The sequence below is a fragment of the Impatiens glandulifera genome, chromosome 6 (assembly GCF_907164915.1).
Source record: "Impatiens glandulifera chromosome 6, dImpGla2.1, whole genome shotgun sequence".
NCBI lineage: Eukaryota > Viridiplantae > Streptophyta > Magnoliopsida > Ericales > Balsaminaceae > Impatiens > Impatiens glandulifera.
The window spans coordinates 56,276,612-56,337,559 of record NC_061867.1 but is presented as its reverse complement, the minus strand read 5'-3'; the positions used below and the strand labels follow the sequence as shown (position 1 = coordinate 56,337,559).

Genomic DNA, 60,948 nt, shown 5'->3' with positions numbered 1-60,948 from the left:
CGCAAATCAATGTTAAAATTTTTGAATCTCGAACTTCTTCGGGACAACGATATTCCGGGCCTACATTCATAATTTGAACCGGTTAGATTTAAAAATAAGATGAAATTTTGAACTATATAAATGATAATATTTTTTAATATTAATATATTGATTATGATAACTATTTGTATTATATTTATATATATGTAAGATACATAATTATATAATATATAAAATAATTTTTAGTGTATTAAGTATTAACTAATTTATAAGGTATAATATTCTTTATTTTTAACATGTTAATTTTAAGTATTAAATCAACTTATATATTAAATACTTAAATATTAGATATTTTTATTTTTGTTAATTGAGTTTTTTTTATCTCTATATATTAAAATAATTTGTACTTGAAATTCAGTATTATCAAACTATTCAAACATGATTTGGTTCTCCTTTTTTTTTTTACAAAAATAAATAAAAGATAAATATATATATATATTGGGAGCTGCTTTTCCCACCCCCTCCCATATTCCCACCCCCCTCACTCACTCCTCAATCAACTCTAAAATGACTTATTTAACCCTGCCACCTTTATATATTTACATTTCTTATTTTATTTATTTCAAGGACTTATTATTAAAAATATTATGTTTACTAATTATTAATATATAATATTATTAAGACTTATTATTAAAAATCTTATGTTTAACTATAATCATAATTAAACCATAAACACCAAACCCTCAATTGAACCAAAATCATAACTAATGTTATTAAACAAACACACAACCAAAGTATTACACCAACATTAACCAAAATCATAACAAAAGAGTTCTTAACATAAACACATAATCAAAGTACTACACCAACATTTGAAATCTAACCAAAATCATAACAAAAGTTTATACTTAATTCGTGTCTTCCCTAGAATCATAACAAAAGTTCTTACTTAATTTGCGTCTTCCTCAGAATCATCGTCGTCTTGTTGTTGGGGCTGCACGGGTGAAATTGTTGTTGATGACCCTTGACCCGATGATGAACCGCCAATACTAGTAAATTGGGTAAATAATGTAGGATCTATCGATCCACCGCAAGACATAAATTGTGACATAAGACGTATCATCTCGGTTCTCTCTATCCTCATCCTCTCTTCCATTTGAGCTTTCTCCATCCTCATCCTCTCTTCCATTTGAGACTTTAAAAACCATAGAGTATCTAAGGAAGCGGGGGTGAGGTGGTGCCAATGGACTGTGCAGTGTGGAATAATATTAGTCTCTCGAACAATGACCACCAAATGCCGACTCCACATGCCCCTATTTTTGTAGCACTACTTTCTATCAATTGGGTTGAATGTGACTCGCATCTTTTCTCCATTAACCGTCAATTTGGCCAATTCAAAGTTTTTGTTGCTACTTCGCCTTCTCTAGGAGCTGGAAGACTCTGTATTTGTGCTTTCATCAGTCAATTGTGTGGACTCGTCTAGATTTGCACATCATCATTAGTGGATAGTTGTGTGGGATCAACAAGATTTTGCTCCTCAGGGAGATCCTCCATTAGAGAATGCGATGAAGAGTCACCCAAATTTCTTTTTTTCTTTCTAAGGAAATTGAGTTGTGATTGCAAAAATCTTGATTGAAAGCTCTTTGGAGGTGCCATTTTTTCTATGTCAATGTCAAAACCTAAATCAATGTCTATCCAAACCTAAATCAATATCTATCAAAACCTAAATCCAATATCAAAGCATGCACATAATCTTTATTAGCAATTTCAACTATGACCTAATAATTTAAGTTTAAATACCTGGATTCAAGGAAAAACTCCGGTCTCAAATGAAAAAAAAAACTCAAGTCGCGTGAGGAAGAACACGTCTTCAACAACTCCTGGATCTAACATTCAACTAAAAAGAAATAAAATTAAAGCACACATTTAAATCATGTCGATCTAAATTAAGCTAGACATTGATCAACAAAATCACAATATTATCAAATAAACTCACAAACACCAATTAGTTTGACATTTTTCAAAACCAATAACATATATATAACATTTAACCAAACACCTTATGAGCATGATTTCAAACGACAATAAGACACTCATTACTCTTTACACCAATCACTATTATTGCTCGTCATTACCCCTATTTTTACTAGTGATAAATGCTCGTTTGAGATTTATGTTTAAACCTTAATGTCTTTAAATGATTGATATTTCCGAATATTTCCCCCCTAAGTTATCATCATAAATATGTACCAACATTTAAATATTTGTTTTTATAATTATATAAATAACGCACAAATCTTATACATGTTTAGGACCAGAAGAATAATTGGTAAAATGAAACGTTATACAATCGATTTTCAAAATCTAACTTTATAAGTAGAGACCATTTTTAAAACGGGTACGAATGATGAAGCGTGAAAAAACTCTCACAAATATCACCAAACTACGAATTAAAAGAAACTCTAGACAATACATATGTATACGTATGCCATTTTTTTTATTGATTTATAAAAACAATTGACGTTATGTTTCAAAATAAATAATCTTTTAAATTAATTATTTTTAATTAATTTAAACAACAGATTTCTAGAAAGATCAAATTATAATTTGATTATTGCAAATTTCAGATTATTTAAAATTAAAACTCAAATTAATTATTTTTAATTAAATAGAGATATTAGGAATTATTTGAAAAAATAATCTTTTAAAATAATGTTTTATTTTTAGAAAGAAGATTTCTGATACGCAAATCAATGTTAAAATTTTTGAATCTCGAACTTCTTCGGGACAACGATATTCCGGGCCTACATTCATAATTTGAACCGGTTAGATTTAAAAATAAGATGAAATTTTGAACTATATAAATGATAATATTTTTTAATATTAATATATTGATTATGATAACTATTTGTATTATATTTATATATATGTAAGATACATAATTATATAATATATAAAATAATTTTTAGTGTATTAAGTATTAACTAATTTATAAGGTATAATATTCTTTATTTTTAACATGTTAATTTTAAGTATTAAATCAACTTATATATTAAATACTTAAATATTAGATATTTTTATTTTTGTTAATTGAGTTTTTTTTATCTCTATATATTAAAATAATTTGTACTTGAAATTCAGTATTATCAAACTATTCAAACATGATTTGGTTCTCCTTTTTTTTTTTTACAAAAATAAATAAAAGATAAATATATATATATATTGGGAGCTGCTTTTCCCACCCCCTCCCATATTCCCACCCCCCTCACTCACTCCTCAATCAACTCTAAAATGACTTATTTAACCCTGCCACCTTTATATATTTACATTTCTTATTTTATTTATTTCAAGGACTTATTATTAAAAATATTATGTTTACTAATTATTAATATATAATATTATTAAGACTTATTATTAAAAATCTTATGTTTGAATAATTATTAATATATAATATTATTAAATAAAATATTATGATTATATTAATTATTAATTATTATTTAATAGATAATTTTATTTATAAAAATATTAATAATTATTAATATTATGTTTGACTAATTATTAATATATAATATTATTAATTAAAATTAGAAATAATTATTAATATATAATATTATTAATTAAAATTAAAAATATTATGTTTGACTAATTATTAATATATAATATTATTAATTAAAATATTATAATTAGACTAATTATTAATTATTATTTGATAAATAATTTTTGTAAGTATTTTAATATATATATATATATATATATAATTAATATAATAAAATATTAATTATTTATATTTTATTAAATTATTATATATTTTAATATTTAATATATTTTAAATAATTATAATATAAAAATAATAATATTTTGTATTTTTAATTAAATAAATAAAGTTAAAAAAATATTAAAAATTAATTAATTAATTATATTTAATAAAAACACTCAATAATAAAATAAAATAAAATAAATAAAATAAGAAATGTGTAAATATATAAAGGTGGTAGGGATAAATAAATCATTTTGAAATTAATTAAGGAGTTAAGCGGGGGTGGGAATATGGGAGGGGTTGGGAAAAGCAATTTGCATATATATTATATTTTTATACTGTAAATTTCATAAATAAATATAGTTTAATTTTTCTAAGCCAACAATCAAACAAAGCATTAACATTTCTTTTTAATATCCCATGATTGGCCTTAGAATTTATTTTGAAGAGAGGAGGGGAAAGGTTAAAAAAAAAGGAGAGAAGTTGAGATTTGAGAAGGCGGGGACCACGATGAAGATGAAAACTCGATCCTTCTATCTCTGCCCGAAGCGCTGCCCGTTGTTGAAGATGAAGGAGCGCCGTTCGATTGTGGATCCCCCCTTGCTCCAAGGAATCCCTTGCTGAAGCCCTATATAAAGAACTTTGGACGAACGAAAGGAGGAGGCGGCATTTTGAGAATGAGCATTCCCATTCCAGATAGGAACTCGATGTAAATTCTACATACACAGATAGGGAATCGAGAGAGCTTCTCCTGCTGCTTCTAAGGAAAGCATACTGCCATCTTCTTCAACTTCATTTGCTTCATCATCATTGACATCAATCTAAGGTCCAATTACAGTTTTTTAATTGCTTGTTGAGATGAGTACAAACAAATGTAATGACCTAAATGGTTCCTATTCCTAGTTTAGCTGTTTAGTTTGTAATATATTTCCCTTTAAATGCAATGAAATGAAATTTTGTTATAAATGATGGCTGTTTATATTCCTATTGGAGTCGATGATGAAATGACGTTTGATTCTAAGAATTTGATTTTGTTTAAACTAGGATTAACATAAGTTAGAAAATGCAAAAGCAGTTTGCATTTCAAGAAGAGATTGATTGAGATCTTGTTGAATACTTAGGTAGAGTTTACTTTGAACATTTATATTCACGTCTTTAGAATTGAGAGTCGTTTTGAAGTCTCATAGACTCGATTGAAGTTGACTTGAACGAATTGAGAGTCGTTTTGAAGAAACTGTCTTCCAAATTCCAGAATCTGTCCACTTATTTAATTATATTTAAATGATTGAAAGCTATTATTCCCTTCATAAAAGGAGCTTACATTCTTCCAAGCTGTAGTTTAACCTGATGCCAACGATGGTTTGCATCTGATTGCACAAAACCATAGTTGTCAATAGCGCTACAGCAAACAGCATAGATCAACACTATATGTAGCTATAAGGCGCAATAGGCTGCACACTTTCAAATAGCCCTTTTTTTGTCGTTATAGCTCATGTAGTGCCGAAAGCTATTGCCCCATAAAACGACGTTTTAAATAAAAATTTTAATATTAATTGTTTGATATTTATATGTTTTCTACGCTTTATTTTCAAGTATCCCTCGCTACGCTATTCGCTTTACGCTATAGCCATGAGCAGCTTTGACGCTATTGACAACTATGCACAAAACTAGTCAAATTGAACTTCAATTTGATGAAAACTGAAACTGTCACAGTACATAATTTTAGACTCCTAATCCTACTGTAATTTGAGTTTTTCTCTCAAATGAGCTGAAAATATGAAATTGTTTTATAGAGTTTCTAAGAAAATATGTTCTGAGCATCTTTTTGTGTTTTAGAGTTTTGTATTTGAGATCATCTAGAAGGTCAACTCACTTGTTTTCTGAACTGATGCAAACTGGAAGTTGAATTAGGAAAGTCAAGTGTCTCACTGTTTTGAATTCAAAATTGACATTGATCTTTAACTTAATGGTAGGAATTTTGTTTCATGATAAACTGGATTAATGAGTCTAGATTTAGATGATGAAGGTCTTGTTTGCATTTGAAATGAATAACGCATTCAAAGACACTAAAACAGTGGGCTGCCCTGTATGTTATGTTTTCTGGGCAGCCTATTGCCTTGTTTTCCTAAAATTGAAAACCAAACTGACCTTCGTCATCTGAAGCTAAATACCTATCATAGGATAGTTAATACATCACTGAAGTCTTGTGCATCTCCTTTTTCACTTTGATGTTGCTATTATTGTCTGGTCCCTTGCCTCTATATCCCATTCTAGAACATAGGATTTCCTTCATTGCACCCAGACTTTATTCTTGGATTGGATTTCACTTGGCGTGTCCGTTGATGAATTGAAGGTTTGTACCATCCGGAACGAATGATGCATCTTCGTGAATGGATCAATTTGCCCGGCTACATTTGGACTGTCTCAAAAATTTTGGTGATTGATCAAGCTAGGTCTGACTATCTTAGGGAAATTTGTTTGATTAACTTTGTATGTTGTTCGTTGATGTTGTATTTTGTGGCATACTGGCATTGGGTCACGACGGGCTATGATGTTTGTCTCATCGAGAACTTTTTATCTTCCTTAACATTTTTCTCCTCCCCCTTTTTGTATTGAAGATTTTTCCTTCTTTCCTTCTTGTACTCATTTTCTTCACATGATCATTACCTTCACGATCTTGTGATTTAATGAAATGGTCTCGCCCTTTAAAAAAAATCTTAGCGTCACTTGTTAAGGTCAAATGAAAGAAAATGAACCTTAATGTTGGATTTGAAAACTGACATTTTAGAAACATTGCTTCTTCTTTCTTTTTGAATTCAAATGAAGCCTTCACAAGGAGATTGCCTAAAAACCAAAGCAAAATGAATTTGATTGATTCATTTGATTATTCTTGATTTCTTTCTTTTGAAATGAATTTAGATTTGAGCTTCAAAATGATTTTCAGAATAGCAGTGAAGATAATGTGTATTTCAAATGATGATTTGAATTGGCAAAGATGTCTTGAATTGGTGATTTGCTTTAAATGATGCTTATGCTTAACTGATGAAATGTTTTCATGCCTTGGTTGACAGTTAGACTTGATATCATGAAAGTATGCCTTGCGTTGCTTTGATGTGTTGAATCTGTTGGCATGCTTTGAAAGATGTTCATATATTCTTGGGCTAACATGATTGAAATAGGCATGTGTTGAGTGATTTGATGAGATGATCATCTCTTTGTGACATGTTTGACTTGATTTCAGTGTTTATATGAACTTGATGTGCTTAAAGGATGATATGCTTTGGTTTATTGTCTTGATGAAGTTGATTAGTTGATGATTGATTCACTTGCTTGATGCATTGAATTAAGCCATTGATAGATTGAACTAGACTTAGGAATACAAATGATTGAATACTGTATTTAAGTTGAGATAAAATCTTAAGTCTAGCTTTGGAATTATGCTAGACTTAAGGTTTTATCTCAGCAAGATTATATTATATCAAAATGCAATATAATATTCCCTTAAGATTTATATTGCATCTATTTTTGTTCCGTTTGCTATAAAATCTTGCTGCTTGAAGAAAAAAACTAAGGGAAGGGAAGAAGATGAAGCAAAAGAGAAGATTAAAAACATAAAAATTGACTTGATCTAACAGAAGTGAATCCATTTCTATTTTTTTTTTTAATTTAACTAGGTTTAATTTGGCTTATCAGTATATGGCTATCATGTTAAATTATGACTCTTTTTTGGTAAGGTGCATTTTTTTTTACTTAGCAGTCCAAACCTTGCAGACGGCCCTGCTCATGGCCATTCTTCTCTCACTTCCTCTCCATACACGTCCAGCAACCAGCCAGAAACACCATACTGAATCAACCTCGAGACAGATTATCTCTTTACCATTTGGACCCAACTCTATCTCCTTATATTCCAAACGAAATGTGCTCCTGAGCACTGCGTCATTATGTTTCTTTTCTCTTGCTCTTAATTTATCAATACCTACTGCTTCTGCTGAAATTGCAAAACCATCAAAGTCACTTCTTTCTCGCATAGCCAATACCAAGAACTGGTTTCTTTTCTATGGCGATGGGTTCTCTATTCGCGTCCCTCCTGAGTTTGAGGATGTCATGGAACCTGAGGTGCGTTGGCCATTTATTTCATCATATTATTGAACTTCTCTACCACTTTCTAATGTTTTATTTATTTTTACTACATTGTTTAGGAACAAAGTTTAAACAAGGGTTTGATTTATGTGCAAGATTGATAAATCTTTGATCCATTTGTGAAAGTGAGCTGCTATAAATGAATCGTACAGTTGAATCAAAAGAAATCCTGAATGTCTTGGATTCAGTTAAGATGGATACAGTACTATAAACCTTTATGAAACGGTAGTATTTTTCACTATCATGGCTTCTGGGAGAAAAGTGGCTTTGAAGCCAACAAGGAGGCCTGTTATTGTTTGGCTGGTGATTTTTTCACACATGTTCAAATGCTATAAATCTTGTTCTTATTTGAGAGGTCAAGAGTTCAATAATTACTATTATAAGAAAAATTATACATTAAGAATTAGGTTGTGTTACTGAACGACGCGTAGTAATTTCATTGATCGATAACTCCCCAAACTTGTAGGGATTTCCTTTGTATAGTTGAATATTCTCTTTTGACCACCATTTGCTTGTTCTTTTTAGGACTTCAATGTTGGACTATCTCTTTATGGTGACAAGGTAAAGCCAAAGACATTTGCAGCACGGTTTGCATCCTCTGATGGGTATTCCCGTAAAACTCTGAGTTCATTTGTCATGTTTTCTTTGCATTTCTTAGTTCTCTAGTAAAGTGCAAGTTGAGGTAAACATTCCTTTTGAATTAGATGCCACAAGTCACAACCATTTAAGATTTTTATATGTGAGGTGTTTCCTTTGCATTTCCTTAATGTTCTGTACACACTTGATGCAGCTCTGAAGTTGTAAGTGTTGTCATTCGCCCCTCCAACCAACTGAAGATCACCTTCTTAGAGGTCTCTTACTATCTTGTTCTTTAATTTTTCATACATGCTTTAAAAATAATATAAATTCTTATAGAAAAGCGACATAAATAGTCACCTTTTGATGATAAAGATCCACAGCAGCAAGTGGTGTCTACATCAGCAAGTGACACACTTGATCAAGAATCAAAAAATAAATTATAACTAAATGAAGAGAGAAAACAGAGGCAAGGTTTTTGTATAAATAGGGAACTTTATCATCTATTACTTTTGTCCAATAATATCATTTTACTGAAATAAAATCATCAAGATCTGCAAATTATTTTTTGTGGCTTTGCTTTCTTGATATTAAGGAAACAGAGTCTTCAGTTTAAACTACCTTAACTCGGATACAACCTTAGACTTTAGTTGGATTAGTACAAGTACTTCTTGCTTGAAAAAAAAATGTAGAATGTTGAGCTCTTAAGAGTAAAGAGTGATAATATTATTCACATATGACTTGTGATTTACATGAGAGATGTGTGATATATAAAGACATTGAGTGTAAATAAAGTAAGGACTGACAACAAGTCATGTATAGAGTATAAGCAAAGTAAATGTTGAATGCAAGTAAATTGCATCAATTCCAAGGAAGATGGAGAGATAATTCTACACTCCCCTCAAGTTGGATAATAGATGTTGAGAGTGCCCAACTTGCCACATAGTTCCTCAAAATTCATCTTGGGAAGAGCTTTGGTGAGTATGTCAGCCACCTGTTTGCGTGATGTAACAAAATTTGTGGATTCCTTTAATAACACAAAATTTTAGTTGGATTGTTGTGGGTGATGGTCCTTTTGTGTCTCATAGGAAACAAGATCCTTTGAAATACTCTGCCAAAGCATTATTAATTAATTAAGCTATTTCAGCTTATTCTTTGAGGACTTGAGCAAATTTGACTTTGTTCTATCAATTCAAATTGGAGCTCATAATCAATCTCAAGTTCAATGATCTAGCAATTGGGTTATTAATGCAAGTATTTTCATTTATATTCATTATTAATGTTTAATAAGAGAACCATTATTGATGACATGGCTGATAAAATATATTGATCTATTTTTTTTTGGATATTTAATAATTTCAATTTATAGGAAAATAGCCGAATTTGATCCTTAACAAATATTATAAAGATGTCCAGTTTTGACACAATAAATAAGCACGGTTCTGTACTAGCACATTGTACTTAAATAAAGACAAAATTAGGTGTTTGATTGTTGCATTTTGATTAATGAAGTTTTAAATTTCACATATAGTCATATACTGGGTTGCTTAAAGGACCTAGTTGTGTACTTGTTGTGGAATGGGAATTGAATGTATACTATGATTAATGGAGGAAGTGATTTATGCTAGTATCTATTAGTATCAAAATTGAAGATCCATAGATTCAGGAGCAAGCATTTAATGCGTTGTATCCTTAAATTTCACGAATATAGGTTTCATACACAAGTAATGCCTTAATAAGCTTCACCATATTACATATAAAGTGTACTATATTTCTTAGGGAGGATACCGAATTCTCATCTCATAAGGGCATACGTAATGTATTACATAGTGAATTTCAAAAGTATCTAAAACATATGTTTTGCAAAATTGTTGGTCACGAGACTATATTTGTTTGTAATGGTAAAATCCTGTCTTATCCCTTTGACCAGGCAAAAGATATATTGGATTTGGGATCACTAAAGGAGGCAGCAAAAATATTTGTTCCAGGTATATTAGTAGTTTTCTCTTATTAAAGCCTCATGCATAATATGTGTTTCTGCGAAATCTTTCATCATATGGGATTTCTACTTTTTTCTTTCCATGCAGGTATGTTCTAGATAAACTACCTGCTCTACACAAGAAAAGATATATTTTTTCTTTCCCAAATAGTTCTCCACTATATTTTGATGTGCTATGCTCCGTAGGTGATGCAACTCTATTCTCTGCCCGCACAATAAAAATAAAGGAAGATGAAGGTTTCCGGTAAGTATTGACTATTGACACTCATACTGGAGTTTTAAAACATTTTCGTTGAGTTAAAATTTCTTCTTCTTCTACCCTTGAACCCAACAAACATTTTTTTTTTAAAAGGACCACATTTATTAAAAGGAGTGCAATATGCGTTCAAACGTTACAAAAGAAAGGAAAAAACAAAACAATAAATAAAAAAACAACGTAAGAAGATCGAAAAATTCTCATCCCGTACCAGTCCCCAACACACATAAAAGGTTGTATTGTGTAATATGAGAGAAAAAAATACAATGAGAAGCTAGCTAGAGGATTTTATAAGATGAGAGAAAAATAACCAAACTCAATAGAGACCAACCGGAGAATTAGGCCTTTTCCTTAACTGCATAACATAATCAAACACCATAACATGGAGGCCCTATTTATTGTAATAGGGAAATTCTACTCCAACCCTAACACAAATAATCAATTAAAACTAACACAGATAACCAATTAAAACTTATCTAATAATCGAAACATAATAATAATTCCTATCTAATTAGTCGGTTAATCGTCCAACTAGCAACAAAGCCCTAGATTAGCCCGTGTACTTAACATGTTGATGCCTACATTTTATTTCTTGTTTAAAGTTGTTGTAATTATTCCTACCAGTCAAGTTATTTCATTTCAGGACGTACTACTATTATGAATTTGGTAAGCGTGAACAGCATATTGCTATGGTAGCAGCTATCAACAGTGGAAAGGTAAAGCAGGATTGTTTACTTTACATGTCCTTTAATATTTCTACTCGATAAAGTATTACAGCCACATTAGCATTCCCACACGATGATATGGAATTGTATTAATAGATAAGGAGAAAAGAATAACATTTAAGCGAGAAGAGGGAGATCTCAGTGAGGAAATTAGAAATTGATCTTGAACCACAAAAGGTGCCCAGATTTTGGCTTTGAATGGCTGAAACATAGGCGTTTAGGAACTTAGTCCTCTTTTTTCTTCTAAAACCTCCATCTGTTGATTAGGATTTAGGAACTATGGTTTTAGTATATTTCTCTGATTGCATAACTACTCTCTATATTTCGTTCAACATTCTTCCTTCCGATCGAATCTTTTATTATACTCCTGGAGCTTCAAATGCATCTCCTTTTAGCTCATCTTCCCATCCGGTTTCTACCATTCTTGCCGAGTTGAGCTATTGTACAACTGCTCTCAAACAATATATACTTCAGAAAGCAACACTGCAAAAAAAAGAAGTTCTGCTTTCTTAAGGTACAAATTGATTAGGCCTTACTATTCCTTTCTTAATCTAGGAATTCAGTGAGTTAAATGGCCTTCATGTCCTTACTGCAGAATGGAACCAAATCAAACAGGCCTATTGTTCTTATATAACCCCAATAGGCCTTTCTGTTTTATTGCAGCAATAGACATTTATGTTCAGTTTCAAACAAGCCTTCAAAATCAAACATACCTCAAAGACTTACTAATATATACTTCAAACAGTAAATCAATCAATAAATAAAGCCTCTGCATGCAGATATCCAAACAATATAACTGTGGATTAATATACTAAAAAAAGTGTCAAGAATCAAACAGACCTTACTGATCACACTTGAAAAACTACTTTTATGTTCATTTTTGCACAACCAATTAGAACCTCTGATTATAAGCAAAATAATTCCATTATCAGTTCACTCGTACCGGATGGGTGTTCCGACGTTGAATTGCCATTATCAGTTCACTCGTACCGGATGGGTGTTCCGACGTTGAATTGTGCGCTGGAGGCGATAACTTGCTGCCTTCAGAATAACAAATCTAGGTCTTTCTGCAGCCAGTGTGTAGGCATGGCAAAATTATGGGTCTAGGTTGACCCGAACTTGGCCCGAAAATTCGGGTATCTAGTGACCTGAAATTATCGGTTCCGAACTGACAGGTACCAGACCCGATTAATTACAAGGAACCGTTTTTTAAGGATCAGCTTGTTTTACTACCTGTTGCCATGCCTACCAGTGTGATTCTTCTCCAATCCTGATTCGTTGAGAAGGAACTACTGCATTGTGTCGGATGAAGATTCGCCCGTGCTTTGAACTTCCGACTTGCTTGGTTAAGAGCTTCTCAGCTTTCCAGCCTTTGTAAGCATTTGAGACTTCAGGCAGTTCCTCCAAATTCCCACTCAACTGTCAAGTTCCACAACTCTTAGAATTAAATCATCTTGCCTTCCTCATGGGAAGAGGCACACTAGATGTGATTCACATACTCCCTCATTCACAGACTCCATTTGCAATTATTCTGTTTTTTCGCTCGATTTGCGAGATCTCCACAGGTGAGGACTAAGGAGACTGTCTGTCTTAGACATGATCACCTTAATTTGTTGTTGTAGCCAAAAACATCATCAACAGATTGCAGATAGAATTCATAACCAAACATATACAATCTTTTTTTTTCTCCTTATTCTTCATCCTTCTCCACTCTTAGTTTCTCCAAACAGACTAACAAATACCAATTTTTTTTTTTTTTTTTTTTCATGAACCCAGAAACGGCATAAGAGACTGAAGCAAAAACCCTAAAAGAAAATAACCAGATACAGGTCTGAACTATTTTTCTTCAAAAAATCAGATCTAAACACTCAACAGCCGAAAAATCAAGTTATAAAATAGAACAGCCGAAACCATAGACGATTTGCAAAATCGGCGAATCTTTAAAAAAATGAACAAGAGTTTCATTGTATTAATCAAGAGTTCGAAAAACAATATTACAGTTGTTTAAATAGAAACATGCCATTGTGAGATGATAACATTTTTTATAGGTGATTTTGAATTTCCCAAATCTGCTGTGATGCATGTCCATCACCATCATGCTTAGTTATCTCATCATTCTTTGTTTATTGTATCTTTTTCTTAGGTAATTATAGCTGGAGCAACTGCCCCAGAGTCTAGATGGGATGATGATGGCTTAAGACTCCGTTCTGCTGCTGTGTCACTCACTGTTCTTTAGGAAAAAATATTTACTCTGCTATTCTTTTTCCATCAAAGGTTGTGGAACACAAAATTAGCTTATTTGGTGTAACAAATATATATTGCTTCGTGTTTGTTCATTAGATTGTGCTTTGCATCAAAGTGTTATATATATATTGGATATTTCTATTGTGAAAAATCTAAATATAGTTTCTAGATGTTCTAAATAATGTTATTTTAATTATATGATGAAATTTCAACTATTTATTTGTATATAGCAGAATAGACATTGATTTCTTAATAATTGCAAACACAAACTCATTGCACGAAATTTAAAGAATGTCCTTTTAAAATTTTATCAGATTTGCATCCTACCCCTACATGTACGTCAAAGTTTACATAATATTTTTTAATATCGCCACATGAAGGATCTAAACACATGCATGACTAGTATAAGAAAATTCTTAAAAGAACTTTTAAGAATAGAAAAAGATTAGAAACATAAAAGAATATAAAGGGCAGAAGATCTTGATCTTAAAGAGAATGAGAATATCCACCTTTTGTTGTCGCTATGTTAGAAGAGGGGATTAAAATGTGATCACAAGGGGGTTTCATATATTTGACGACATTTGATGAACGTTATCTGATTACTAGATATCACCGTCTTTAATACCTTTCTCAATCTGTTTGTCAAATATTTTGTGACAATCTTATAGAAAGATGAAACGAGACTAATAAGCCTAAAGATATTCACATCAATAGTCCCTAGAGTTTTACGAATAAGACATATCAAAATAGAGTTCCAACTTTTATCAAATAATGAAAAACGATAAAAATGATCAATTGCTTCCATAATTCCTGTCTTAAGAAAAGGTCATGCCTTTTTAAAAAAAGCCAAAGTAAACCCGTACGCTTTATCACTTCTGCATCCTTTAATGGCCTCCTCAACCTCTTCCAACGAAAATCGAGTCTCCAACATATATTTTTGCGTTAAACTAATTAAATAAAAAATAATACCATTCAATTTAGGTCTAATATTAAATGACTCCTTAAATAAATTCTTATAAAATTTGACAATACTCGTAGATATTTATGGTTCATTATCATGAATTTCTCCTCATCGAAATCAAATTAATCACATTATTTATTGCTTGTGCGTTAGAGATTCCATGAAAAAATTTGGTGGTTCTATCTCCGACATGTAACCATATAGCTCTACTTTGCTGGCGTACCACAATTTCTTCCTCCTTGCACATATCGAGCAACTTACTATCAATGTGAATATGAGAACTAACCTCTTTATCGGAGAGTTCACGAATCTTCTCAGTCCCGTTAATGACATTAATTTAATTACACAAGTCATTGATTTTAGCACAAAATAATGTACAATCTCCCACGAACCAACTTTTGAGAAGCTTACGTAGATCCTTAATTCACAAAAAGTTTACTCGATGGAGAACCAACTGATGTCTGACTCACCCACCACGATTGTACACACGACATAAAGTCTTCCTAGATCAACCATTTATTTTCGAATCTAAATGGTCGACATGTTCTCTCCATCATACGGCGTTCCATTAAAATTGGTCGGTGATCTGAACAACTCCATGGAAGGACCCTAAAAAAATAGATTCACTAATTAGAATTTTATCGATACGAGAATGAACTTGACATCATTGCCATTACCTCTCCTAAATGTGAATTAATCGCCTTCCAAAGACAAGTCAATAAGATAAAGATCTTCATTTGTCTTTGAGAACTCGTGCATTAGGCTACTAAGCCTTTTTCCACTTTTCTTTTGAAAGGGGATCTAACTTCGTTCATGTCACCCGTAAAAACAATTAGTAAGTCCAAATGACTCACCACGTTATTCATTTTATTAAAGAACTGTTTTAAATTGTGATAGAACTGGTCCATAGACCACATAAATCATCCATATAAAAATTATCCTCTTAATTTCTTAATTGAACGTTAACTGAGTATTTACCCAAATTAACATATATTTTCTCATACATGTCTTCATTCCATGACACAAGAATTTCACCCAATACCCCTATAGAATCAAGAGCCTCTCAACCACACAACCGTCAATTACATAGATCATTAAGATCCATTAATCCATCTTCCGAATTTTAGTCTCACTAAAACAAATATATGTCACAACTAAGGGTTCCCATTAGTGACTTAATGATACCTCTCTTCACACCATCATTTAACTCATAAATGTTCCAAACAATAATTTTTCCAATCACTGATCAAATCTAATCAAAATAATCTTTTTTCGGCTTCGAGACACGTTTTCCTACTTGTATATAACTTTGTGGTGGGTCATTTAACTTCTTTAGTTGTCAATGTTGATAATTTTTTATGAAGAATTACTTGGATGAAAAATATACGGTAAGGGCATTTGTAGCAGAATCCTTAAAATGTGTTCTATCTCTATTATAAAGATAAATAACATAAAAGTTGTAAAAAAAATGCTTTATCAAATTCCCTATCCTTATAATTTTTTAGGGATGATGAACAGTGAATCCTTATATTTAGGGATTACTGTAGCATCCCTAAATAATAAAATAATATATTTTCTCTTTCATGGCTAACAATAAATATTTAAATATATATGAATAAGTAATTAAGTGGTTGAGGTGACTGAAAAATTGGTTGTTTTAATGAATATTTAAATGATATATGGATAAAGATAAGAAAGCTGATGTAGAATAATTTATATTTTGATTCTCTAAAATATGGATATTATTATTTTATATTATTTTTAGGGATACAAAATAGGGAAGCTGGTACAAATGCCCTAAGGGTGGAATCTCATGCACAATGGACCACACTTCAGTCTCTAATTCAAGTACCTCCTCCGTAAGGATTTGTTTTCATCCATCGTCATATTATGTGTCGATAATTCTATTTGGTTATTCTCGTTGACATCATAATCTGATTGAGAAATCACTAATTCCTCATCAGACACATCATGAATGAAAACTAGTGATTCAATAATATTAATCGCAAGATAAAAAATTCTAATAGAATTGGTCAGGATTATATCTTTTACAGGTGATCATAACTTATTTTCTACCTCGTCAATAGTTTTTTCTCGGACAACAAATCTGAACTAGGATGATGAGATAATGAACTCAACTTTTGATATACCACCATCTTCTAATCTCCCTTTTTTCGTCATACGGGAAGACATCACAACTCGAGGGATGTGAAGACGAATACTTTATCTTAGCCTCACGGGAATCTATTGGCTCATTTTATCCAGCCTCATCCTACTTAATCTACAATGAATTTGTTATCTCAATAATTAGTCTTTCAACATCTGCAAGGCTAGCCATACGGATCTGATCGACTCAAAATTGAGTTAACACTAACTCTCTCTCTTTAGCCCAAACGAAGTCGACGCCTCTAACTCATGCATATTTGATCCCGATGAAGGAGACACGACAATACGATGTTTAGGCTGCACCATCACTTCATATACTTGTATTCTGTTATCAACATAAATTGATCCAACTTAACGTTTATGTGGATCATATTGACACATCATAATTATAACTCAATCGTTCTCATGTGCTCTTTGAGTTTCCTCATCGAGTTCAATAAATCCTCTAAGATTATTACTGGTCTGACTAAGAAGATCATGATTCCACATATCTGTTGTCATTCTAAACAATCGAATCCATGTACCATCCCTATCTAAGGGCGGTCTTATGTTGCATGTGGGCACAATAACATGTTAGTTTTCAACATTAATTGATCGACCATTAATGAGTCGTCGGATTCCTTCATTAATTAATGGTCTAATACGTTTATCAATTAACATGATAAATGTTGTTTTAAATTTTCTCATAAATCAACATATCTTCGATGAGAATTGAATCTATACCAAAAGATGTCATCATTAGATCTGAGCCCCAAACGCCCTTGGCTCCAAGTCAACGTATGAAGAGCCCGACATAACAACTTTAATTGAACTAAATCAACCACACTTTCTCTTTTTTCCATTCTTAATTTCTAAAATAGTCACAACTCTAGGGCGCCTCTAACGTTTGAAATTCAAACGATTTAGTTTCGACATGAACCGTCTTCGACCAGTTGACCTAAACATTATGTTTCTTAGCGTCTACCACTATTGCATAGGTCTGAGCTTCAGCCTTACGAGAATCTGGTTGTACTGCTCCAAACCTAGTTTGCCGTATATGTTGAATTCTAACTGGAGGCATCTATTTCATTTTATTGTGGGCTCGGAGTCTAGTCTATTGTCAACCCCTTTATGAAACCCTCCCTCTACCACATGTGTCATTCATATTACAATGCATAGCTTCCCTGGACCCCAAACGTTTGAGGCATATTTAGAGGTTGCTAAAACGCCAATTGAAGACCGATGTCCGATTTGACTTATTAATTTCTCTGGACCCTCCCACCATGTTATGTGTGGATGAATTACTAAAATATATTTTTATATTTAAAATTTAATAAAAATAAAGTAAAAGATATTTTTTATAATTCAATAAACTAAATTGATGTGATTATTAAAATAGTGATATAATAAAATAGTATTTTAGCCTATTCTAAGAGCTTGTTTGATGTTAGATTTTTCATATTTTTATTGTGTTTTTTGAAAAGATAATGTTCAATGAGAAAATATTTTATTTTTATTAAATTTAAAATTTTATAATAATAAAAAAAAAAACATTTTAGTTAATAAGTGAAGTAATGATTGAAAAATTATGAAATGAATTACCGTTTGAAACACCCTAGACAATCAACAATATTCCAATAAACTGAATTAATTATAATGAATCCATACAATGCCAAGTGTCGTCGTGCGCTTTGGATATGATTGGAGGAGATCCACAAAAGCCAAATCCTTGTTTCATTCTTCTTTCTTTGTTTCCTACACCACCCACCACACCTTTAATTAATAAATAAATAAATAAGAGGAGATTCTTTCCTAATTTCCAAACTACTATTTATTAACGGAATAATGTCAATTTTGTTTACAAAGTTGGAGCGAGGTGTCAATTTTATTTATGAAGTCGCAAAATTTTATTTTTGTATATAAAGTTGTCAAAATGTTTCAAAATTAAATAAAATAACGACGACGACCACTCCCAATTCCAAGGCGCCGCTGTCTGCCGGGCGCACATCGCCAAGAATCTTCTCACGAAACATGTATTATTGGCATTTAGAGACGCTCAAGGATCCACCCTTTTGCACTCAGCCTCAGCCAGAGGCCAAATTCAGGTCAACACTCAACACTCAACAACAATTATTATTATTATTATTATTATTATTATTATTATTATTATAACCTGTATTGTATATGTAACTATGATAATTAATAATAATAATACTGCAGGTAGTGAATGATCTAGTTTCGTCTTATGGAAGCATTATTGTTACCTCCACGGATAATCATGGAAACAGAGCTTTGAGTGTGGCAGCTTACAGGGGACACTTGGCGGTGGTGCAGGCTCTTATATCTCATTCTGAATTATATCATCAGAATAATTATGGAGGCACCTTTCTCCACATGGCTGTAGCAGGCTTCACAAGTCCAGGGTTCAGAAGACTGGACCATCAGATGAATCTAATGAAGCACTTGATCACCAATGTGATGAGTGCAACAATAATAATATCAGAATCAGATGATCAGGATACTGGCCACCTGATCAATGTGAGGAATAATGAGGGAAGGACAGCCCTTCACTGTGCCCTGGCCCTAAACAATAATATCCCTTGTGAAGTGCTCCACCTTCTGATGTCTGTTCCTTACATAAACCTAAACATACGTGAAGAAGAAGAAGAGGAAGAAGAAGAGGAAGAAGAAGAAGAGGAAGAAGATGAAGAAGAAGATGAAGAAGAAGAAGATGATTCTCATGATCAAACGCAGCCTCATGATATCCGCCGCCAGTGGTGGTGAAATCAACAACAACAACTACAACTCTCAGGAGGAGGAGGATCACTTCAAAGCAAGAACAAGACACCTCAGATCACAATCACTACTACTATTACAACAATATCATCAACCCCATGATGATGTAGCTGCAGGTGCTGATAATAATAATACTAGTAAGATATTAGTCATGAACAGCAGAAGTCCTGGGGCTTCTTTCAGAATCAGCGATGCTGACATTCTCTTTTATGCCTCACCCAGCTCCCAATCTCCCTTAATTAGCCGCGTAAGCAACAACTCATCTCCCCGTTCCTTTGTTAATCCCAAGTCTACCTCTCTAAACTACAACAACAACACAGCCACCCGACTAAAGATTCTGCTCCGATGGCCTAAGAAGAAGAATATAAAGGACTTATCCTATCACGACGACGACGATTCATTGATATTATCATCTTCTCCTAAGCTGGAATCTTCACCAACTCCTCTGCGACATTGATTTGCCAAGCAGTCCAGTTCTCTTCCCAACAACAAAAGGGTAGGGAAGAACCGGACCAGTCAAAGTAAGCAACCGGCTTGAGAAAACCGGCCGGTCAGATCACTCAACCGGTTAAGAAGCTCCACCGCTCAAATTATCAAACCGACCTGAAACATGACCGCTCAAAAGAAGGCTGGAAACACCACACAGTCGGTCACTCAGAAGCCAGAGCAATAACCGGAAGTCATCTGGTTAAGTCAAATGACCGACCAACATAAAAAGATACTTCAAGTATCTGTTGAGAATGATATCAAAGGAATAGACTGAACACTTCCATATCCATACAAGTCTGAGGAAAGTCTGTAGACTGCAGAAGACAGTCCTACAAGATCTTTCCACTTCAGGATAAACCAGAAAGGCAATCTTCCAAGTACAGACAACTGTCTAACCAACAGTCACCATATTGAGTAAAAGACAAACCTAGCAGGTTTGTCTTACACACTGGAAGAACAGACTGCCAAGTCTGTAAAGTTGACCGCCCGGTCCGAACAATTGACCGCCAGGTCTGAATCACTGAACCTCTGCTCAGCCAATCAAATTCAAGGAAGTGAAATATGACCGTTGGCATATTTCACCTATAAAAGGAGCAGCTGAAGAGGAGTAAATGCGGGACACAAGTGACAAGTGAGCAATTAATTTACAAGTGATAAGATTGTGTTCTCTTTCTAGAAAAAGCCTAAGTGCTAAAGTTGAATTGTGTATTTACAATTTTGGTGTAAATTGTACGAGTGTTATCGAGCAGGAAATAAGTCTCGATCGGATTGTATTTGTATTCCTCAATGAATATCCTTCTCGCGGTTTCGAGAGGAAGGTGTGACGTAGGAGTTTTATCTCCGAACATCCATAAAATTATGTCTTGTTATTTACTTTCTGCTGGTTTACATTCTAACCGACCTGTGCTAACCCACCTACACCGCTCTAACCGACTTTATATCATCTAAACCGAATCACCAAGTTACAAAAACAGACCCATCAATTTCCAAATTTGTCCTATTCAAACCCGGTTCCGCCTATCCTACAAGTGTGCTGCTTCAACCTGAAACAAACCTCTTCCGCGCTTGAACCTAGTTCAAGGGTTTGTGACAGTTTGTGTAGTATTGAAACCCCGGTGTTAATCTCTAACCGGATTAATCACCACCCCTTGAGTGATACGCGCTAACCGGCCCAACCCCGGTCCTCCAGCCGCGACCTAGATCCTAACATATATATATATATATGATTTAGTGTTTAAAACCAAGTATAATACTCCGGATATGGATGTCAAATTTTCTTTTATAACTGATATCAAACAAGATATGGAAGTGAATTTCTTTTTATAAGAAGCGATGTCAATTCACAATCGCACTGTAATGTGTGTCTCTTTAGTAAAGAAGTCAGTACCTAGAAACCCAACAAACCCAACTCAAGAAAGTGTAATGGTTCTAGAAATTGATGATGATGACGTATTCCCGAAGTTTCAACAGAAATTGAGGTTGTCTCTAAAACTCAAAATGGCATAAAAGACGATCCATGTTTATGTTTGAATGAGGGGTTGGTGATTGGGTTACTAATAATTCATGTTTGTGTCTGAATGAGGGGGTTGGTGATTGGGTTGCTAGTAACTCATGTTTACGTGTGAATGAGGGGTTTGGTGATTGAGTTACTAATACCCAACCAAGTAGTGTTTGGGTTGCTATTACCAAACCAAGAATGAATGATTGGGTTGCTAGTAACATACCAAGTAGTGAAAATCTGATATTTGGGGCATTAACTTGCAAAATTGGATTGGAAGTTAGTACGTTGTTTGAGAATACAAAAATAACTTCAACTAAGGTTACATAAATATCGACGACTAATCATTTTGAATTCAGAGTGAAGAAGTCAAGAAAAGATCACACATGTTCAATTGTGACGATGCAAGATGATGTAAGGCAAACACTATCACGGGTTATTGGGGAATGCATGAAGAGCAAGTACCACTAGTAAAAATTTATTTTTAAGGAGAGCAAAAATTCTCAGAGAAAGACAAAATGACTTCGGTGATAGTGTTCACCAAGGACGATAAATGCTATTGCAGTGTCTCGGTGATATAGTTGTCGGAGAAGAAAAAGTTAATATCACCGAGAGTATTTGTCGCCCTCGGAGATATTTAATTTCTTTTATCAAGAGTTATTGGCTCTTGGTGATACTAAACATATCTAAAAAAAAGTATAATATGAAGACAACCGTCAACATCCTCAACAAGCGGGAAATTTGATCAAATAACCTCAAAGACGAGGTTATTTGATCTGATGGTAATATTATAATTTTTTTGCGCTTGTGGTTCTATATTTTTTTTTATACGATTTTGCCCTTGTCGCGAAACGCTAAGTCACTTAGCGTTTCGCGAAGTGGATTAGGGTTAATATAAATACTAAAATATTTTCATTTCCTTAGTTTTCTTTCTCTCTCTTCTCCCGTTCTCTCCTTCACGGCGGCCGGCGGCGACGACGGACGACGGCGGTTATCTATACAGATCTATACAGATTTACAAGATCTTATAACCTAATCCATTTATGTTTTTATCTATACAAATTTACAAGATTTATAACCCTAAATCTATTTTGCATTCAGGTTTCCGATTCTAGGGTTTAGGGTATGCAGGTCTCCGATTCTAAGGATTTGAAGGTCGTCGAGGTAGATGTTCATTTCAAATCTTATAAACAGTTATGTTCATGTTTACATTTTCTTCATTTCAAAACCTTTTCATATTTCGTTCATATTTGGTTCATATTTGTTCATATTCGTGGGTTCATATTTGAGCATTTCGTTAAGTGTGGTTCATTAATGGGTTTTGCATATAATCTTGGATCATATGAGTTCCGTTTCAGGGAAGATTCGTTAAGGACTTACCGTTTCGCTAAGTGCTTAGCGTTTCGCTAAGTGCTTAGCATTTCGCTAAGTGCTTAGCTTTTCGCGAAATACTAAACACTTAGCGAAACGGATCTTGTCTGTCTTCATCACCGGTGAGACTGAGCTCAGGATTCCTAAAGGCTCCAGTTAGAGCCATGAACCCTTTGATGGTTGCAAAAGCCTTAGGTGGAAAGCTTACATGGTATGTATCATGTATGTATGTAATGTAAGAAAATAAGAGTATAATTGAAATTTGTTTGTTTGATTGATTGTAGTTTCGAGAGGGATTAGCTACGGAAAGATCTGAACGTGATTGGGTTTGGGTTGATCGGATGGTTATCACCTTCTAGTATTCTGGCGATCAACGGACTCTTTCCAGCATTGGGACTGAGCAATTAAAATATATTTATGTTTCTTTCTAATATTAATATACATAAATAAGTAAACAAACAGGTTAGGGCTGGTTACTTGGCACTTGAGATTGTTCTTGGCATTGACTTTTGGACAAATTGGATTCAAGGGCAGGACTGAAGATTACTTCAGTAAATAAATAAATTAATTCTAATTAAGAAAATAATAATATGTAAAAAGTGAACTACTTTCTTTGGTATTTGTTAATGAATGTTTAAGCTGCTTTTGTTTCATTTCTTTCTATACCATTTCATTTATGCATAAAATTAAAACATAACCATTTCTTTACAAATGAGCATTTGATTTATGCAAAAGTAAAAAAAAAAACTATAAAAACGCCATCTGTGGGATTCGAACCCACAACCACATGATTAAAAGCCACACACTCTACCAACTGAGCTAAGACGACTCATGTTAAAATATTTAGCGAAACGATAAGTCCTTAGCGAAACGGGAAGTCCTTAGCGAAACGGGAAGTCTTTAGCGAAACGGTAAGTCCTTAGCGAAATGGGAAGTAAACCCTAAACAACAGTGATTCGAAGATGCATAAACCAAACATCAATAAACTTGAAATATAATAAGATAAACGTACCAAGTGGAACAGTGCTCGTGCTCGTCGTGAAACTCATTGTCGTGGATTTCGCCGTCACCGCCGATCGCCGCCGCCCAGTTTAGAGAGAAGGAGGAGAAGAACGGGAAGAGAGAAGGAGAAGAACAGAAATGAAAAAAAAATGAGAGAAGTTATATTAAATAGTAAGAGTAATTTGGACATTTCACACATTTTCACTTCGCGAAACGCTAAGTCACTTAGCGTTTCGCGACAAGGACAATTTCGTCCCAAATTCCCAATATATATACACCACAACTACACACTCCCCATTGTAACACTCACTCACACTATTACTCAATCATACCATACTAAAGAAATGTGGATTAATCAAGCAGTCGCAAGCGCAAGGGATTCAAGCTAGTCATGTCGTCTATCTACCGAACCAAACCTCAATTTGTTTCAACTAATAATTACTCGATAATACCCACAAGCAGAGGAGTTGTTGGGACTTCATGATCAATCGAGAAATAACAATTGTTCCTCTGCCTTTAAATTTATAATCATAACGTTTTAAGAGTTTAAAAAATAATCTTATCGTATTTAAAATTATTATGAGTATTCTTAATATATTTCATGATATTTCGTTAGATTTTATGTCAACTCTCATTTATTTTATATATTTCATTCAAGTTAATCGAAATAAATTTGGTTTTTTAATATAATAGTCATCACAATCTAATCGAAATTATTACAAATCGTATTTGATTAACATATACTATATTTTATTATCTTATATTAGGTTAGAGTTATATTAATAACTAATAGTCATCTCAACACATTATATATCATTTTGAGACATGTTTTTTTATTTTGGGATATTCTAAGAAAATCGGTTATTATATTTATAATCAGAACGTTTTAAGAATTTAAAAAATAATTTTATCGTATTTAAAATTACTATGAGTATTCTTAATATATTTCATGATATTTCGTTAGATTTTATGTCAACTTTCATTTATTTTATATATTTTATTCAAGTTAATCTAAAATAAATTCGAATTTGTAACATAAAAGCCATCACAATCTAATCGAAATTATTACAAACTTTATTTGACTATCATACACTATATTTTATTATTTTATGTTAGGTTAGAGTTATATTAATAATTAATAGTCATCTCAACACATTATATCATTCTGAGACATGTTTTCACATTTTGGGATATTCTAAGAAAATCTAAAAAAATCGGTTGTTATATTTTTAATCAGAACTTTTTAAGAGTTTAAAAAATAATCTCATCGTATTTAAAATTACTATGAGTATTCTTAATATATTTCATGATATTTCGTGAGATTTTATGTCAACTTTCATTTATTTTATATATTTTATTCAAGTTAATCTAAAATAAATTCGAATTTGTAACATAAAAGCCATCACAATCTAATCGAAATTATTACAAACTTTATTTGACTATCATACACTATATTTTATTATTGTATGTACGATTAGAGTTATATTAATAATTAATAGTCAACTAAACACATTATATATTATTTTGAGACATGTTTTCTCATTTTGGGATATTCTAAGAAAATCGGTTATTATATTTATAATCAGAACGTTTTAAGAGTTTAAAAAATAATTTTATCGTATTTAAAATTACTATGAGTATTCTTAATATATTTCATGATATTTCGTGAAATTTTATGTCAAATTTCATTTATTTTATATATTTCATTCAAGTTATTCTAAAATAAATTTGGTTTTGTAATATAAAAGTCATCAAATCTAATCGAAATTATTACAAACTATATTTGATTATCATATACTATATTTTATTATTTTATTATTTTTTTAATTTAAGCCATTTATTAATAATTAAAATTATATATTAATAAAATTTTATAAAAATTAATATATTAATATAATTTATTTTCAAATATACTATTTTTAATTTAAATTATTTATTAATATTTAAAATTAAATTAATAAATATATATATATATAACATTATATATATTCTTCATTATTAAATAATATTATAAAAATAAAAATAAATAAATTAGACATTTTAAGCTAAATTAAACATACACAACCTTAAAAGAATAAATAAGCTGAAATCTTATAAACGTATCTGCGAATAAGCTGGCATTATCAAGCTGAATCAAATAAATTCATAATAGATGGGTGGGTGCTAGAGCAAATATGTTATAAGGACAACAATGAATGGCCATAATGGACAGGTGAAAAAGTTCTCTCACACATTTACTTATATATATTGAACCTTTTATAGAAGCAAACTGATTAGGCTACATTGATCAATTTTACAAGATTGATTGTGCCTTACTTGTTGGCAGTCTGTCAGTTTTATTGAACATGTGCCTTACTTGAGAAGCCATTTCTGTATCTAATCATGTTTCAATTCGATTTTTTTCTTCCCTCTCCTGCAAATACCCAAATTCTCTCTAAACTGGTTAATAATTCACTAATTATTCTTCTCTTTACTCTAATTGTATTTATTATATCTCTATTTAAACCAATTAATTACTTTATTTTATAAATACAAAATATATATAATTAAAATTAATAATATTTAATTAAATATATTAGAATAATACACATATTACTTAATTTTATAACTATACTATATAATTAAAACTACACCTACTAAATTAAATTATACATTAAAACAAACACGTTTATATAAAAATTAAAATATTATATAAAATAAAATGTCATTATTTTATCATTTTCAACACATTTTATTTTATTTTTCATTTCTTAATCAGCAACGAGAACACGTATATTTCCCAATTATTTACGAGTTTGAAACATCAAATATACAGGATTAAGAATCAAGTTAAACTCGTATTTCCAAAATTTCATAAAATGTTAGATAAATTGTACCATATTCAATATATTGTTTCTAATTTAAATAAAATTTTAAAAAAAAGAAATTAGAAAAAAACTGCCGTGAAAATGAAAAATTATATACACTTTATTTTTCAAAAAAATCAAAATCTTCTATATAATGATTTTGGGTTTAATTTTTATATATTTTATTTTTTTTATTGATTATATATATATATATATTTAAATAAATTACCCAATTACAGAAAATAATACGTCGATAGAAAAAAAAAAAGTTTGGTGATATTAGTATCGCCGAGAGCAAATTGTTGCTTTAAATAAAAATTATGATTAAAATCGAGAGCAAGAGCAGAAAATTTTGCTATCCGTAAAAAAAATTAAATTTTACCCTAAATTTATAACAGCTTGCCAACTTATTTTTCTTCCACTCCTATTCTCTCTCTTCTTCCTTTGGTCTTCTTTTCCTTCCTTTTGTCCTCTCTCTTATTCTTCTTCATCTGCAAATCTCTTCATTCTATCCTTTCTAATTTTCTCTTCTTCCTCTTCATTTGTATCACTAACATTTCAAAGCCCAAAAATTTATCAAACTCATCTAAATTAAACAACAGATTCTATAATGAAAATCAGATTCATCCTCATTTTTAGACGCTTATGGAACTATTGTAGATCTAGATCTACGCTTATGGTAACTGTTTGCAGATCTACAATAAAATCAGATTCACTAATTATTTGTTTTTTTAAATCCAGAGGAATATAGTAAATCATCGCTACATATCTGCAAAAGTAACAATTTCACCTCAAATCTGCAAAAGAGTAACCGATTTTACCTCAAATCTGTAATTTGTTCAGATTATATTTTTTCTCAGATTGAAATCATGTTGATGATGACTATAACTCGATCCAGCACCTTCTATCGACGACGTCTCCTGTGCCGACAACTTGTCCAGTTGTAAACAATTTATGATAGATTGAACATTCGTGCATATTTAGAACATTCACCCATCGAATTAAGCAGATTTATAGCGGAGGATGTTGACAGTTGTGACTACGATTGCTCATCGGATCTACAATAAAATCAGATTCACTAACTATTTGTTTTTTTTAAATCCAGAGGAATATGGTAAATCTTCGCTACATATCTGCAAAAGTAACAATTCCACCTCAAATCTACAAAAGAGTAACCGATTTTACCTCAGATCTGTATTTTTTCAGATTATATTTTTTCTCAGATTGAAATCATGTTGATGATGACTATAACTCGATCCAGCACCTTCAATCGACGACATCGCCTGCGCCGACAACTTGTCCAGTTGTAAACAATCTATGATAGATTGAACATTCGTGCATATTTAGAACATTCACCCATCAGATTAAGCAGATTTATAGCGAAGGATGTTGACAGTTGCGACTACGATTGCTCATCGGCGGGTTTCTGATGTTGATTTGCAATTACTTGTTTTATGACCGCCGAGTGCCAATAGTTTGTTGGAGAAATTTGATTAAATAACCTCAAAGATGAGGTTATTTGATCTGGTGGTGAATTGATAATTTAATTGCGCTCGTGGTCTTTTTAATATCATAGAATAATTGATCTAACGGTTAGAATAAAGAAAGAGATGGTATTGAATGTTGAATGTTATAATGAATTAACGGTTAGAATAAAGAAAGAGATGGTATTGAATGTTGAATGTTATAATGAATTACATAAGTTATGTCTACATTTATCTTATAAAGCTTATAAGGAGCTTTATAAGGAAACTAATAATATAATATAATATAATATAATATAATATAATATAATAACGATATTTTCACAATTTATATAATATTGTGATAATATCTTACATATATTTTATATTATATTCTAACATTCCTCTTCAAACTCAAGATAGAAAATGTTTGAACAACTTGAGGTTAATGACGAGATGTTGAAATGTTGATGGTGTATTCTTCAAGTTTCATAAACTCTTGAGCTCCATCTAGTAACATGATGACAATGTGTTGACTAATAAACCAGCGAAGAGGTAGAATCTCATAGGTGTTGAATGCTAGGGTGAAACAACAACCGAATGAAGTCCGAAGTTACTCGCGAGTCTCGAAATCCATCCAACTTCGGGATGACAATGTATTGCATTAAAAAAACCCAACGAAGAAAATAGAATCCCATGGGAATAGAATGCTGGGATGAAACAACACCTGTAAAACACATTCTAACGAAGAATGACAGTGTGTTGACTAAATAACCAATAAAAATATGAGCATAAATACTAGGATAAAGCAACAACTGAAAACAAAACTCAGAGAATATGATTCCGAAGATAATAAAACATCAAGAGAATTATTTGAAAGAAAAAAAATATTATTAAAAAATAAAAAACATTAATAAAAATATAAAAATAAAATATTAGAGTCCTCCATCAATGGTTAAAATAACCATTGATGGAGGCAGCGGAAGACTATCACTTAATTGACTCAAGAACGATAACAAAGCTTTGATACCATGTTAGAATAAAGAGAAGAAATGTGATTGTATTGAATGTTATAATAAATTACATAAGTTATGTCTATTATATAGACAATACATTTAGCTTATAAGGAAACTAATAATATAATATAATATAATATAATATAATATAATATAATATAATATAATATACTAATGATATTATCATAATTTATATAATATTGTGATAATATCTTACATATATTTTATATTATATTATAACACTAACCATTAATGTCTTAACGATGTCATTCCCAATTGTATTTTTTCTAATAACAAATTCATTACTTATTTATTTTGTCATAAATAATTTATTGTAATATGGTATTATGATGAAGTAAATAAGTCATATTTTTTTATTCAAGAATGTCATTTTCTATAAGATAAAAATTAAATAATTTATGTCATAAGTTTGTTACAAGTTTTTTTTTGCCCAAAATTTATTCTCAGGCCTCCATAAAATTATAGAGTGTTTTTATTCAAAATCAATGTTATCTAAAATAACACTTAGGTGTGTTTGATAACCCTGGAATTGGCATTGGAATTGGAGAGTCCAATTCCAATTCTTATATTTGTTAGACACTTTAATATTAAGAATTGGAATTGGAATTAGAATTTCAATGGAATTCAATATAGTGTAATTTGATAGTTCTCGATCCCAATCTTTTTAGGTCGGAATTGTAATTTCAAATTAGCACGTTTTTCACACATTAAACACGTTTAACACGTTTTTAACACATTTAACATATTTTCATATTTTGGCACGTTTTTGACACATTTAACACATTTTTTACGTCATTGACACGTTTAACACATTTTTGACACGTTTAACATGATTTTCACGTTTTTAACATGTTTAACACGTTTTTGACAAGTTTAACACGTTTTTTGGCACGTTTAACACGTTTTTGACACGTCTAACACGTTTTGACACATTCAACACGTTTTTCACATCATTGACACATTTAACACGTTTTTCACACATTTAACACGTTTTTGACACGTTTAACACGTTTTTGACACGTTTAACACGCTTTTGGCACGTTTAACACGTTTTTGACACGTTTAACACGTTTTGACATACTTAACACGTTTTCACGTCCTTGACACGTTTAACACATTTTGACACATTTAACACGTTTTTGACACGTTTAATATGATTTTCACATTTTTAACACGTTTAACACATTTTTGACACGTTTAACACGTTTTTAGCACGTTTAACACGTTTTTGGCACGTTTAACACGTTTTGACACATTTAACACGTTTTTCACGTCCTTGACACATTTAACACGTTTTTGACATCCTTGACAAGTTTAACACGTCCTTGACTCGTTTCACACGTTTAACATGATTTTCACGTTTTTAACACGTTTAACATGATTTTCACGTTTTTAACACGTTTAACACGTTTTTGACACTTTTGACACATTTAACACGTTTTGACACACTTAACACGTTTTTCACGTCATTGACACGTTTAACACGTTTTTGGCACGTTTAACACGTTTTTGACACGTTTAACACGATTTGACACATTTAACATGTTTTTCACGTCCTTGACACATTTAATACGTTTTTGACACATTTGACATGTTTTTCACGTCCTTGACACGTTTAACATGTCCTTAACACGTTTAACACATTTTTGACATGTTTAACATGATTTTCATATTTTTAACACGTTTAACACGTTTTGACACGTTTTTTACATTTTGGCACATTTTGCACGTTTTGGCACGTTTAACAAGTTTTTTACATATTTAATACGTTTTCACGTTTTGACACATTTAAAATGTTTTTTTACGTTTTTGATACGTTTAACAAGTTTTCACGTTTTTGACACATTTAACACATTTGTTTACGTTTTTGACACGTTTACCATATTTTTGACACGTTTAACACGTTTTTCACATTTTGGCACATTTAACAAGTTTTTCACATGTTTGAAACGTTTAACACGTTTTCATGTTTTTTACATTTTGGCACATTTTGGCACGTTTAACAAGTTTTTCACATTTTTTACATGTTTATCACTTTTTCACGTTTTTGACACATTTAACACGTTTTTTTACGGTTTTGACACATTTAACACAATTGTTTACGTTTTTGACATTTAACACATTTTTTACAATTCAGACACATTTACCTCATTTTGACATGTTTAACACGTTTTCACGTTTTTGACCATTTAACACGTATTTTAACGTTTTTGACACGTTTAACACGTTTTCACGTTTTTGACACCATTAACACATTTTTTACGTTTTTGACACATTTACCTCATTTTTGACACGTTTAAGACATTTTTCATGTTTTGACATGTTTAACAAGTTTTTCACATGTTTGGAACGTTTAACATGTTTTTGACACGTTTTCATATTTTTAACATGTTTTGGCACGTTTAACAAGTTTTTCACTTATTTGGCACGTTTAACACATTTTTGATACATTTAACACGTTTTTAACGTTTTTGACATGTTTAATACGTTTTAAACCAATCAAAACATGAGAAAAACATGTTAAACGTATTACAAATGTTAAAAACGTGTTAAATGTGCCAAAAACATGAAAAACGTGTTAAAACGTGAAAAACATGTGAAAAACGTGAAAAATGTGTAGAAAACGTGAAAAATGTGTTAAACTTGCCAAAACGTGAAAAAGATGTTAAACGTGTCAAAAATGTGTAAAACGTGTGAAAAACATGTTAGACATGCATAAAATGTGTTTAACGTGCCAAAACGTGAAAAACATGTTAAACGTGTGAAAAACATGTTAATTATGAAAAATGTGTGAAAAACATGTGAAAAACATGTTAAATGTGTCAAAACGTGAAAAAATGTGTTAAAAATGTGTAAAACATGTTAGACATGCCAAAAACGTGTGAAAAACGTGAAAACATGTTAAACGTGTGAAAAACGTATTAAACATGTTTAAAACGTGCCATAAACGTGAAAAACGTGTTAAACTTGTTAATAATATGTGTGAAAAATGTGAAAAACGTGTGAAAACGTGTGAAAACGTAAAAAACGTGTGAAAAATGTGAAAAATGTGTTAAACTTGTTAAAACATGTGAAAAACGTGTGAAAATGTGTGAAAATGTGTGAAAACGTGTTAAACTTGTTAAAACGTGTTAAAACGTGTGGAAAACGTATGAAAAACGTGAAAACTTGTGAAAAACTTAAAAATGTGTTAAATTGTGTGAAAAACATGTGAAAAACGTGAAAAATATGAAAAACGTGTGAAAACATGTGAAAAACGTGAAAAACATGTTTATCGTGTGAAAAACGTATTAAACGTGTGAATATGTGTGACAAACATGTTAAATGTGCCAAAACGTGAAAAAACGTGTTAAACGTGTCAAAAATGTGTAAAACGTGTTAGACATGCCAAAAACGTGTTAAACGTGTAAAAACGTGAAAACATGTTAAACGTGTGAAAAACGTATTAAACATGTTAAAAATGTGTCAAAAACGTGAAAAACGTGTTAAACTTGTTAAAACGTGTGAAAAACATGTTAAACGTATTAAAAATGTCAAAAACGTGTTAAGCATACTAAAAACGTGAAAAACATGTTAAACGTGTGAAAATGTGTTAAACATGTCAAAAACGTGTTTGAACGTGTCAAAAGCGTGTAAAAATGTGTTAAACATGTCAAAAACCTGTTAAACATGTCAAAAACGTATTAAACGTGCCAAAAACGTAAAAACATATTTTAAAAGTTAATATTTTGAACCGATGTTTTATTTTACAAATATAGGAATTAGAATTGAATTACAATTCTATCATTTTCTCAAACATAGGAATTGGAATTGAATTACAATTCTATAATTTTTCCAAACATAGGAATTGAATTGTAATTCAATGCCAATTCTCATGGAATTGAAATTAGAATTCCAATGCCAATTTCAATTCCAATTCCCCTCATCAACCACACCCTTATATAACTTTAAACTGTTATAATTTTAAAAATATGAATTAACATCAAAAAGAAGAAAAAAAATACAGTTCTTAATAATATGAGATTTAAAAAATATTCTAACACGAGAAAGAAACATAAAATATTCAAAGTTTTTGTGAATGGAAATTTAGTTACTACGATGACTATGATCAATATCGATTTTAGCTCTTACAATCGATATGTTCTAAATTAATTTGTTTTTATTTGTTTTTAATTTGATGTTGATTTATTTTGAAAATTTTGTGATATATAATGTCACAAGTTATTTTATATCAATTATAGTCGTATCTATAATATTTATAATTTTTTATTGAATGATTTAATTAAAAAATGTCTAACTCTTCAAATAAATAAAATAAAATTAAATATTGCTTTTATGGTTGGACATGACAGATAAAAGAAAGGGAGAAAAACTAATTAGTTAACAAAAAAAAAAAAAAATTCAGCCTAATTAAATATTAGTATGATTATTGACATTTGGTCGTACATGTTGAACGACCTTTGTAGGAGAAATGTAAAACGTCGTTATAATAAGATTTTTTACACAACCGGGCTCACCGTAAATTGTACTAGCACTGTTGTTTATCAATTATGTTATTCGTGTGAGACTAAAGACTATGCTGTAAACAGATTTTTCGTGAAGGTGGGATAACTACCCTTGACCAATTCAATGAAAGGTTCTGTCGTGAAGGTCGGGCTTTCGACATTTCGAAAAGGGACCTCTTGGATGTGAACCTCGTAAGTACATCTCTCGCTATGATATCTTATAATAGCATGTACAAATCAGTTGAAATCTAATTTGTTTTAATTCTATCCACAAATGTTTTTTCCCAATCATTGATGACAGACATTTCTACTTGGTTTGCTGTAACTTCATACAAAGACAATTTCAAGTAATTGACAACAGAGAGTCACCTATGCAAGCGCCCTTCGAAAGAAGATATAAGAATGCACAAATCTTGGTATGACACTACAATTTGATTTTCAACATGTTCAATGATTGAATTCTAGTAGCACTAAATTACATTACATCATGTTGTTTGTAATGATGTATCAGGATGACTACATTCAACAATATATGAACGCCGTAGACCCCGTTCTTGCTGCAAAATATGGCAGTTTGGAAAAGATATGTTTGAAATTGTCATGGCAGGATTCCCAGAATTACACTAACTGCGACATTTTTTGTATGAGACACATGGAGACGTATGAAGGTGAGGTGAAGGGTTGGAAAAGTGGCTTCGGCGTTAAAAAAAATGTACGGGACCAAATAAAGACATTGAGGATGGAATATTGTTGGCGTGTCATTGGCTCGGAGCTCAACAAATTCAGGAGCAAAGTCTACAATTCCTGCAGTAAATGGATTAGTCAATGAATTTGGAAATGTATACATTTGTACAATAATGAATATGTTGTGTAATTTAAATTTTCAAAACATTACAATTCACATTTTGACAATAATGATGTATATATACAGATTGTTTTTAATGAAATTTGATTTACCAGCATACTTGTTCATTTATGTATTAAATGAATAAATTAATTGAAAGAAGCATGAAGCGCACAAGTATTCGCTTCAAACATTTTTTGTTTATTTAATAAATTATGATCAAAATTTATATGTGAGGAGTCGAGTTGGAGCGAATAATTATTATGTGAAAACTTTTAATTTAGAGTAATCGAATTCGAGCGAAGAATTATTCGCTTCAAGTTATTTTCAATCTGACTTTGATGTAAAACCCCCACCCCACCCATGAGAAGCCGGATTACTTGTCATGTCATTACACTTTACCTAACATGTAAATACCAAATTCTACAAAAATATCAATTTCATGAAAGAAATATGAAGAGAATAGATATTCGCCCCAAATACTTGTTTTCATTGAAACAAATTAATATTCGTTTCAGTTTTAGGTTTTAATTACTCAAATTTTAATAAAAATGATAATTAATAGGAGTCGACTGGGGGCGAATAAATATTCGCTTTATTTAGGTGTTCTTATTTTTAGAAATAAATTAGTGTTGTCATTCATTTGGTATTACATTCTACTTTCTTCATGGTTTCAAATCAAATATACATACAAATACATATCAGATTTCACATGAAACTGGAATTCGATAGTTGAGATGACAAAAGAACAGTGAACTGAGTATTGGCGTCCATTCTGAAACTTTCGTCCCATTGTTGAGGAGTTGAGAACTGAGGAGTGGTCGTTGGCATTGCATTTGATGGCTGGAAAGGTATATCAATTTATTTAAAAGTATGTTAATAAATGAATAATAATAACCCAATTATTAGTAAAGAAGTTAACTCAGCAAATTCATACCGGAATCTGTGATTCGCTAGTTATTCTTGTTGATTTTCTTTTTCTTGAGTTCTTCTCTAGTCCACCTTTCCTTCTCTTACCAGACTTTGTTGGCTTCTTAGTTTTGATTCCTTTCGCTTGAACATGGGCACCCTCGGTAGAACATGATACACCGGTTGGTGGAGTTTGCATATTTATACTCTCCTGTAATTTTTTATCCACAAACGTACACTAGCTAAGCATAATTTCTTTGGCATGCCTATACGTGTCATCTCTTTCGGCTGCCTTGGTAAATAAATGCATGGACAAGCCACACAAATCTCTGTATCTTATGTTATGAAGCTCACTCGGATCAACATTACTACTGTCCACGATTGGATCAGTTCCAAATAATCCATCTTTGGCTATTCTTGTCCACCTCTTCAATATCAACGCAGGAGGAATCTTCAACACGTCAATCGTAGTGAAAATCTTTAGGATGTGAGCACACAAAATCCCTCCAAATTCAAATTTACAGCAGCTACACTCGATATTCTTATCATCATTCTTATGAACTGTAACTGTATGAGAGCATCTCCTAGTATGGGGTGTTACCTTATATTTTCTGTGTGTGTCGACATCCTTTAACATTTCTACACCACAATCATGCGACATAAACCATTGTTGTTCAAAGCACTTAAATACCTCTGGGGTGTAAACTTTGCAGGCATCCTTTAAGATCAAAACTGGATAGTTCAGACTTGGTTGGCTGGTAATTGATTTAAAATCAGCCTTCAACACATCATATCTTCTTTCATCGATTAGTCTTTCAAAGTGTTTGAAAAATTCTAAAAACTTGTGTTTGTAGGAGAAGTACCTTTTCAACAAACTGTTCATACTCTCACTTCTCTGTGTTGTCGTCATATCAGCACAAAACATTTGTCGTCCATAGACTAATGCCCACTTTCGCCTAATGCTAAACATGCGTTTCAACCAGTCGTTGTTTTCAAGCCCGTAGTTTGTCAACATTTGATTCCAAGCTTCAACAAACTCTATCTCTTCTTCAAAATCATATATACACGAAGAAAAATCCTTCGAAAATTCTCTGAAATTATGGAACACGGAGCTAATATGTATGGCTGCATTTTGAAATATGTGCCAAATACATAGACGATGATTTGTTTCGGGCCATGTAGACGACAAGGCCTTAGCCATGGCCGCGTCTTGATCTGTAAGAATGGTTTTTGGTTTTTTCCCACGCATAGCATTGGTGAAAGTATCAAACAACCATTCAAAATTCATTGCAGTTTCATCGTATAATAGAGCTGCACCAAAAATAATTAATTGTTTGTGATGATTCACACCTACAAAAAGCGCAACTGGACGACCTTCCTTATTCTTCTTGTAGGTGGTGTCAAAACTGACAACGTCTCCGAAGTATGAATAATCAGAACGCATGTTGGAATCACACCAAAAAATATTCGTTATCAAATCGTCCGCATCAAGTTGAAAAGCATTATAAAAACCAGGATCATTTGATTGTTTTTTCTGCAAATACTCTAATACACCCCCTGTTTCCCCAAAATTACATTCTCTGGTTCTTTTCGTTCGCATGTAATTTTTGTAATCCTCAGGAAGAAAACTTAGATTCTCCCTTCCACCGATTTGTTTAGACATTAGAGCATGTGATGCCTTAGGAGGAATTCCCACGTTAGTGGCCATCTCGATATGTAAGCCTGCAACTGCAGAAATATTCCTATGGCATCTATACAGGTGAGTTTTCTTTGGACTTGCAAGAGGATGACAATGCTCACTAATAAAATTTACCACTTAGAACTTTCCATTATCTGCCCTCTTTATCCTCAATTTCGCTTCACAACCGAACCTCGTCAAAGAACGTCTACGTCTGACATAGACATCACGTTTGTCTTTTACCCGTTCGCCCTGTGCACTACAACAAAAAACTCTATCCAGTATTTTACCATCGTTGTCAACATATTTTGAACTGCGCCTTATACCAAATCCTATTAGTTTAGCGTAGGCTAAGTAGAATACGTAACCTTCTTCTTCACTCTCAAATTCCCTACCTAAATGTGGAATTAAGTTGGCTTCGATGTCCTCCAAAGGTTGGCCGGTTCCATCGAAATTCAATTGGCGACGAAAACTAGCAGATTCGCTGTTCAATTTGAGAACACGTGGAAAATAAATCTTCAACTAACCAAAACTTGTAGATGATTGTAAAATGAAGGCAATATAAGCGAAGAGCGCTTCACTTCAACATTAATCACATTGTAATATTAGGCGAAGAGAGCTTCGCTTTATAAGCTATTATCAAAATTCCTATAAGCGCAGATCTCTTCGCTTACATATGAACCAAAAAAATTAGATAAGTTAAGCAATATACCTTAAATCATTAATATCATTCTCGTTCATATCATTCTCGCTCATGTGTATTCCTTCCTGATAATCAACAAGAACACAACATTTCATATTATATAATAATAATGCTGCAATTTGATTGGTCCGCAACAGGGGAACACGGGAATCGGTAGCATAGGATCTGATTTGAATTAAATATAATCTATATAATATAGCTTATCCAATTAATTTTATATGAAAGAGATATTTAATGTTATAAATTATTCTATCCACACTACTCATAAGCATATATAAAACTACAAATCTGTTTTCTCTTTTTTATATTTTGTTTTAAATGAGAATTAAAAACACGAGTTTTAAAATATGTTTATTAAAATATTAGTTAAAGGAGTTATATAATGATTGGTAAACATTAAAATATAATATCTACAATATATTCTAGTCAAGATAAATTAAGAAAGGGTTGTAGAAGATTCACAATAAAAGATAAAGAAGGATGTCGTTTATATATATATTGATTTTATTCATATATATATATATATATTAATTTTATTCCCCCTCACTTTTTTTTGTGTGCTAGAGTTTGCATTATTAATAAAGATAATTCAATTTTCATTATCTACGTTTACATTGTCCGGCATAGAAATACCTGAAATCAATGTGAAATTGAATTTCAACGGATAAATATTATTAAATTTGTTAATATATATATAATTAATTAAAACCAGAACATTATTTCATCTAAATCAATATTTATTTATTTTTAAATAATAATATTTTTAACTTATATTATTACTAAAGAATAATTTCATTGTCCTTCATACAAATTATTTATCTTTTTATTATTATGAAAAGTTGTATTATTTTGTGCTGAGGTTATTGATACATCATGTATATTTTATTTTTTAAATAAGAATATTTTAATTAAAAAATTGTTTGATATTTTGTTTTCAAATAATGTTAATTAAGAATAATTATAATGCATTCTCTACTCATTGAATGGAATCAATTGTAAAGAAAGTTAATTAGGGATAATTGGGATAAAATGAATAGGTGGATCGGTGAGTGGTGAGTTCAATAATTGTGTACAAGTGGGATTTGGATATGGAATTAGATACTCAAATAAATGACTTTAATAAGTCATGAGACATCTACTATTCAATGTCCATAAAGTCAATTCAGATCTTCTGCTACCGATTGCTGTGTTCCTCTGTGGCGGACCAATCAGATTGCAGCATTATTAATTTAATAATAAATCAATCTGGGGAGGAGACGGAGGGAGGGAGAATCCGGAATCCGGGTTTCGGCCCGGGTTCACACCAGACGCCGTTAACGGCAGCGCCTGTTAACGCCAGGAAATTATATAATATTCATATGATACCCAGATAAGATATCTTCGCTCAGGGCACCGTGTCAGAGGTAAGGGTGAGATGCGATGGGAGCGAAGATCTACACGCCCGTTGCCATGACCCTCATGTAAACCCCCCATACCCACCCATGAGAAGACCGCTTGCCGTTCATGAAAATACACTTACACGTCTATGTAAAGACCAAATTGACAGGGATTTCATATTTACGTTTATTTAATTTAATTTAATTTATTAAAAAACACATGCAGCGATATAATATTCGCTTCAATTAATTCAATCTTTTTTTTTCCATTTAATTTTTTTGGCCTTCAGACACTCAGGAGCGAAGATATATTTGCTTCAATTAATTAGAATAAAAACCTCATGTAAACCCCCCAACCCACCCATGAGAAGATCGCCTGCCTTCGATGAAAATACAATTACACGTCTATGTAAAGACCAAAATGACATGGATTTTATATTTCAGTTTATTAAATATTAATTTCATTTATTAAAAATCACATTCCGCAACCGAACCAATCTTCGCCTCAATTACTTGGCTATTTAATTTTTATTAATTTTATATTTCCGTTTATTAATAAATGTTAATTCAATTAATTTAAAATGACATTCAGTAAACGACCAAATATTCGCTTTAATTTTGTTTTTCAAGTATACGATTGAAAGCAAAGATTTCTTCTTTTCAAATATTTTTAGCCTGACGTTCATGTAAAACCCCCTCCCCTCCCATGAGAAGCCAACTTGCCGGTCATGGAAATTCACTTACCCGTGCATTTATATCCCGCGAATAAATCTTCGCTTCGATGAATAGTTTTTATTTTCAATTTATTTTTATAATTTTTTTAAGAAGTTACGATATCGAACGAATATATATTCGCTTCCATTACTAGTTGATATAATTTCAATTTCCCGCTACAAGCCGACTCTCCCTGAATTTCATTTTCATAAGCAACTGTTCATATTCTTCTCTCTCTTTCTCCCGGCGATAATCCAAACACTGAACGTCGAAACCCTAGATATTTCGTTTATACTACAAGGATTTCTTCTGAACATGTCGGGGAACCAAGGCAACAACATGGAAGTGGATCCCATCGACTCCCGAGAGGTCGTCTTGCAAGTTTGTAGGAGCATCAACGAAAACGAAAATGCCCCCACTCCTGCATCCAACGTCAATCCCAGCAATAAACCAGAGAGGTATGTTAATCTTATTGTGTTTATACTAATTTTACACATGATTATTCAATTTATTTCGTTGAATACTGATTTATGCTATCCCACCAAAAATAATGACTTCGAGGTTTAATACCTTTACATATGAAAGGAAGAGGAAGAGAAATCCGAAGACGAATACTAAGTCGTCATCGACTGCTGAATCCGTTTCCACAGTTGCTGTCGAAGCTACTGATGTTGCTGCAGGTACTGATGAGATTTTACCACCACCTTTTCCCCCTAAAAAAAAACCCAATGTTATTCCTACCTCCACTCCAACAGTCGATGAAGAGTTACCAGAACCACCCCCAGAAACCACTAATATTTCTCCGTCTACTACCCCATTCGATGAAGAGTTACCACCATCTCCCCAAAAAACCAAAACCATCAAGAAACGTAAACTGACATTTCTAACAAGATCATCCCCTCATGGCCTCGCTCAACTGATTCCTAAATTGAGCGTAGAACAGAGGGAAGCTGTGAAGGAAATCGGGTTTGGTTCTCTTCTTACAATGGGCGTCTCCAAGTGCCTGGCTCATTTTTCCAGACACGTAATCCAATGTTTTGACCCGGATAAGAGTTCTCTGGTATTGTCCAACGGTGATGAGATCTGTATCGATGAAGATCTTGTACAGCTCGTGATGAACCTCCCTAGAGGGGCAATGAACGTAGTCGAGTCCGTTGGGTTGGACAAGACTAAGGACCCTGATTATTTTAATTTCTTGAGGGATTGGAAGACCAGATGGACCGGGGAAGACTCAAAAGCTCCCGAAACACTTTCTATGATCCCCAAGATATTAAGTAACACAAGTGCAGACAACGATTTCAAAATAGACTTCGTTGTCTTTGTTGTCTCAAGTTTTTTATGTCCAGTTCAAAATTCACGAGCCAGGTAAACATGTATTCAAACCTATTATATATCTAATTGTATTTGTGAATACTGACAAATGTATTTTTTTCATTTCAGGTTCAAAATTCTCAAATCCTTAATGGAGGTTGATAACATAAAGGAACTGAACTGGTGCCACTTTACACTACAACGATTGGTTGACAGTGTAAGAAGTTGGAAAGAAAAAGCAAGTAAAGATAAAAATCCATATTTCGATGGACCTATAACCCTTTTATCGGTAAGTATTCTTGCCTCTCTTATATATGATTTATAGATATGTCATATTTTCTAACATGTTTCCCATTCCTTTACTCCAGATTTGCTACCTAGATGGTGTTTTTGTGGAAGGTGAACGTCTGCCTTACGAAAGAAAATTTCCAATAATCTCTTGTTGGGATGACGTCACCGTGTTAGAGTTTACCAACTTAGAAGTTCGTGCCGGTGGTTTTGGGCTGGGCAGGGCAAGGGCGCGCCTAGCAGTTAAACAACCCGAGAATCCAGTTGACTCGGTTGAAGTAAAAGAAGACGATAATGAGGTATGTGGAAACAATAAATTGACTCTCATTGTTCTTTATTATCCTGTTTTCAAGATTAATGAAATCTGTTTTTCATAATGTACAGATGTTGACATCCAAAATCCTGCAAACTTTTAAAGATACAGCCCAACAGCTGAATTACCTATCAGGGGAGTTGGAGAAACGCAACATCGATCCGAAGCCCTTTTTTTAGGCCGGTTTCCTGAACCTCAGAGAGTCTGAAGGGTTCATGAAACACTTGAATGTGGTGAACGATGGTGCGGTTCGTGTAGGCGTGGAAGATCCTACAAGGGAGGCACTTGGGGACACTTTACAGTGTGCGGGCTTGAAAATCAATAGTCCCCGGGTTGATTACACATGTGAGACTACAGTGGAGGACCATGCAGACAATCCAACAGCACGGGTTGAACAGAATGATTTAGAGGATGCAGTTATGCCCAATCAAGAAAATCGTTCAGATCACGTTGAACCGAATGATCTCGATGATGCAGTTCTGCACAATGAAGATCAGTCACTCCCTGTTCAACCGAAAGATGTTGAGGATGTAGGTCATGACATTGACGATGAATCACTCCTTGTTGAACAGGAAGATGTACAGGCTGCATTTCAGCCCATTCAAGCCAAGTCACCCCCTTCTCAACCGGACGAACCTGAGGATGCAGTTCTTCCCAACAAAGATGACTCACCCCGTGTTGAACCAACTGATCATGAGGGCGAAGTCAAGGAACCGGATGAGGTACCCCAAGTGCAGACACCCACTGTTGAAGACGATGATCAGGGTGAAGGGAAGGAACCGGTTGAGGAACCCAAAGCGCAGCATGTTGAACCAAATGATCATGGTGAAGGGAAGGAACATGTTGCGGAACCCAAAGCTCAGTCTGTTGCACCAAATGATCAGGTTAAAGGCAAGGAAAAGGTTGAGGCTTCTAAGGCCGTTGAATCTTCTGAAGATGAAGATGAAGGTGATGGGGGGATGCATCAACATTAGAGAATATCCTAAGAGGAAGATCACGAAAATTCCTGTGCACCTTCGATCCCCTTACATGCAACAGGTTGCGGATATGTTGGACCACAACATAACCAACAAGGAACAGAGATTAGCCGATTTTGTGTTTGATGAAGACCTGCCTCCAATGTAAGTTACCTCTCATGCTTTTCGGAATTTCAAATATGAAATTAGTTAGTTATGGTCTTGTAAATGAATGTATTTTGCAGGGACGTTCTGTACGAAGGTGCACCGGGTAATATCACCCGTAAGCTATTTCAAACAGTGAAAATGGGTCGTGAAATTGCGAGCGAAGTTGTGGACGCTTGGTCCATAATTGTGCACTTCAAATTCCGTAGGTTGCCAAGGCATGAACCACGCATAATATGTTTTTCATCAATTTCACATGTAAGTGCTTCTCTTGTTTTGTGCTATGTATCCTTCAATGTTCATGACTTTGAGTCTCCACCCTTATTTTGCAGGTTAATCTGCAGTATGATAGGACCTTATTTTGTCAATCCCTTGAAGAAGACATGAGAAACTACCATGTCACAAAAGAAGACATCATCTTCGCTGACCTGGTATGTACATATCCCTCAATTCCAAGTAACGAGAATGCCATAAAATAAAAAATGTTTATGTTCTTTTTGCAGATATTCCTACCTGTCGTCACTTCTGGACATTTCTTTCTTGTATGTGTGAATATTAAAGACTCCCAAATCAATGTACTAGACAACTCCGGTCGTCCGCATAGAATGAAAATTTTGGACAAGTATGTCCAGTTGAGGAATCAACTCGATAGTTTTTCGACTTTCTTGGAAAGGCAAGGCATACAAAGATTTGCAGAAAAGGTTAAGAAGTACAAGATAACGGCCCCAAAGCTGCCTTGGCAAGACCAAACAAACAAGACCGACTGTGGTGTATATTTAATGAGACATATGGAAACATATAGAGGAACGATGAAGGGTTGGTCTTGTGACATCAACAAAAATAATGTGAGTGTTATACCATATGTTATTCTATGACATTTAACAATTTTAAATGTTCTTATATTTCTCTTGTTCTTTTGAAGGCCGACGAAGCTTTGAGTACATTGAGGATAAAATATTTATACAGAATTCTTATGTCTGAGCACAATGTCAATAGGTTCAAGTTAAAGACTGCAATTAGATCAAGATATTAGGGATTTGTATGTGTTATACGGAATTATACTTGTACAGTAATTCTTATGTTTACACAGGTCAATTGACCTATTTTTAATGTATGGATGTTTGATATTGATTTATAACTTATAATGCAATTCAGATCTTAATGTATGGAAGGCAGTTCAGATCTTAATGTATGGAGTTATAATGAATTGCTTATAATGTATTGATGTTTGATATGTCTTCTTGTACCCATATTTGTGAAATCCTAAACGAGGTTATTTTCTTAACTGTATGTTTTAATATTCTTAAACGAAGATATATTCTTAACATGATGAAACTGATAAACTTGCAACCGTTATATTGACATGATGACCACCTCTTGAAACGAAATTATCTTGTTATGTCTTCTTGTGGCCCTCTTCTTAACTATCAATTTTCAAATTCCTAAACGAAGATATCTTCTTATGTTCCTTTTTGGTGCAATTCGTATTTTGAAAATCAGAGACGAAGATATCTTCTTCAATATATGTTTGCAAATTACTAAACGAAGATATCTTCTTCACTATATATTTTGAAATTCCTAAACGAATATATCTTCTTAATTTTTTTTGGGGTACAATCGATATTTCGAAAATACGAGACGAAGATATCTTCTTCAATATATGTTTTCAAATTCCTAGACGAATATATATTCGTATTGACATGAACTAAAAAATATAATACGAAGATATCTTCACAACATGTAATGCACCTACCGGAGTTATGTATTGATGTGAATTCAAGAATGAAAACTCATTTATTACTTCAACTACTGCTGTATCAACATCATCACTCTCATACCCTCACTCTCACTCTCACACTCCACTCTCACTCTCACCTCTCTCTCTGTTTTGACTCTTTCCTTCATTCCTTTAGTGTAAAACTCATAAGATGGATGTAGAGATTGACCCAGACATGCTTGTTTTATCGCAGCAACAGCTGGAGCGATACTTAAGTCTGATCAACGATGACCCTGTCCCTTTTAGTGTCTATCATGTAGATGAGATTCTACCTCTATTACGAATAAACGTTAACGACGGACTGATGGCCCACATGCAAAGCAGATGAAATACGGACTCTCGTTCTTTTGTTATTGGGGAAATGCACATATGCCCGACGATAGAGGACTTTGCTTCAATCCTTAGGTGTGGTAGTCTTGCACTTATGAATTTGCCTGTCCATCAAGATCCTCATATGGCCGTCCACATTTGCGACAGCTTCTATGGATGTACAATGTTTGATGCTCTTTTGTTTACCCTCCAACATGGATTTCTCAATATGACAAACATAGACGAGTACATTTGGCGTGTCCAGGGAGTTGAGAGGACCATCAACCACACACAAAGCAAACTGATCATGCTTGTGGTTCTGGCTCATTTTTTTTATGTCCGACTGCAGGACGACGGCCTTCGGAAAGGATCCTGCAGGTAGTTCCTGCACTGATGGGAAACGCCCCCAACCTGGCTAGCCTGGTACTTGCTGAGACATTACTTGGTCTCAATGAATTTGTTCTAGAGGAAAACAACTATTCTCGCCGTGGATCACCTTTGGTTCTCTACCTCTGGTTGTTAGACAAGTTGCATTGGTTGCCCCGTCCTTCAATTCCCTACACTTCCTTTGCCAATCTACAAGTGCAAAGGGTCAATGGACTCGTGCCTCCGAATTTTATTTCGGATATTCACCCAATTAGGTTCATTGTTCCGTGGTATCTCTTTACTGTAATGATGTACGAGATGAGGGGTTCTCCATTCATCATTTTGTTGGGCCTTGAGGGAACTACCTCCTACTGGACAACTGACATATACAGACAATTTGGCCTACGGAATCCCCTACCTTCGAATGGACTCAATCCTCCGGAGGACTTCATGCTTACTCCTCACCATCTTTACCTAGAGTACGCATCAATAATTGAAAATTCTTTGACGGTTTTAATGCCCAACCGATGGATCAATGTTGTGAACGAAGCCATTCAGCTATACATTCCACCCGTCATCGAACATGAGGTCGTGTCGCTGACAGGACCGATTGACGAGTCATCCTCTCATGAATCAGACTAGAGCTTCATTTATGAAGTTATGTTTGATTATAGTCTGAAGTTATATTTTACATTATGTAGTTAGTTTATTCTGGAGTGATATAAATCGAATCATTGTCGTTATGTTTGATTGTTTGATTGCAATTTGGATGTCATGATCAATTCAAAGTATAATGTAAAACAACTGATGTGTTCATGTAAAACCCTTAAATCGATCCATCGATTGGTTGTTCGCTTCATTACACAGTATCTAATCAGTAAATCGAACGGACATTTCTTCGTTTGTTTGTTAGTGTATTACTTTTTACCATGTGATTGAAAACGAAGATGAAGTCGCATCACATCTTTGAAGTTACATATTATTGTATTTGTGCCACTAGCATGTCATACTCTAATGAATTTGAAAACGAAGAATCATTCGCCTGTAAGTTTCTATATTAAACACAACATTGTTACGAAACGAAATACTATTCGCTTGATATTCATATTTGAGGTCGACCACATTGAACGAAAATGTATTCGCTTGTATATTAAATCCAAGGAATGGTTGAATGATTGAAGAAGCGCCGAAACATTTTACATTACATGTCACGTCAGATTACAATTAGGGCAATGATTTCACTTATTGGAAACGTATAATTAGCCAGAAGAGTAGATATTATAATACTTTAATATTTATAATAAATTCGTTATTTTTTACATGTTTAATTACATGTGCATGAAAATATAAATAACAAATAATTATTATAATTCGACGTACAAAATTTCATTACAAGTTTCATAAACATTTGTACATTTTAACACTATTCATCTGCATCTCCAGCTTCAAGGCATCTCCATTGAAGCGACCACAGCGGATCTCTCACGCATAACTGGGGTCATACACCTGTTGAGTTATCTCTTGAGATGTTTTCCATCCCGGTGAATCTCCCAAAGCTGGCTCTTCCCACCAGCAGTGGACACGAATGATCTTCATTTGATCGGTAGTTTCTACTTGAGGTATCAAGCATTCGTGGTAACTGAAGATGTTTTCCACCAGTTGATCTTCATTGTATAAGTTTTCCATCACAGTGAATCTCCCAAATGATACATCCCAACAAACAATCTGAAAAAAACACACACTCTCAACACTATTCATCACGAAATATTTCATGCTGCCGACGAAGATTGTTTATGTAATCCCTACATTTATAGCAAACAGAAAATCTGTTTTCTTCATAAAATATTTAGATCTATTGATTCAGAAAAAGTAAATTTCCCGTGATGAAATATCAAATCGGAACAGTTTGCAGTCCTTTGGTCACATCATGAAAAAATAATTTCATTCACGAAAAAGTAATAACACTTATATTAAATAAAACAAATAATTCAATATTGTCATTCACATTATATTAAATAATAAATTATTTCTACATTAATAAAAATATTTTCATAAATAATTATAAAATTATATTCAATATAATATTATTGCTATATGAATGAAATTATGTTCAATATAAATAAGAATGAAAATATATTTTATTGAAAACATTAAGCCTGAAAACATTTTAATATCCCACAATTTACCAAAATTAACATGAATTTTGAAGTTCCGTGTATCTTAAGCGAAGAAATCTTCGTCACAATTGTTTTCCACCTGTCCCCCGTGTACACCCCACAAACACAACCATGAGAAGCCCGCTTGTCTGTCATGGAAAGACACTAACCCGTGTATGTGAAGACCAAAATTAAATGTATTTCAAATTTCCGTTTATTAAATATTATATTAAATTATTAAAACTGGCATGAAGCGAACAAATATTCGCTCAAATAACTTGGCGGAACAGTAGGCAGTCCTTTGTTTTGTCACATCATGCAGAAATTATATTTCATCATTGAAAAAGAAGTGTGTTTTTGTATAAAACCCTATAAAGAAATCAATTCATATCTATGGATTCAGAAAAAGTTTTAAGCCCGTGATCATATGTCAAATCAGAACAGTGTGCAGTCTTCTTGTCACATCACATAAATTATTAAATATTATATTTTAATAAAGTATTGCTGTTATATTAAATATTTCATTCTTGATAAAGTATTGTTACAATAGCAGTGTAATGTTAACATTATATTATATATACTATTATTTCTATATAGATAAAATTATGTTAGGAAATAAGTATAAATTTTTATTATATATACTATTATTTCTATATGAGCAAAATCATATCGAATATAATTTACATTTAAAATATCATGAATTAACACATGAATTCATCTAACTAAAGATGAAAAGCAGCCAACATATTTCCTTGTTCAGTGAAAATTGCAATATAGGAGAAACTAATATGAAGCGAATAAATCTTCGCTTCAATGAATTCTAAGCTGACGTACATGTGAAACCCTCAACCCTCACATGAGAAGACCCTTTACCCCTGATGTAAGTAAACAAACGCTTGTATGTGAAGACCAAAATTATGAAGGAAGGTGGGAGGAAAATACACGCCGCGAATAAATCTTCGCTCCAAACCATTATTCAATTTCTATCCTGTTAATCACATTTCATTTTTATTTATAATTCATTACTGAAATATTTTCGTACGGTATATCATATCTTACAGTAATCATTACACATCGAATCGGACCAGTCTTCAGTATTTTAGACATGAAACATCATTCATAATTTATATATTGTTAATTAAAAAGGTGAAACAATTAGGTGCTGTTTGATCTTGGTACACTTATTATCGAAACCAAAAATTTATAGAAATAAAGGCTGAAGACTCCGGTCATAAATCAAAAAATTACATTTAATATAATTAACATTATATGAAATATTAAATTATTCATACATAACAAACATTATATTTATTACATCAGTGCAAAAGTAAAATATATATATTGTTATTTATATTTGAAGAAAAATAAATTACATTTAATTCACAGCTCAATTAAAAATGAAATTAATAAAATGAAGTGCCAAAAAATTTTTCAAAGTCAATTCAACTGTCACAAAGTTGCAGGCACTGTGACGACGGCAAGTCATTTGCACCGCTACCATCCAATCAAATGTCAATCATTTAGATTGGATACGATCTGTTAGATTTGCTGATCGAAGATTTGTTCGCTTCTTCCGCCTTGAGAAGCAAATAGTTGTTCACATTGTGGGATTTTATTTTCATATAATGTGAAATGATAAATACATGTCCCAAGCGAAGATATATTCGTACAAAGCGGAATTCTGCACGAATACATCCTTGCCTATTCTAGTATGTTTCTTTTCATAATGCAGGATTACATGTCACATTCCATGAGCGAATATCGCTTCTACTCATACGAAGTTCATGAGAAACTACTGATTCATGTTTGTGAAAACCGATACGGTCTCATGAAAATACATTCACACTAACAGAGCACTTTACAAAGTAAAACATCTCAAGCCCGACTCCGGCCGTCATACACCCCGGTTATTCTACCATCTGACCTAGCGTTGTCGTTTCCGGCATTTCGACTACGAATCCATTTCTCTTCCGGTTAGTATCTTCTGCTCCTGCGAAAATGGTAAGAAGTGTTTACGGTTGCATGCTTGGGTCTATTTCGTTTTCTTAGTTTAGTTCGTTCGAATCTAAATGTGACTCTATCATCTCAGAATCAGGATTCCGATATGCAAATAGTTCCATATACTGAATCCACGACGGAAGTTAACACACTGAGGTAATTACGCTAATGTTAGAAAATGTACAAATTTGCCTATATTTGGATTAGGGAAGTAATCCAATTTGCTAATGATAATGTAGTGTTCAACAAAGGAAAAGAAAACCCGAGGCATCAGGCACGCCCTCGACACCACTGGATATTCTGGCCAACGCGGGGAATGAAGCACTTAGTGAGAACCAGGTCAAGAAGAAAAGAAGAAGGACACGTGACCCTGATGTTGCTTTCAAGAGCAGAACCTCTCCATCGTTACTTCATCACCTGATTAACAGGTTATCGTAAGAACAGAAGCAGGCTGTGAGGGACATAGGATTTGGTTCCCTTCTGTCACTTGGCATATCAAAATGCCCACTTCAATTCTCACGGTGCATTGTGAGTCTATTCAATCCCAGAAGGAGGAGCATCGTCCTACACAGTGGAGAGGAGATGCAGATTGATGAAGAGGATGTTCAATGTGTATTGAACATACCCAGAGGGGAATTAGTAGTTGCAGAGTGTTTAGGAAATCACACGGACGACAAGGTGTACAAGGACCATCTCACGGCGTGGAGAAGGAGATGGGGATTCGAGAACAGTGGAGGTCCTTCAACCTACCAAATGCCTGAGAAAATTCTACAGAACACAGAAGGAGACAGTAACTTCAAGATGGACTTCGTGGTGTTTGTTGTATCCAGTTTTTTGTGGACATCCCAAAATCCACAGTGCAGGTATACCCAAAGAACCTAGCATTAATTCTGTGATTTCATTTAGAACTTCAATATCATTTTAAATGGTTTGAGTCACTGCTTTTTTATGTACAGATTCAAAGTACTGAAATCACTCCAGGATGTATCTAAAATCAAAGACTACAACTGGTGCAAGTTCACGTTAGACGGGCTAGTCGACAGTGTTTATAAGTGCAAAGAAAATAAGACATCCTATTTCCATGGACCATTAACGTTTCTTTTGGTGAGTGTAGAAATCTATTTGCTGTAGGTTGTACCTTCATAATTTTTCATGAGTTTGAACGTAACATATATTTGTTCATGCTAATGTATCAGTTGTGCTACTTGGACCGTGTGGTTGAGTTCAAGGTAAACAGTCAGATCTCAAGGAGTTTCCCTATTTTAGGATGCTGGGACGAGAAGAAGATGTACGAAAGGGTTGAGTTTGAGGCTGCACAGGGGGGGTTTGGACATGGTAGGGTAGTTGCTCGCATAGCCATTCCGAATGAGCAACCACCGATTCAATAAAATGTGGAGCCAACACCAGCACAATCTGGAGATGACAATCAAACTGAGCAGGCTCCAATTCCACAGAACCTGGCATCATGTTTGAGGAAGGTTGCGGCCGCTGCAGAAGAATTGGCACAAGGGGCTAAATATCTAGATGAGATGCACCAGATAAACGCAATGGAACTTGTACAGTCTGCATTTAAGCCATTGGCCACTATACTAAACTCCCATTCCATCCTGAGGGAAGGGTTACAACGGAGCTTGGACAAAAGTAAACATCAGCAGCCTAGAGGAAGTGGCACTAACCCCAACACAGAAACCACCACCCACGCGAAAGCAGACATCCTTCCTCCTAAAATCCATGCCAACACCACTCCAACGGCCCCAGCAAACAAGAACACATTAACCCCCACAACCGAAACAAAGACAAAAGCCAACCACCCACCAACGACCCCATCCAACAAGAGCACCCTTTCTCCCAACATCCAAAAAAATATCAACGCCGACAACCAAGCCAAATCCAACACCCTTCCTCTAAACACCCTAGACAACACACAAACCACCCTCACACCAACGGCCCAATCCCACAAGAACCCCATTCCACTCAAAACAGAAACCAAAACCCTAGCCCCAACCCCCCCAATGGCACAAGCCGAAGCCAACCCCATTCCTCCACTCAAAACCCCACCCCTCCAATGGCACAAGCCAAAGCCAACCCCATTCCTCCATTCAAAACCCCAACCCCTCCAATGGCACAAGCCAAAGCCAACCCCATTCCTCCACTCAAAACCCCACCCCCTCCAATGGCACAAGCCAAAGCCAACCCCATTCCTCCACTCAAAACCCCAACCCCTCCAATTGCACAAGCCATAGCCAACCCCATTCCTCCCAAAACAGAAACCAACACGAACACCAGCACTCCAACCACCCCAACCTTGCCTCCTACCCAAATTATCCCAAAAAAAGAGGAAGCATGACCTTCAAAGGCCTTAAATGTCTGCAGAAAAGCCCCCCGAAATTTGAAAACGGATTGGTTAACCGATGTCATCAAAACCGAAACCAACAACAACTCCCCTTCTTTGGCGATAGTTAAAAAGGAACCTGAAGAATGCATCTCCAGTCTACCACCGCCACTTCAAACTGCCTCTTCTTTGGAGATAGTGAAGAATGAACCGGAAGAAGGCATCTCCAGTCTACTACCGCCACTTCAAACTGGCTCTTCTCGTCCAAACATGCAAATGAAAGAATGGCTTAAAGCATTGGAATTGCCTCCAGCTTTGAAAACCCCATATTTCAATAAAATGTTTAGGGATGTAAAACAACTGACAAACTTTCAGAAGATTTTTGTGGGTTTCATATTTGCTGGAGGACTTGATCCAAGGTAATGTTTCCTGCAAATGCTTAATTATTCCTAAAAAATATGATTTGTACACCATTTTCAAACATGTTTTGCTGTTTTCATGCAGTGAAATGTTATTTATTGCGGATAACCTATGTTTACACGTGACGCGCGGGGACATGCTTACAATGCCTGATCAAACCTGGGTAGACAGTATGATTATTGACGTTTGGTCATACATTTTGCACGACCTTTCTAGGAAAAATGTAAAACGTCGTTACAAGAAGATTTTCTACACAACCGTGCTCACCGTAAGTTGTACTAGCACTGTTATTTATCAATTATGTTATTCTTGTGAGACTAAAGACTGCTGTAAACAGATTTTTCGTGAAGGTGGGATAACTACCCGAGACAAATTCAATGACAGGTTCTGTCTAGAAGGTCGGACTTTCCAAATTTCGAAAAGGGACCTCTGGGAAGTGGACCTCGTAAGTACATCTCTGACTGTGATACCTTATAATATCATTTACCACTCAGTTCAAATCTAATCTTTTTTAATTCTATCCACAGTTGTTTTTCCCAATCATTGATGACAGACATTTCTACCTGGTTTGCTATAACTTCATACAAAGGCAATTTCAAGTAATTGATAACCGGTAGTCACCTATGCAATCGCCCTTCGAAAGAAGATATAAGAATGCACAAATCTTGGTATGACACTACAATTAAAATTTAAAATAGTTCAATTTTGGAATTCTAGTAGCACTAAAATACATTACATAATGTTGTTTGTAATGATGTATCAGGATGACTACATTCAACAATATATGAACGACGTAGACCCCGTTCTTGCTGAAAAGTATGGCGGTTTGGAAAAGATATGTTTGAAATTTCCATGGCAGGATTCAAAGAATTACACTAACTACGGCATTTTTTGCATGAGACACATGGAGACGTATGAAGGTGAGGTGAAGGGGTGGAAAACTGGCTTTGGCGTTAAAAGAAATGTAAGGAACCAAATAAAGACATTGAGGATGGAATATTGTTGGCGTGTCATTGGCTCGGAGCTCAACAAGGCCAAGAGCAAGGTCTACAATTCCTGCCGTAAATGGATAAGTACATGAATTAGGAATTGTATACATATTGTGTAATTAAATTTTACAAAGAATTTTAGTTCACATGAGTACAACAATGTACTCATAGACAGATGGGGTAATTAAACTATTCCTATAATTTTAATGATTTATTGTTACAATAAAGAATATGTTGTGTAATTTCAATTCTCAAAAAATGTTACTTCACATCTTGACAATAATGAACATGTATACATGCAGATTGTTTTTTATGAAATTTGATTTTCAAATACTTGTTCAATTATGTGTTAAATGAATAAATTAAGTGAAAGAAACATGAGGCGCATAAATATTCGCTTCAAAGACTTTTTCTTCATAAAATATATATGTGAAGCCTCGAATTTCATGAAAGAAATATGAAGAGAATAAATATTCGCCTCAAATACTTATTTTCTATGAAGCGAATACATATTCGCCTCAAATTATTGTTCATGTAAAACCCCCATCTCATCCATGAGAAGCGGGATGACTTTTCATGTCACTACACTTACACCGACATGTAAATACCAGTTTCAACATAAATATCAATTTCATCAAAGAAATATGAGGAGAATAAATATTCGCCCCAGATACTTGGTGAGGTTGAAGCGAACACATATTCGCCTGAGTTTTATGTTTCATTTTCTCAATTTGTAACTAAAAGGATACTTAATATTAGTTGACTGGGGGCGAATAAATATTGGATTGATTTAGGTGTTTTTAGACTTTTAGAAATGAATTAGTGTGGTCATTCATTTGGTATTTCATAAAACTTCGCATGCATACATTCGACCTTATTCTTGGTTTCAAATCCAACATACATACAATACTATATACATATCAGATTTCACATGAAACTGGAATTCGATAGTTGAGATGACAAAAGAACAGTGAACGGAGTATTGGCGTCCATGCTGAAACTTTCATCTCATTGTTGAGGAGTTGAGAACTGAGGAGTTGTCGTTGGCATTGCATTTGATGGCTGGAAAGGAATATCAAATTTATTTAAAAGTATGTTATTATATGAATATTAATAACACAATTATTAGTAAAGAAGGTAAGTCAGCAAATTCATACCGGAATATGTGATTCACTAGTTATTCTTGTTGATTTTCTTTTTCTTGAGTTCTTCTCCAGTCCACCTTTCCTTCTCTTACCAGACTTTGTTGGCTTCTTAGTTTTGATTCCTTTCGCTTGAACAGGGGCACCCGCGGCAGAACATGATACACCAGTTTGTGGAGTTTGCATATTTATACTCTCCTGTAATTTTTTATCCACAAACGTACACTGGCTAAGCATAATTTCCCTGACATGCTTATAAGTGTCATCTCTTTCGGCTGCCTTGGTAAATAAATGCATGGACAAGCCACACAAATCTCTGTATCTTATGTTATGAAGTTCACTCGGATCAACATTACTACTGTCCACGATGGGATCAGTTCCAAATATTCTATCTTTGGCGGTTCTTGTCCACCTCTTCAATATCAACGCCGGAGGAATCTTCAACACGTCAATCGTTGTGAAAATCTTTAGGATGTGAGCACACAAAATCCCTCCAAATTCAAATTTACAGCAGCTACACTCGATATTCTTATCATCATTCTTATGAACTGTAACTGTATGAGAGCATCTCCTAGTGTGGGGTGTTACCTTGTATTTTCTGTGTGTGTCGACATCCTCTAACATTTCTACACCACAATCATGCGACATAAACCATTGTTGTTCAAAGCACTTAAAGACCTCTGGGGTTTAAACTTTGCAGGCATCCTTTAAGATCAAAACTGGATAGTTAAGACTTGGTTGGCTGGTAATTGATTTGAAATCAGCCTTCAACACATCATATCTTCTTTCATCGAGTAGTCTTTCAAAGTGTTTGAAAAATTCTAAAAACTTGTGTTTGTAGGAGCAGTACCTTTTCAACATACTGTTCATACTCTCACTTCTCTGTGTTGTCTTCATATCAGCACAAAACATTTGTCGTCCATAGACTAATGCCCACTTTCGCCTGATGCTAAACATGCGTTTCAACCAGTCGTTGTTTTCAAGCCCGTAGTTTGTCAACATTTGATTCCAAGCTTCAACAAACTCTATCTCTTCTTCAAAATCATATATACACGAAGAAAAATCCTTAGAAAAATCTCTGAAATTATGGAACACCGAGCTAAGATGTATGGCTGCATTTTGAAATATGTGCCAAATACAGAGACACTGATTTGTTTCGGGCCATGTAGATGCCAAGGCCTTAGCCATGGCCGCGTCTTGATCTGTAAGAATGGTTTTTGGTTTTTTTCCCACGCATAGCTTTGGTGAAAGTCTCAAACAACCAATCAAAAGTCATCGCAGTTTCATCGTATAATAGAGCTGCCCCAAAAATAATTGATTGTTTGTGATGATTGACACCTACAAAAAGCGCAACTGGACGACCTTCATTATTCTTCTTGTATGTGGTGTCAAAACTGACCACGTCTCCGAAGTATGAATAATCGGACCGCATGTTGGAATCACACCAAAAAATATTCGTTATCAAATCGTCCGCATCAAGTTGAAAAGCATTATAAAAACCAGGATCATTGGATTGTTTTTTCTGCAAATACTCTAATACACCCCCTGTTTCCCCAAAATTACACTCTCTGGTTCTTTTCGTGCGCAGGTAATTTTTGTAATCCTCAGGAAGAAAACCTAGATTCTCCTTTCCACCGATTTGTTTAGACATTAGAGCATGTGATGACTTAGGAGGAATTCCCACGTTAGTGGCCATCTCGATATGTAAGCCTGCAACTGCAGAAATATTCCTATGGAATTTATACAGGTGAGTTTTCTTTGGACTTGCAAGAGGATGACTATGATCACTAATAAAATTAACCACTTGGAACTTTCCATTGTTTGCCCTCTTTATCCTCAATTTCGCTTCACAACAGAACCTAGTCACAGAACGTCTACGTTTCACATAGACATCACGTTTGTCCTTTCCCCGTTCACCCTGTGCACTACAACAAAAAACTCTATCCAGTATTTTACCCTCGTTGTCTACATGTTTTGAACTGCGCCTTATACCAAATCCTATTACTTTAGCGTATGCTAAGTAGAATACGTAGCCTTCTTCTTCACTCTCAAATTCTCTACCTAAAAGTGGAATTAAGTTGGCTTCGATGTCCTCCAAAGGTTGGCCGTTTCCATCGAAATTCAATTGACGACGACAAGTAGCAGATTCGCTGTTCAATTTGAACACGTGGAAAATAAAGGTTCAACTAACCACTAACCAGAACTTGTAGATTATTGTAAAATGAAAACAATATAAGCGAAGAGAGCTTCACTTCAACATTAATAACATTGTAATATTAGGAGAATATAGTTTCGCTTTAAAACTTATTATCCAAAAACCTATTAGTGAAGAGATCTTCGCTTACATGTGAACGAAAAAAATTAGAGAAGTTAAACCATGTTACCTTAAATCAATAATATCATTCTCGTTCATATCATTCTCATTCATATCATTCTCGCTCATATGTGTTCCTTCCTGATAATCAACCAGAACAGAACATTTCATGTCGAGTATTCGAAAAACATAAAAAAGGTGGGGATGAAAAGTAGAGAAGGTATAGATGACAGTCAAAAACATACCATTTTCTAATTTAGGAAGATGGATTGATATTATAATGCAGTCTCCGGCGAAGGAGAGGTCGATGGTAGACAATGGAGTATCACTCCGGCGAAGAAATGGTCGTACAGGTGAGAGAGAGAACAGTACAAACTTTGTCTAGCTTAGCAGCATGGCTTGCTGCATGCAGCATTTAATGAAAAGGTGGCAGGTGTTAGGTGGCGGTGAGGTGACTTGTTAAAAAAAATATTTCATTTTAATAATTAAATCAATAAAATTATTATGAATTAATATTAATAAATCAATCAATCAATCAGTAAGCGAAGATTTCTTCACATTATTATTTGACAATTGTTTTAGAAAGATTATTTTCACAGTTGTTTTAAAACATATTAATTATTTATCACATTATGGGCGATTAACTAATCTTACATAGATGGCTATGTATTAATAAATGAATTTAAATTTATACTTCAAGTTATACATTATGTCTTCATGTTTCAAGATTGAGTTTAATATAAGCCCGGTGTTTTAAAAAAAACAATTCGAAGAACCAAAAGAGAAATCTGAAATCAAATATGACATTAACAAATTGAAGAATGCAAAATATTCAAATATTCGGTAACAAATTCAACCAACACATGTCTATTACAACAACAAAGGCTGCAAATCACAAGCAGCAATGGATTCTAGCAAGCTTGTGTGAGGAACACCAAACACATCCAAATATATCTTCAAAGGATTCTCTGCCTCAAATACCCAAACAAGTTCATTAACATCGTGCCGAGACTTGTCGAATACAACTATAGTTTTGTCGTCCTCGGGCTCGACAAACGGATTCTCCATTTCTTTAGTTGTACCTCCTCCAGCAATTACAAACCCCATAAGATCCAGTTTGTAAGCCGGGATGAATTCCCCTGCAAATATGAAGGTGTAACTGTCGAACAGTTTCGGCAGCTGAAAGAAAATACAAAACATTTTTAGTAATCATGGAGAAGTGAATATCATATGGAGGAGTAGTAGGAATAAGACAAAACTTACATTGTTCAAATAACGCATTCTGCCAGCTCTTGAACCGCCCACAGTCCCATGATTATCTCGCTGCACCTCGTATGGTTCCTCGTCCACGTAACAGTTCAATCTGATTGATGATTTTATCCCTGTACAAAAGCAATAGGTGTTTTTAGTTTCATATATGTGAAAATGAATATTTAGTTAAGAGTAAAGGGTTAAGAATAACAGAGTCTCACAATCAATGGTAATGACCCAACTCCCGTTCAATATTGCCTTCAATACTTTGATAGTGCGACCGCATCCACCATTAGAATCGGTGGATGCTATGACGTGGGTCACATCGTCTCGCCACCTCATTGTCACCGTGGCACCAAATGTGTTACAGTGTTAGCATATTGTTGCATTAAGTGCTGTTTAAGAACAATCATAAATATTTCAGATAAACAGGATGAAAACTTAAACAATATGGAAAAAAAAGGGAGATATGTCAAGAATAGTACTATCTCTTCACTTGTTAATTGATTTGGGCATAAAATCTAGTCTTTGCCAAAGTTTTGGACGGATGCTGTGGCGGTTGCCTACACGTGCATGAAAAAAAACGGTCTTTGTTAGTATGTACTAGGGTTTCATGGAAATAATATCCCAAAACCTAACACTAGGTAAGTTTTCCTAAATACGATGGATTTACATTTAAGGTGGCATTTGGAGAGTAGGGTTTCCTAAAGATTAACGAGACAACAACATCACATAACAGAATCTAGTTTAGTAGTTCCATAATCCTAAATATGAAAAGTTACTATTCAGGAATACGTACCATTGTGGAGTCGTGAAGATGTTGATTCTGGTTTGGTCGACGGGTAGCCGGTTGCGAATCGCCGTGAAAGGAGGCAGGAAGAGAGAGAGATGAATCGGGCGGAAATGATTATAAAATAATCATATTAGGGGGTATATATAATGATGTAACCGGGGCGAACATGTCTTCTTTCGAAAAGCGACTATTCATTCCATGTCACATGACACAGGGACCAGGGGCGAATAAGTGTTCTCTCGAGAAGCGACTATTCAATCCATTTTACATGGAACATGGTCTAGGCGAACAAATATTCTCTTCCAGCAAAAAAATTAAAATAAAAAAAAAAATTGAATGAATTAATTGAAGCGAATATTATATCGTTGCATGTCATTTTAAATTAATTAAATTAACATTTATTAATAAACGGAAATAAAAAAAAAAAAAACTGGCCAGTAATTGAGGCGAAGATTTGTTCGGTTGCTGCATGTCATCTTCAATTAATTGAATTAATATTTAATAAACCGAAATATAAAATCCATGTCATTTTGGTCTTTACATAGACGGGTAAGTGTCTTTACATGGTAGGCAAGCGGTATTCTCATGGGTGGGTATGGGGGTTTTACATGAGGTTTTTATTAAAATTTATTTAAGCAAATATATCTTCGATCATGAGGGTCTCCAGCCAAAAAAAATTAAATAAAAAAAAAACAAAAAATATAGCCAAGGAATTGAAGCGAAGATTTGTTCGGTTGCTGCATGTCATCTTCAATTAATTGAATTAATATTTAATAAATGGAAATATAAAATCCATGTCATTTTGGTCTTCACATAGACGGATAAGTGTCTTTCCATGGCATGCAGAAGGTCTTCTCATGGGTGGGTTGGGGGGTTTACATGATGTTTTTATTAAAATTAATTGAAGTAAATATATCTTCGCTCCAGAGAGTCTCGAGGCAAAAAAAATTAAATAACAAAATTAAATAAAAATAATTAAAAAAATATAAATTAATTGAATTAATATTTAATAAGCGGAAATATAATTATTAAAATTTATTGAAGCAAATATATCTTCGCTCCTGAGGGTCTGAAGGCCAAAAAATTAAATGTAAAAAAAATGAATGAATTAATTGAAGCGAATATTATATCGCTGCATGTGTTTTTTAATAAATTAAATTAAATTAAATAAACGTAAATATAAAATCTCTGTCAATTTGGTCTTTACATAGACGTGTAAGTGTATTTTCATGAACGACAAGCGGTCTTCTCATGGGTGGGTATGGGGGGTTACATGAGGGTCATGGCAACGGGCGTGTAGATCTTCGCTCCCATCGCATCTCACCCTTCCCTCTGCCACGGTGCCTGAGCGAAGATATCTTATCTGGGTATCATATGAATATTATATAATTTCCTGGCGTTAACAGGCGCTGCCGTTAACGGCGTCTGGTGTGAACCCGGGCGAAACCCGGGATTCCAGATTCTCCCTCCCTCCGTCTCCTCCCCAGATTGATTTATTATTAAATTAATAATGCTGCAATCTGATTGGTCCGCCACAGGGGAACACAGCAATCGGTAGCAGAAGATCTTAATTGCATGTAGATACCCCTTTTCATACCCAAGTATTTAATAAATATATTTGGTATACTATAATGTTCATACACAAACACTAGACTTATTAGTTAAAATAAATAATTCGCAAATTAGCTCTTTTTGGCCTATTTCGAGTTAATTCAAACATCACTTTTAAAATACTTAAAATTTGGGCAAACAGACCTTTCCATAACGACCAACTCGAAAAATCGTGAAGTTTAAGTATAATATGTTTTTTTTTGTATTTTCAAGAAAAATGTCATCACATGCCTATTCATTGAATCCAACGCAATTCTTCATAAACACACAAAATTCGAGCAAACGGACACCTTTATGATGACCGACTTAAAAAATTATGAAGTTTGAGTATTATATTATTTTTTAATTTTTTCAGAAAAACGCTCTAGAGGCTAAGAGAAGAAAACTAAAAAAAATTATTTTTCCGAAGAATAGTTGGAAAACCATCATGCATGACGGAGCGTG

At 33.6% G+C, this 60,948-nt stretch overlaps 2 protein-coding genes, 1 long non-coding RNA gene and 1 other non-coding gene across 5 annotated transcripts; 2 read left to right on the top strand and 2 right to left on the bottom strand.

The window, feature by feature from the left end:
• Positions 1 to 4,376: 4,376 nt before the first annotated feature.
• On the top strand, positions 4,377 to 13,771 carry LOC124941496. 2 transcript variants are annotated; one of them, XM_047481837.1, is made up of 8 exons: positions 4,377 to 4,562; positions 7,494 to 7,852; positions 8,402 to 8,481; positions 8,667 to 8,727; positions 10,383 to 10,440; positions 10,638 to 10,695; positions 11,351 to 11,423; positions 13,576 to 13,771. In XM_047481837.1, exons 2-8 carry the CDS (start codon positions 7,520 to 7,522, stop codon positions 13,666 to 13,668), a joined length of 756 nt encoding a protein of 251 aa, XP_047337793.1. In that variant the 5' UTR covers positions 4,377 to 4,562; positions 7,494 to 7,519; the 3' UTR covers positions 13,669 to 13,771. The 2 variants fall into 2 exon arrangements, with proteins under 2 accessions (XP_047337793.1, XP_047337792.1); XM_047481836.1 differs by having other exon boundaries at positions 4,379 to 4,562; positions 7,508 to 7,852.
• A 4,182-nt stretch (positions 13,772 to 17,953) lies between these two features.
• Positions 17,954 to 20,035, top strand: LOC124943965. Its single transcript, XM_047484419.1, has 3 exons — positions 17,954 to 17,998; positions 19,003 to 19,406; positions 19,537 to 20,035. The coding sequence occupies exons 1-3, from the start codon at positions 17,954 to 17,956 to the stop codon at positions 20,033 to 20,035; spliced, it is 948 nt and encodes a 315-aa protein (XP_047340375.1).
• Positions 20,036 to 23,692: 3,657 nt separating this feature from the next.
• Positions 23,693 to 23,765, bottom strand: TRNAK-UUU. The gene has a single exon. It is a non-coding gene; the product is annotated as a tRNA-Lys (tRNA).
• A 3,662-nt stretch (positions 23,766 to 27,427) lies between these two features.
• LOC124941301 lies at positions 27,428 to 28,114 on the bottom strand. The gene is made up of 2 exons (XR_007099634.1): positions 27,970 to 28,114; positions 27,428 to 27,842 (listed from the first exon to the last, which is right to left on the bottom strand). It is a non-coding gene; the product is annotated as an uncharacterized LOC124941301 (long non-coding RNA).
• Positions 28,115 to 60,948: the final 32,834 nt, after the last annotated feature.

Bases quoted from the DNA above. Each gene is read 5' to 3' on its own strand.
- LOC124941496 (XM_047481837.1), top strand. From the start codon at position 7,520: ATGGCCATTCTTCTCTCACTTCCTCTCCATACACGTCCAGCAACCAGC. The intron at 7,853-8,401 runs GTGCGTTGGCCA...TGTTCTTTTTAG, and splicing joins AGGATGTCATGGAACCTGAG to GACTTCAATGTTGGACTATC. The intron at 11,424-13,575 runs GTAAAGCAGGAT...TCTTTTTCTTAG, and splicing joins CAGCTATCAACAGTGGAAAG to GTAATTATAGCTGGAGCAAC.
- LOC124943965 (XM_047484419.1), top strand. From the start codon at position 17,954: ATGCATAGCTTCCCTGGACCCCAAACGTTTGAGGCATATTTAGAG. The intron at 17,999-19,002 runs GTTGCTAAAACG...ATAATACTGCAG, and splicing joins CGTTTGAGGCATATTTAGAG to GTAGTGAATGATCTAGTTTC. The intron at 19,407-19,536 runs GTCTGTTCCTTA...GATCAAACGCAG, and splicing joins GAAGTGCTCCACCTTCTGAT to CCTCATGATATCCGCCGCCA.